Source organism: Patagioenas fasciata, chromosome 8 (assembly GCF_037038585.1).
Source record: "Patagioenas fasciata isolate bPatFas1 chromosome 8, bPatFas1.hap1, whole genome shotgun sequence".
Taxonomy (NCBI): Eukaryota; Metazoa; Chordata; class Aves; order Columbiformes; family Columbidae; genus Patagioenas; species Patagioenas fasciata.
In genome coordinates, this window is record NC_092527.1 from 3,060,200 (window position 1) to 3,130,568 (window position 70,369).

Consider the following 70,369-nt stretch of genomic DNA (forward strand, 5'->3'; position numbering starts at 1 on the left):
GAGGCCTCGCTGGTGACAGGGGGGACAGCAGGCAGTGACAGGCCCGGGGCTGACAGGCTCCCCCTCCCCTAGCGGGCGCTCGGCTGCCACACCCAGCTGACATAGAACCTTTGTCACAATGCCCGCTACCGTGGTGAGGATGCGGGCACTCTGCAGGTGACAGGGACCCAGCAGGACTTGCTGTCAGCTCAGCAATTGCTCAGTTCCCCAAAGAAGCCGAATTCTGCAAATTGCTGCTTTTGCTCTTGAAATGATGTCATCAGGTGGGTGTTTTGGTGTAATACACTGAAAACCAGAGCAGAAATGCTGAACTATTCCCATGATATGCATGGTCTCTGCACCAAACCACCATGACTCAGCCTAAGTACATCTGCCGCTTGTTCTTCTGTACTGCCAGAAGATTGTGGAAGTACAGTATAAAAACCATCTTTATGGAGAGATCTTTGTGGTTTAGACTTAGTCTAAGTGTCTCAAGTAGCCGGGGCTTTTGTTTGGGCCTAATCCATAAGGTCTGATGGCTTTCCTCCTCATCTCCAGATGAATGTGGTAGAAAATATAAATCAAAGAAACGTCCTTTGGCCTAGCCTTGCCTTGCCTTGCCTTATTTCCTTCTCATCCTGTTCTCTGTCCCAGCCTCTCTCACTAAGCCCTCGTCTGGCTGCATGTCTCTTCTTTCCTCTCTCCTTTTCTCAAACTCTCCTGCTTCCTGGCTTTCGTCTTTCAATTCCTCCGTTTCAGTCCTGCAGCCCCGCACTAGTTTTTCCTCTTACCTCCCTTTGGCCTGCTCCCGTGCCTGTCTCCCTCTGTTCCATATCCTTCTTCCCGACTTGTCTCTTGGAGACTTTTGGCCACTTTGGAGCCAAGTCTGGGGATGTTTTGGAAACTTTTCAGAGGCCTCGCTGGTGACAGGGAGGACAGCAGGCAGTGACAGGCCCGGGGCTGACAGGCTCCCCCTCCCCTAGCGGGCGCTCGGCTGCCACACCCAGCTGACATAGAACCTTTGTCACAATGCCCGCTACCGTGGTGAGGATGCGGGCACTCTGCAGGTGACAGGGACCCAGCAGGACTTGCTGTCAGCTCAGCAATTGCTCAGTTCTCCAAAGAAGCCGAATTCTGCAAATTGCTGCTTTTGCTCTTGAAATGATGTCATCAGGTGGGTGTTTTGGTGTAATACACTGAAAACCAGAGCAGAAATGCTGAACTATTCCCATGATATGCATGGTCTCTGCACCAAACCACCATGACTCAGCCTAAGTACATCTGCCGCTTGTTCTTCTGTACTGCCAGAAGATTGTGGAAGTACAGTATAAAAACCATCTTTATGGAGAGATCTTTGTGGTTTAGGCTTAGTCTAAGTGTCTCAAGTAGCCGGGGCTTTTGTTTGGGCCTAATCCATAAGGTCTGATGGCTTTCCTCCTCATCTCCAGATGAATGTGGTAGAAAATATAAATCAAAGAAACGTCCTTTGGCCTAGCCTTGCCTTATTTCCTTCTCATCCTGTTCTCTGTCCCAGCCTCTCTCACTAAGCCCTCGTCTGGCTGCATGTCTCTTCTTTCCTCTCTCCTTTTCTCAAACTCTCCTGCTTCCTGGCTTTCGTCTTTCAATTCCTCCGTTTCAGTCCTGCAGCCCCGCACTAGTTTTTCCTCTTACCTCCCTTTGGCCTGCTCCCGTGCCTGTCTCCCTCTGTTCCATATCCTTCTTCCCGACTTGTCTCTTGGAGACTTTTGGCCACTTTGGAGCCAAGTCTGGGGATGTTTTGGAAACTTTTCAGAGGCCTCGCTGGTGACAGGGGGGACAGCAGGCAGTGACAGGCCCGGGGCTGACAGGCTCCCCCTCCCCTAGCGGGCGCTCGGCTGCAACACCCAGCTGACATAGAACCTTTGTCACAATGCCCGCTACCGTGGTGAGGATGCGGGCACTCTGCAGGTGACAGGGACCCAGCAGGACTTGCTGTCAGCTCAGCAATTGCTCAGTTCTCCAAAGAAGCCGAATTCTGCAAATTGCTGCTTTTGCTCTTGAAATGATGTCATCAGGTGGGTGTTTTGGTGTAATACACTGAAAACCAGAGCAGAAATGCTGAACTATTCCCATGATATGCATGGTCTCTGCACCAAACCACCATGACTCAGCCTAAGTACATCTGCCGCTTGTTCTTCTGTACTGCCAGAAGATTGTGGAAGTACAGTATAAAAACCATCTTTATGGAGAGATCTTTGTGGTTTAGGCTTAGTCTAAGTGTCTCAAGTAGCCGGGGCTTTTGTTTGGGCCTAATCCATAAGGTCTGATGGCTTTCCTCCTCATCTCCAGATGAATGTGGTAGAAAATATAAATCAAAGAAACGTCCTTTGGCCTAGCCTTGCCTTATTTCCTTCTCATCCTGTTCTCTGTCCCAGCCTCTCTCACTAAGCCCTCGTCTGGCTGCATGTCTCTTCTTTCCTCTCTCCTTTTCTCAAACTCTCCTGCTTCCTGGCTTTCGTCTTTCAATTCCTCCGTTTCAGTCCTGCAGCCCCGCACTAGTTTTTCCTCTTACCTCCCTTTGGCCTGCTCCCGTGCCTGTCTCCCTCTGTTCCATATCCTTCTTCCCGACTTGTCTCTTGGAGACTTTTGGCCACTTTGGAGCCAAGTCTGGGGATGTTTTGGAAACTTTTCAGAGGCCTCGCTGGTGACAGGGAGGACAGCAGGCAGTGACAGGCCCGGGGCTGACAGGCTCCCCCTCCCCTAGCGGGCGCTCGGCTGCCACACCCAGCTGACATAGAACCTTTGTCACAATGCCCGCTACCGTGGTGAGGATGCGGGCACTCTGCAGGTGACAGGGACCCAGCAGGACTTGCTGTCAGCTCAGCAATTGCTCAGTTCCCCAAAGAAGCTGAATTCTGCAAATTGCTGCTTTTGCTCTTGAAATGATGTCATCAGGTGGGTGTTTTGGTGTAATACACTGAAAACCAGAGCAGAAATGCTGAACTATTCCCATGATATGCATGGTCTCTGCACCAAACACCATGACTCAGCCTAAGTACATCTGCCGCTTGTTCTTCTGTACTGCCAGAAGATTGTGGAAGTACAGTATAAAAACCATCTTTATGGAGAGATCTTTGTGGTTTAGGCTTAGTCTAAGTGTCTCAAGTAGCCGGGGCTTTTGTTTGGGCCTAATCCATAAGGTCTGATGGCTTTCCTCCTCATCTCCAGATGAATGTGGTAGAAAATATAAATCAAAGAAACGTCCTTTGGCCTAGCCTTGCCTTATTTCCTTCTCATCCTGTTCTCTGTCCCAGCCTCTCTCACTAAGCCCTCGTCTGGCTGCATGTCTCTTCTTTCCTCTCTCCTTTTCTCAAACTCTCCTGCTTCCTGGCTTTCGTCTTTCAATTCCTCCGTTTCAGTCCTGCAGCCCCGCACTAGTTTTTCCTCTTACCTCCCTTTGGCCTGCTCCCGTGCCTGTCTCCCTCTGTTCCATATCCTTCTTCCCGACTTGTCTCTTGGAGACTTTTGGCCACTTTGGAGCCAAGTCTGGGGATGTTTTGGAAACTTTTCAGAGGCCTCGCTGGTGACAGGGGGGACAGCAGGCAGTGACAGGCCCGGGGCTGACAGGCTCCCCCTCCCCTAGCGGGCGCTCGGCTGCCACACCCAGCTGACATAGAACCTTTGTCACAATGCCCGCTACCGTGGTGAGGATGCGGGCACTCTGCAGGTGACAGGGACCCAGCAGGACTTGCTGTCAGCTCAGCAATTGCTCAGTTCCCCAAAGAAGCTGAATTCTGCAAATTGCTGCTTTTGCTCTTGAAATGATGTCATCAGGTGGGTGTTTTGGTGTAATACACTGAAAACCAGAGCAGAAATGCTGAACTATTCCCATGATATGCATGGTCTCTGCACCAAACCACCATGACTCAGCCTAAGTACATCTGCCGCTTGTTCTTCTGTACTGCCAGAAGATTGTGGAAGTACAGTATAAAAACCATCTTTATGGAGAGATCTTTGTGGTTTAGGCTTAGTCTAAGTGTCTCAAGTAGCCGGGGCTTTTGTTTGGGCCTAATCCATAAGGTCTGATGGCTTTCCTCCTCATCTCCAGATGAATGTGGTAGAAAATATAAATCAAAGAAACGTCCTTTGGCCTAGCCTTGCCTTGCCTTGCCTTATTTCCTTCTCATCCTGTTCTCTGTCCCAGCCTCTCTCACTAAGCCCTCGTCTGGCTGCATGTCTCTTCTTTCCTCTCTCCTTTTCTCAAACTCTCCTGCTTCCTGGCTTTCGTCTTTCAATTCCTCCGTTTCAGTCCTGCAGCCCCGCACTAGTTTTTCCTCTTACCTCCCTTTGGCCTGCTCCCGTGCCTGTCTCCCTCTGTTCCATATCCTTCTTCCCGACTTGTCTCTTGGAGACTTTTGGCCACTTTGGAGCCAAGTCTGGGGATGTTTTGGAAACTTTTCAGAGGCCTCGCTGGTGACAGGGGGGACAGCAGGCAGTGACAGGCCCGGGGCTGACAGGCTCCCCCTCCCCTAGCGGGCGCTCGGCTGCCACACCCAGCTGACATAGAACCTTTGTCACAATGCCCGCTACCGTGGTGAGGATGCGGGCACTCTGCAGGTGACAGGGACCCAGCAGGACTTGCTGTCAGCTCAGCAATTGCTCAGTTCTCCAAAGAAGCCGAATTCTGCAAATTGCTGCTTTTGCTCTTGAAATGATGTCATCAGGTGGGTGTTTTGGTGTAATACACTGAAAACCAGAGCAGAAATGCTGAACTATTCCCATGATATGCATGGTCTCTGCACCAAACCACCATGACTCAGCCTAAGTACATCTGCCGCTTGTTCTTCTGTACTGCCAGAAGATTGTGGAAGTACAGTATAAAAACCATCTTTATGGAGAGATCTTTGTGGTTTAGGCTTAGTCTAAGTGTCTCAAGTAGCCGGGGCTTTTGTTTGGGCCTAATCCATAAGGTCTGATGGCTTTCCTCCTCATCTCCAGATGAATGTGGTAGAAAATATAAATCAAAGAAACGTCCTTTGGCCTAGCCTTGCCTTATTTCCTTCTCATCCTGTTCTCTGTCCCAGCCTCTCTCACTAAGCCCTCGTCTGGCTGCATGTCTCTTCTTTCCTCTCTCCTTTTCTCAAACTCTCCTGCTTCCTGGCTTTCGTCTTTCAATTCCTCCGTTTCAGTCCTGCAGCCCCGCACTAGTTTTTCCTCTTACCTCCCTTTGGCCTGCTCCCGTGCCTGTCTCCCTCTGTTCCATATCCTTCTTCCCGACTTGTCTCTTGGAGACTTTTGGCCACTTTGGAGCCAAGTCTGGGGATGTTTTGGAAACTTTTCAAAGGCCTCGCTGCTGGACAGGGGGGACAGCAGGCAGTGACAGGCCCGGGGCTGACAGGCTCCCCCTCCCCTAGCGGGCGCTCGGCTGCCACACCCAGCTGACATAGAACCTTTGTCACAATGCCCGCTACCGTGGTGAGGATGCGGGCACTCTGCAGGTGACAGGGACCCAGCAGGACTTGCTGTCAGCTCAGCAATTGCTCAGTTCTCCAAAGAAGCCGAATTCTGCAAATTGCTGCTTTTGCTCTTGAAATGATGTCATCAGGTGGGTGTTTTGGTGTAATACACTGAAAACCAGAGCAGAAATGCTGAACTATTCCCATGATATGCATGGTCTCTGCACCAAACCACCATGACTCAGCCTAAGTACATCTGCCGCTTGTTCTTCTGTACTGCCAGAAGATTGTGGAAGTACAGTATAAAAACCATCTTTATGGAGAGATCTTTGTGGTTTAGGCTTAGTCTAAGTGTCTCAAGTAGCCGGGGCTTTTGTTTGGGCCTAATCCATAAGGTCTGATGGCTTTCCTCCTCATCTCCAGATGAATGTGGTAGAAAATATAAATCAAAGAAACGTCCTTTGGCCTAGCCTTGCCTTATTTCCTTCTCATCCTGTTCTCTGTCCCAGCCTCTCTCACTAAGCCCTCGTCTGGCTGCATGTCTCTTCTTTCCTCTCTCCTTTTCTCAAACTCTCCTGCTTCCTGGCTTTCGTCTTTCAATTCCTCCGTTTCAGTCCTGCAGCCCCGCACTAGTTTTTCCTCTTACCTCCCTTTGGCCTGCTCCCGTGCCTGTCTCCCTCTGTTCCATATCCTTCTTCCCGACTTGTCTCTTGGAGACTTTTGGCCACTTTGGAGCCAAGTCTGGGGATGTTTTGGAAACTTTTCAGAGGCCTCGCTGGTGACAGGGGGGACAGCAGGCAGTGACAGGCCCGGGGCTGACAGGCTCCCCCTCCCCTAGCGGGCGCTCGGCTGCAACACCCAGCTGACATAGAACCTTTGTCACAATGCCCGCTACCGTGGTGAGGATGCGGGCACTCTGCAGGTGACAGGGACCCAGCAGGACTTGCTGTCAGCTCAGCAATTGCTCAGTTCTCCAAAGAAGCCGAATTCTGCAAATTGCTGCTTTTGCTCTTGAAATGATGTCATCAGGTGGGTGTTTTGGTGTAATACACTGAAAACCAGAGCAGAAATGCTGAACTATTCCCATGATATGCATGGTCTCTGCACCAAACCACCATGACTCAGCCTAAGTACATCTGCCGCTTGTTCTTCTGTACTGCCAGAAGATTGTGGAAGTACAGTATAAAAACCATCTTTATGGAGAGATCTTTGTGGTTTAGGCTTAGTCTAAGTGTCTCAAGTAGCCGGGGCTTTTGTTTGGGCCTAATCCATAAGGTCTGATGGCTTTCCTCCTCATCTCCAGATGAATGTGGTAGAAAATATAAATCAAAGAAACGTCCTTTGGCCTAGCCTTGCCTTATTTCCTTCTCATCCTGTTCTCTGTCCCAGCCTCTCTCACTAAGCCCTCGTCTGGCTGCATGTCTCTTCTTTCCTCTCTCCTTTTCTCAAACTCTCCTGCTTCCTGGCTTTCGTCTTTCAATTCCTCCGTTTCAGTCCTGCAGACCCGCACTAGTTTTTCCTCTTACCTCCCTTTGGCCTGCTCCTGTGCCTGTCTCCCTCTGTTCCATATCCTTCTTCCCGACTTGTCTCTTGGAGACTTTTGGCCACTTTGGAGCCAAGTCTGGGGATGTTTTGGAAACTTTTCAGAGGCCTCGCTGGTGACAGGGAGGACAGCAGGCAGTGACAGGCCCGGGGCTGACAGGCTCCCCCTCCCCTAGCGGGCGCTCGGCTGCCACACCCAGCTGACATAGAACCTTTGTCACAATGCCCGCTACCGTGGTGAGGATGCGGGCACTCTGCAGGTGACAGGGACCCAGCAGGACGTGGTGTCAGCTCAGCAATTGCTCAGTTCCCCAAAGAAGCTGAATTCTGCAAATTGCTGCTTTTGCTCTTGAAATGATGTCATCAGGTGGGTGTTTTGGTGTAATACACTGAAAACCAGAGCAGAAATGCTGAACTATTCCCATGATATGCATGGTCTCTGCACCAAACCACCATGACTCAGCCTAAGTACATCTGCCGCTTGTTCTTCTGTACTGCCAGAAGATTGTGGAAGTACAGTATAAAAAACATCTTTATGGAGAGATCTTTGTGGTTTAGGCTTAGTCTAAGTGTCTCAAGTAGCCGGGGCTTTTGTTTGGGCCTAATCCATAAGGTCTGATGGCTTTCCTCCTCATCTCCAGATGAATGTGGTAGAAAATATAAATCAAAGAAACGTCCTTTGGCCTAGCCTTGCCTTATTTCCTTCTCATCCTGTTCTCTGTCCCAGCCTCTCTCACTAAGCCCTCGTCTGGCTGCATGTCTCTTCTTTCCTCTCTCCTTTTCTCAAACTCTCCTGCTTCCTGGCTTTCGTCTTTCAATTCCTCCGTTTCAGTCCTGCAGCCCCGCACTAGTTTTTCCTCTTACCTCCCTTTGGCCTGCTCCCGTGCCTGTCTCCCTCTGTTCCATATCCTTCTTCCCGACTTGTCTCTTGGAGACTTTTGGCCACTTTGGAGCCAAGTCTGGGGATGTTTTGGAAACTTTTCAGAGGCCTCGCTGGTGACAGGGGGGACAGCAGGCAGTGACAGGCCCGGGGCTGACAGGCTCCCCCTCCCCTAGCGGGCGCTCGGCTGCCACACCCAGCTGACATAGAACCTTTGTCACAATGCCCGCTACCGTGGTGAGGATGCGGGCACTCTGCAGGTGACAGGGACCCAGCAGGACTTGCTGTCAGCTCAGCAATTGCTCAGTTCCCCAAAGAAGCCGAATTCTGCAAATTGCTGCTTTTGCTCTTGAAATGATGTCATCAGGTGGGTGTTTTGGTGTAATACACTGAAAACCAGAGCAGAAATGCTGAACTATTCCCATGATATGCATGGTCTCTGCACCAAACCACCATGACTCAGCCTAAGTACATCTGCCGCTTGTTCTTCTGTACTGCCAGAAGATTGTGGAAGTACAGTATAAAAACCATCTTTATGGAGAGATCTTTGTGGTTTAGACTTAGTCTAAGTGTCTCAAGTAGCCGGGGCTTTTGTTTGGGCCTAATCCATAAGGTCTGATGGCTTTCCTCCTCATCTCCAGATGAATGTGGTAGAAAATATAAATCAAAGAAACGTCCTTTGGCCTAGCCTTGCCTTGCCTTGCCTTATTTCCTTCTCATCCTGTTCTCTGTCCCAGCCTCTCTCACTAAGCCCTCGTCTGGCTGCATGTCTCTTCTTTCCTCTCTCCTTTTCTCAAACTCTCCTGCTTCCTGGCTTTCGTCTTTCAATTCCTCCGTTTCAGTCCTGCAGCCCCGCACTAGTTTTTCCTCTTACCTCCCTTTGGCCTGCTCCCGTGCCTGTCTCCCTCTGTTCCATATCCTTCTTCCCGACTTGTCTCTTGGAGACTTTTGGCCACTTTGGAGCCAAGTCTGGGGATGTTTTGGAAACTTTTCAGAGGCCTCGCTGGTGACAGGGAGGACAGCAGGCAGTGACAGGCCCGGGGCTGACAGGCTCCCCCTCCCCTAGCGGGCGCTCGGCTGCCACACCCAGCTGACATAGAACCTTTGTCACAATGCCCGCTACCGTGGTGAGGATGCGGGCACTCTGCAGGTGACAGGGACCCAGCAGGACTTGCTGTCAGCTCAGCAATTGCTCAGTTCTCCAAAGAAGCCGAATTCTGCAAATTGCTGCTTTTGCTCTTGAAATGATGTCATCAGGTGGGTGTTTTGGTGTAATACACTGAAAACCAGAGCAGAAATGCTGAACTATTCCCATGATATGCATGGTCTCTGCACCAAACCACCATGACTCAGCCTAAGTACATCTGCCGCTTGTTCTTCTGTACTGCCAGAAGATTGTGGAAGTACAGTATAAAAACCATCTTTATGGAGAGATCTTTGTGGTTTAGGCTTAGTCTAAGTGTCTCAAGTAGCCGGGGCTTTTGTTTGGGCCTAATCCATAAGGTCTGATGGCTTTCCTCCTCATCTCCAGATGAATGTGGTAGAAAATATAAATCAAAGAAACGTCCTTTGGCCTAGCCTTGCCTTATTTCCTTCTCATCCTGTTCTCTGTCCCAGCCTCTCTCACTAAGCCCTCGTCTGGCTGCATGTCTCTTCTTTCCTCTCTCCTTTTCTCAAACTCTCCTGCTTCCTGGCTTTCGTCTTTCAATTCCTCCGTTTCAGTCCTGCAGCCCCGCACTAGTTTTTCCTCTTACCTCCCTTTGGCCTGCTCCCGTGCCTGTCTCCCTCTGTTCCATATCCTTCTTCCCGACTTGTCTCTTGGAGACTTTTGGCCACTTTGGAGCCAAGTCTGGGGATGTTTTGGAAACTTTTCAGAGGCCTCGCTGGTGACAGGGGGGACAGCAGGCAGTGACAGGCCCGGGGCTGACAGGCTCCCCCTCCCCTAGCGGGCGCTCGGCTGCAACACCCAGCTGACATAGAACCTTTGTCACAATGCCCGCTACCGTGGTGAGGATGCGGGCACTCTGCAGGTGACAGGGACCCAGCAGGACTTGCTGTCAGCTCAGCAATTGCTCAGTTCTCCAAAGAAGCCGAATTCTGCAAATTGCTGCTTTTGCTCTTGAAATGATGTCATCAGGTGGGTGTTTTGGTGTAATACACTGAAAACCAGAGCAGAAATGCTGAACTATTCCCATGATATGCATGGTCTCTGCACCAAACCACCATGACTCAGCCTAAGTACATCTGCCGCTTGTTCTTCTGTACTGCCAGAAGATTGTGGAAGTACAGTATAAAAACCATCTTTATGGAGAGATCTTTGTGGTTTAGGCTTAGTCTAAGTGTCTCAAGTAGCCGGGGCTTTTGTTTGGGCCTAATCCATAAGGTCTGATGGCTTTCCTCCTCATCTCCAGATGAATGTGGTAGAAAATATAAATCAAAGAAACGTCCTTTGGCCTAGCCTTGCCTTATTTCCTTCTCATCCTGTTCTCTGTCCCAGCCTCTCTCACTAAGCCCTCGTCTGGCTGCATGTCTCTTCTTTCCTCTCTCCTTTTCTCAAACTCTCCTGCTTCCTGGCTTTCGTCTTTCAATTCCTCCGTTTCAGTCCTGCAGCCCCGCACTAGTTTTTCCTCTTACCTCCCTTTGGCCTGCTCCCGTGCCTGTCTCCCTCTGTTCCATATCCTTCTTCCCGACTTGTCTCTTGGAGACTTTTGGCCACTTTGGAGCCAAGTCTGGGGATGTTTTGGAAACTTTTCAGAGGCCTCGCTGGTGACAGGGAGGACAGCAGGCAGTGACAGGCCCGGGGCTGACAGGCTCCCCCTCCCCTAGCGGGCGCTCGGCTGCCACACCCAGCTGACATAGAACCTTTGTCACAATGCCCGCTACCGTGGTGAGGATGCGGGCACTCTGCAGGTGACAGGGACCCAGCAGGACTTGCTGTCAGCTCAGCAATTGCTCAGTTCCCCAAAGAAGCTGAATTCTGCAAATTGCTGCTTTTGCTCTTGAAATGATGTCATCAGGTGGGTGTTTTGGTGTAATACACTGAAAACCAGAGCAGAAATGCTGAACTATTCCCATGATATGCATGGTCTCTGCACCAAACACCATGACTCAGCCTAAGTACATCTGCCGCTTGTTCTTCTGTACTGCCAGAAGATTGTGGAAGTACAGTATAAAAACCATCTTTATGGAGAGATCTTTGTGGTTTAGGCTTAGTCTAAGTGTCTCAAGTAGCCGGGGCTTTTGTTTGGGCCTAATCCATAAGGTCTGATGGCTTTCCTCCTCATCTCCAGATGAATGTGGTAGAAAATATAAATCAAAGAAACGTCCTTTGGCCTAGCCTTGCCTTATTTCCTTCTCATCCTGTTCTCTGTCCCAGCCTCTCTCACTAAGCCCTCGTCTGGCTGCATGTCTCTTCTTTCCTCTCTCCTTTTCTCAAACTCTCCTGCTTCCTGGCTTTCGTCTTTCAATTCCTCCGTTTCAGTCCTGCAGCCCCGCACTAGTTTTTCCTCTTACCTCCCTTTGGCCTGCTCCCGTGCCTGTCTCCCTCTGTTCCATATCCTTCTTCCCGACTTGTCTCTTGGAGACTTTTGGCCACTTTGGAGCCAAGTCTGGGGATGTTTTGGAAACTTTTCAGAGGCCTCGCTGGTGACAGGGGGGACAGCAGGCAGTGACAGGCCCGGGGCTGACAGGCTCCCCCTCCCCTAGCGGGCGCTCGGCTGCCACACCCAGCTGACATAGAACCTTTGTCACAATGCCCGCTACCGTGGTGAGGATGCGGGCACTCTGCAGGTGACAGGGACCCAGCAGGACTTGCTGTCAGCTCAGCAATTGCTCAGTTCCCCAAAGAAGCTGAATTCTGCAAATTGCTGCTTTTGCTCTTGAAATGATGTCATCAGGTGGGTGTTTTGGTGTAATACACTGAAAACCAGAGCAGAAATGCTGAACTATTCCCATGATATGCATGGTCTCTGCACCAAACCACCATGACTCAGCCTAAGTACATCTGCCGCTTGTTCTTCTGTACTGCCAGAAGATTGTGGAAGTACAGTATAAAAACCATCTTTATGGAGAGATCTTTGTGGTTTAGGCTTAGTCTAAGTGTCTCAAGTAGCCGGGGCTTTTGTTTGGGCCTAATCCATAAGGTCTGATGGCTTTCCTCCTCATCTCCAGATGAATGTGGTAGAAAATATAAATCAAAGAAACGTCCTTTGGCCTAGCCTTGCCTTGCCTTGCCTTATTTCCTTCTCATCCTGTTCTCTGTCCCAGCCTCTCTCACTAAGCCCTCGTCTGGCTGCATGTCTCTTCTTTCCTCTCTCCTTTTCTCAAACTCTCCTGCTTCCTGGCTTTCGTCTTTCAATTCCTCCGTTTCAGTCCTGCAGCCCCGCACTAGTTTTTCCTCTTACCTCCCTTTGGCCTGCTCCCGTGCCTGTCTCCCTCTGTTCCATATCCTTCTTCCCGACTTGTCTCTTGGAGACTTTTGGCCACTTTGGAGCCAAGTCTGGGGATGTTTTGGAAACTTTTCAGAGGCCTCGCTGGTGACAGGGGGGACAGCAGGCAGTGACAGGCCCGGGGCTGACAGGCTCCCCCTCCCCTAGCGGGCGCTCGGCTGCCACACCCAGCTGACATAGAACCTTTGTCACAATGCCCGCTACCGTGGTGAGGATGCGGGCACTCTGCAGGTGACAGGGACCCAGCAGGACTTGCTGTCAGCTCAGCAATTGCTCAGTTCTCCAAAGAAGCCGAATTCTGCAAATTGCTGCTTTTGCTCTTGAAATGATGTCATCAGGTGGGTGTTTTGGTGTAATACACTGAAAACCAGAGCAGAAATGCTGAACTATTCCCATGATATGCATGGTCTCTGCACCAAACCACCATGACTCAGCCTAAGTACATCTGCCGCTTGTTCTTCTGTACTGCCAGAAGATTGTGGAAGTACAGTATAAAAACCATCTTTATGGAGAGATCTTTGTGGTTTAGGCTTAGTCTAAGTGTCTCAAGTAGCCGGGGCTTTTGTTTGGGCCTAATCCATAAGGTCTGATGGCTTTCCTCCTCATCTCCAGATGAATGTGGTAGAAAATATAAATCAAAGAAACGTCCTTTGGCCTAGCCTTGCCTTATTTCCTTCTCATCCTGTTCTCTGTCCCAGCCTCTCTCACTAAGCCCTCGTCTGGCTGCATGTCTCTTCTTTCCTCTCTCCTTTTCTCAAACTCTCCTGCTTCCTGGCTTTCGTCTTTCAATTCCTCCGTTTCAGTCCTGCAGCCCCGCACTAGTTTTTCCTCTTACCTCCCTTTGGCCTGCTCCCGTGCCTGTCTCCCTCTGTTCCATATCCTTCTTCCCGACTTGTCTCTTGGAGACTTTTGGCCACTTTGGAGCCAAGTCTGGGGATGTTTTGGAAACTTTTCAGAGGCCTCGCTGGTGACAGGGGGGACAGCAGGCAGTGACAGGCCCGGGGCTGACAGGCTCCCCCTCCCCTAGCGGGCGCTCGGCTGCCACACCCAGCTGACATAGAACCTTTGTCACAATGCCCGCTACCGTGGTGAGGATGCGGGCACTCTGCAGGTGACAGGGACCCAGCAGGACTTGCTGTCAGCTCAGCAATTGCTCAGTTCCCCAAAGAAGCTGAATTCTGCAAATTGCTGCTTTTGCTCTTGAAATGATGTCATCAGGTGGGTGTTTTGGTGTAATACACTGAAAACCAGAGCAGAAATGCTGAACTATTCCCATGATATGCATGGTCTCTGCACCAAACACCATGACTCAGCCTAAGTACATCTGCCGCTTGTTCTTCTGTACTGCCAGAAGATTGTGGAAGTACAGTATAAAAACCATCTTTATGGAGAGATCTTTGTGGTTTAGGCTTAGTCTAAGTGTCTCAAGTAGCCGGGGCTTTTGTTTGGGCCTAATCCATAAGGTCTGATGGCTTTCCTCCTCATCTCCAGATGAATGTGGTAGAAAATATAAATCAAAGAAACGTCCTTTGGCCTAGCCTTGCCTTATTTCCTTCTCATCCTGTTCTCTGTCCCAGCCTCTCTCACTAAGCCCTCGTCTGGCTGCATGTCTCTTCTTTCCTCTCTCCTTTTCTCAAACTCTCCTGCTTCCTGGCTTTCGTCTTTCAATTCCTCCGTTTCAGTCCTGCAGCCCCGCACTAGTTTTTCCTCTTACCTCCCTTTGGCCTGCTCCCGTGCCTGTCTCCCTCTGTTCCATATCCTTCTTCCCGACTTGTCTCTTGGAGACTTTTGGCCACTTTGGAGCCAAGTCTGGGGATGTTTTGGAAACTTTTCAGAGGCCTCGCTGGTGACAGGGGGGACAGCAGGCAGTGACAGGCCCGGGGCTGACAGGCTCCCCCTCCCCTAGCGGGCGCTCGGCTGCCACACCCAGCTGACATAGAACCTTTGTCACAATGCCCGCTACCGTGGTGAGGATGCGGGCACTCTGCAGGTGACAGGGACCCAGCAGGACTTGCTGTCAGCTCAGCAATTGCTCAGTTCTCCAAAGAAGCCGAATTCTGCAAATTGCTGCTTTTGCTCTTGAAATGATGTCATCAGGTGGGTGTTTTGGTGTAATACACTGAAAACCAGAGCAGAAATGCTGAACTATTCCCATGATATGCATGGTCTCTGCACCAAACCACCATGACTCAGCCTAAGTACACCTGCCGCTTGTTCTTCTGTACTGCCAGAAGATTGTGGAAGTACAGTATAAAAACCATCTTTATGGAGAGATCTTTGTGGTTTAGGCTTAGTCTAAGTGTCTCAAGTAGCCGGGGCTTTTGTTTGGGCCTAATCCATAAGGTCTGATGGCTTTCCTCCTCATCTCCAGATGAATGTGGTAGAAAATATAAATCAAAGAAACGTCCTTTGGCCTAGCCTTGCCTTATTTCCTTCTCATCCTGTTCTCTGTCCCAGCCTCTCTCACTAAGCCCTCGTCTGGCTGCATGTCTCTTCTTTCCTCTCTCCTTTTCTCAAACTCTCCTGCTTCCTGGCTTTCGTCTTTCAATTCCTCCGTTTCAGTCCTGCAGCCCCGCACTAGTTTTTCCTCTTACCTCCCTTTGGCCTGCTCCCGTGCCTGTCTCCCTCTGTTCCATATCCTTCTTCCCGACTTGTCTCTTGGAGACTTTTGGCCACTTTGGAGCCAAGTCTGGGGATGTTTTGGAAACTTTTCAGAGGCCTCGCTGGTGACAGGGAGGACAGCAGGCAGTGACAGGCCCGGGGCTGACAGGCTCCCCCTCCCCTAGCGGGCGCTCGGCTGCCACACCCAGCTGACATAGAACCTTTGTCACAATGCCCGCTACCGTGGTGAGGATGCGGGCACTCTGCAGGTGACAGGGACCCAGCAGGACTTGCTGTCAGCTCAGCAATTGCTCAGTTCCCCAAAGAAGCTGAATTCTGCAAATTGCTGCTTTTGCTCTTGAAATGATGTCATCAGGTGGGTGTTTTGGTGTAATACACTGAAAACCAGAGCAGAAATGCTGAACTATTCCCATGATATGCATGGTCTCTGCACCAAACACCATGACTCAGCCTAAGTACATCTGCCGCTTGTTCTTCTGTACTGCCAGAAGATTGTGGAAGTACAGTATAAAAACCATCTTTATGGAGAGATCTTTGTGGTTTAGGCTTAGTCTAAGTGTCTCAAGTAGCCGGGGCTTTTGTTTGGGCCTAATCCATAAGGTCTGATGGCTTTCCTCCTCATCTCCAGATGAATGTGGTAGAAAATATAAATCAAAGAAACGTCCTTTGGCCTAGCCTTGCCTTATTTCCTTCTCATCCTGTTCTCTGTCCCAGCCTCTCTCACTAAGCCCTCGTCTGGCTGCATGTCTCTTCTTTCCTCTCTCCTTTTCTCAAACTCTCCTGCTTCCTGGCTTTCGTCTTTCAATTCCTCCGTTTCAGTCCTGCAGCCCCGCACTAGTTTTTCCTCTTACCTCCCTTTGGCCTGCTCCCGTGCCTGTCTCCCTCTGTTCCATATCCTTCTTCCCGACTTGTCTCTTGGAGACTTTTGGCCACTTTGCACCCAAGTCTGGGGATGTTTTGGAAACTTTTCAGAGGCCTCGCTGGTGACAGGGGGGACAGCAGGCAGTGACAGGCCCGGGGCTGACAGGCTCCCCCTCCCCTAGCGGGCGCTCGGCTGCCACACCCAGCTGACATAGAACCTTTGTCACAATGCCCGCTACCGTGGTGAGAATGCGGGCACTCTGCAGGTGACAGGGACCCAGCAGGACTTGCTGTCAGCTCAGCAATTGCTCAGTTCTCCAAAGAAGCCGAATTCTGCAAATTGCTGCTTTTGCTCTTGAAATGATGTCATCAGGTGGGTGTTTTGCTGTAATACACTGAAAACCAGAGCAGAAATGCTGAACTATTCCCATGATATGCATGGTCTCTGCACCAAACCACCATGACTCAGCCTAAGTACATCTGCCGCTTGTTCTTCTGTACTGCCAGAAGATTGTGGAAGTACAGTATAAAAACCATCTTTATGGAGAGATCTTTGTGGTTTAGGCTTAGTCTAAGTGTCTCAAGTAGCCGGGGCTTTTGTTTGGGCCTAATCCATAAGGTCTGATGGCTTTCCTCCTCATCTCCAGATGAATGTGGTAGAAAATATAAATCAAAGAAACGTCCTTTGGCCTAGCCTTGCCTTATTTCCTTCTCATCCTGTTCTCTGTCCCAGCCTCTCTCACTAAGCCCTCGTCTGGCTGCATGTCTCTTCTTTCCTCTCTCCTTTTCTCAAACTCTCCTGCTTCCTGGCTTTCGTCTTTCAATTCCTCCGTTTCAGTCCTGCAGCCCCGCACTAGTTTTTCCTCTTACCTCCCTTTGGCCTGCTCCCGTGCCTGTCTCCCTCTGTTCCATATCCTTCTTCCCGACTTGTCTCTTGGAGACTTTTGGCCACTTTGGAGCCAAGTCTGGGGATGTTTTGGAAACTTTTCAGAGGCCTCGCTGGTGACAGGGGGGACAGCAGGCAGTGACAGGCCCGGGGCTGACAGGCTCCCCCTCCCCGAGCGGGCGCTCGGCTGCCACACCCAGCTGACATAGAACCTTTGTCACAATGCCCGCTACCGTGGTGAGGATGCGGGCACTCTGCAGGTGACAGGGACCCAGCAGGACTTGCTGTCAGCTCAGCAATTGCTCAGTTCTCCAAAGAAGCCGAATTCTGCAAATTGCTGCTTTTGCTCTTGAAATGATGTCATCAGGTGGGTGTTTTGGTGTAATACACTGAAAACCAGAGCAGAAATGCTGAACTATTCCCATGATATGCATGGTCTCTGCACCAAACCACCATGACTCAGCCTAAGTACATCTGCCGCTTGTTCTTCTGTACTGCCAGAAGATTGTGGAAGTACAGTATAAAAACCATCTTTATGGAGAGATCTTTGTGGTTTAGGCTTAGTCTAAGTGTCTCAAGTAGCCGGGGCTTTTGTTTGGGCCTAATCCATAAGGTCTGATGGCTTTCCTCCTCATCTCCAGATGAATGTGGTAGAAAATATAAATCAAAGAAACGTCCTTTGGCCTAGCCTTGCCTTATTTCCTTCTCATCCTGTTCTCTGTCCCAGCCTCTCTCACTAAGCCCTCGTCTGGCTGCATGTCTCTTCTTTCCTCTCTCCTTTTCTCAAACTCTCCTGCTTCCTGGCTTTCGTCTTTCAATTCCTCCGTTTCAGTCCTGCAGCCCCGCACTAGTTTTTCCTCTTACCTCCCTTTGGCCTGCTCCCGTGCCTGTCTCCCTCTGTTCCATATCCTTCTTCCCGACTTGTCTCTTGGAGACTTTTGGCCACTTTGGAGCCAAGTCTGGGGATGTTTTGGAAACTTTTCAGAGGCCTCGCTGGTGACAGGGGGGACAGCAGGCAGTGACAGGCCCGGGGCTGACAGGCTCCCCCTCCCCTAGCGGGCGCTCGGCTGCCACACCCAGCTGACATAGAACCTTTGTCACAATGCCCGCTACCGTGGTGAGGATGCGGGCACTCTGCAGGTGACAGGGACCCAGCAGGACTTGCTGTCAGCTCAGCAATTGCTCAGTTCTCCAAAGAAGCCGAATTCTGCAAATTGCTGCTTTTGCTCTTGAAATGATGTCATCAGGTGGGTGTTTTGGTGTAATACACTGAAAACCAGAGCAGAAATGCTGAACTATTCCCATGATATGCATGGTCTCTGCACCAAACCACCATGACTCAGCCTAAGTACATCTGCCGCTTGTTCTTCTGTACTGCCAGAAGATTGTGGAAGTACAGTATAAAAACCATCTTTATGGAGAGATCTTTGTGGTTTAGGCTTAGTCTAAGTGTCTCAAGTAGCCGGGGCTTTTGTTTGGGCCTAATCCATAAGGTCTGATGGCTTTCCTCCTCATCTCCAGATGAATGTGGTAGAAAATATAAATCAAAGAAACGTCCTTTGGCCTAGCCTTGCCTTATTTCCTTCTCATCCTGTTCTCTGTCCCAGCCTCTCCCACTAAGCCCTCGTCTGGCTGCATGTCTCTTCTTTCCTCTCTCCTTTTCTCAAACTCTCCTGCTTCCTGGCTTTCGTCTTTCAATTCCTCCGTTTCAGTCCTGCAGCCCCGCACTAGTTTTTCCTCTTACCTCCCTTTGGCCTGCTCCCGTGCCTGTCTCCCTCTGTTCCATATCCTTCTTCCCGACTTGTCTCTTGGAGACTTTTGGCCACTTTGGAGCCAAGTCTGGGGATGTTTTGGAAACTTTTCAGAGGCCTCGCTGGTGACAGGGAGGACAGCAGGCAGTGACAGGCCCGGGGCTGACAGGCTCCCCCTCCCCTAGCGGGCGCTCGGCTGCCACACCCAGCTGACATAGAACCTTTGTCACAATGCCCGCTACCGTGGTGAGGATGCGGGCACTCTGCAGGTGACAGGGACCCAGCAGGACTTGCTGTCAGCTCAGCAATTGCTCAGTTCTCCAAAGAAGTCGAATTCTGCAAATTGCTGCTTTTGCTCTTGAAATGATGTCATCAGGTGGGTGTTTTGGTGTAATACACTGAAAAGCAGAGCAGAAATGCTGAACTATTCCCATGATATGCATGGTCTCTGCACCAAACCACCATGACTCAGCCTAAGTACATCTGCCGCTTGTTCTTCTGTACTGCCAGAAGATTGTGGAAGTACAGTATAAAAACCATCTTTATGGAGAGATCTTTGTGGTTTAGGCTTAGTCTAAGTGTCTCAAGTAGCCGGGGCTTTTGTTTGGGCCTAATCCATAAGGTCTGATGGCTTTCCTCCTCATCTCCAGATGAATGTGGTAGAAAATATAAATCAAAGAAACGTCCTTTGGCCTAGCCTTGCCTTATTTCCTTCTCATCCTGTTCTCTGTCCCAGCCTCTCTCACTAAGCCCTCGTCTGGCTGCATGTCTCTTCTTTCCTCTCTCCTTTTCTCAAACTCTCCTGCTTCCTGGCTTTCGTCTTTCAATTCCTCCGTTTCAGTCCTGCAGCCCCGCACTAGTTTTTCCTCTTACCTCCCTTTGGCCTGCTCCCGTGCCTGTCTCCCTCTGTTCCATATCCTTCTTCCCGACTTGTCTCTTGGAGACTTTTGGCCACTTTGGAGCCAAGTCTGGGGATGTTTTGGAAACTTTTCAGAGGCCTCGCTGCTGACAGGGGGGACAGCAGGCAGTGACAGGCCCGGGGCTGACAGGCTCCCCCTCCCCTAGCGGGCGCTCGGCTACCACACCCAGCTGACATAGAACCTTTGTCACAATGCCCGCTACCGTGGTGAGGATGCGGGCACTCTGCAGGTGACAGGGACCCAGCAGGACTTGCTGTCAGCTCAGCAATTGCTCAGTTCTCCAAAGAAGCCGAATTCTGCAAATTGCTGCTTTTGCTCTTGAAATGATGTCATCAGGTGGGTGTTTTGGTGTAATACACTGAAAACCAGAGCAGAAATGCTGAACTATTCCCATGATATGCATGGTCTCTGCACCAAACCACCATGACTCAGCCTAAGTACATCTGCCGCTTGTTCTTCTGTACTGCCAGAAGATTGTGGAAGTACAGTATAAAAACCATCTTTATGGAGAGATCTTTGTGGTTTAGGCTTAGTCTAAGTGTCTCAAGTAGCCGGGGCTTTTGTTTGGGCCTAATCCATAAGGTCTGATGGCTTTCCTCCTCATCTCCAGATGAATGTGGTAGAAAATATAAATCAAAGAAACGTCCTTTGGCCTAGCCTTGCCTTATTTCCTTCTCATCCTGTTCTCTGTCCCAGCCTCTCCCACTAAGCCCTCGTCTGGCTGCATGTCTCTTCTTTCCTCTCTCCTTTTCTCAAACTCTCCTGCTTCCTGGCTTTCGTCTTTCAATTCCTCCGTTTCAGTCCTGCAGCCCCGCACTAGTTTTTCCTCTTACCTCCCTTTGGCCTGCTCCCGTGCCTGTCTCCCTCTGTTCCATATCCTTCTTCCCGACTTGTCTCTTGGAGACTTTTGGCCACTTTGGAGCCAAGTCTGGGGATGTTTTGGAAACTTTTCAGAGGCCTCGCTGGTGACAGGGGGGACAGCAGGCAGTGAAAGGCCCGGGGCTGACAGGCTCCCCCTCCCCTAGCGGGCGCTCGGCTGCCACACCCAGCTGACATAGAACCTTTGTCACAATGCCCGCTACCGTGGTGAGGATGCGGGCACTCTGCAGGTGACAGGGACCCAGCAGGACTTGCTGTCAGCTCAGCAATTGCTCAGTTCCCCAAAGAAGCTGAATTCTGCAAATTGCTGCTTTTGCTCTTGAAATGATGTCATCAGGTGGGTGTTTTGGTGTAATACACTGAAAACCAGAGCAGAAATGCTGAACTATTCCCATGATATGCATGGTCTCTGCACCAAACACCATGACTCAGCCTAAGTACATCTGCCGCTTGTTCTTCTGTACTGCCAGAAGATTGTGGAAGTACAGTATAAAAACCATCTTTATGGAGAGATCTTTGTGGTTTAGGCTTAGTCTAAGTGTCTCAAGTAGCCGGGGCTTTTGTTTGGGCCTAATCCATAAGGTCTGATGGCTTTCCTCCTCATCTCCAGATGAATGTGGTAGAAAATATAAATCAAAGAAACGTCCTTTGGCCTAGCCTTGCCTTATTTCCTTCTCATCCTGTTCTCTGTCCCAGCCTCTCTCACTAAGCCCTCGTCTGGCTGCATGTCTCTTCTTTCCTCTCTCCTTTTCTCAAACTCTCCTGCTTCCTGGCTTTCGTCTTTCAATTCCTCCGTTTCAGTCCTGCAGCCCCGCACTAGTTTTTCCTCTTACCTCCCTTTGGCCTGCTCCCGTGCCTGTCTCCCTCTGTTCCATATCCTTCTTCCCGACTTGTCTCTTGGAGACTTTTGGCCACTTTGGAGCCAAGTCTGGGGATGGTTTGGAAACTTTTCAGAGGCCTCGCTGCTGACAGGGGGGACAGCAGGCAGTGACAGGCCCGGGGCTGACAGGCTCCCCCTCCCCTAGCGGGTGCTCGGCTGCCACACCCAGCTGACATAGAACCTTTGTCACAATGCCCGCTACCGTGGTGAGGATGCGGGCACTCTGCAGGTGACAGGGACCCAGCAGGACTTGCTGTCAGCTCAGCAATTGCTCAGTTCCCCAAAGAAGCCGAATTCTGCAAATTGCTGCTTTTGCTCTTGAAATGATGTCATCAGGTGGGTGTTTTGGTGTAATACACTGAAAACCAGAGCAGAAATGCTGAACTATTCCCATGATATGCATGGTCTCTGCACCAAACCACCATGACTCAGCCTAAGTACATCTGCCGCTTGTTCTTCTGTACTGCCAGAAGATTGTGGAAGTACAGTATAAAAACCATCTTTATGGAGAGATCTTTGTGGTTTAGGCTTAGTCTAAGTGTCTCAAGTAGCCGGGGCTTTTGTTTGGGCCTAATCCATAAGGTCTGATGGCTTTCCTCCTCATCTCCAGATGAATGTGGTAGAAAATATAAATCAAAGAAACGTCCTTTGGCCTAGCCTTGCCTTGCCTTGCCTTATTTCCTTCTCATCCTGTTCTCTGTCCCAGCCTCTCTCACTAAGCCCTCGTCTGGCTGCATGTCTCTTCTTTCCTCTCTCCTTTTCTCAAACTCTCCTGCTTCCTGGCTTTCGTCTTTCAATTCCTCCGTTTCAGTCCTGCAGCCCCGCACTAGTTTTTCCTCTTACCTCCCTTTGGCCTGCTCCCGTGCCTGTCTCCCTCTGTTCCATATCCTTCTTCCCGACTTGTCTCTTGGAGACTTTTGGCCACTTTGGAGCCAATTCTGGGGATGTTTTGGAAACTTTTCAGAGGCCTCGCTGGTGACAGGGAGGACAGCAGGCAGTGACAGGCCCGGGGCTGACAGGCTCCCCCTCCCCTAGCGGGCGCTCGGCTGCCACACCCAGCTGACATAGAACCTTTGTCACAATGCCCGCTACCGTGGTGAGGATGCGGGCACTCTGCAGGTGACAGGGACCCAGCAGGACTTGCTGTCAGCTCAGCAATTGCTCAGTTCTCCAAAGAAGTCGAATTCTGCAAATTGCTGCTTTTGCTCTTGAAATGATGTCATCAGGTGGGTGTTTTGGTGTAATACACTGAAAACCAGAGCAGAAATGCTGAACTATTCCCATGATATGCATGGTCTCTGCACCAAACCACCATGACTCAGCCTAAGTACATCTGCCGCTTGTTCTTCTGTACTGCCAGAAGATTGTGGAAGTACAGTATAAAAACCATCTTTATGGAGAGATCTTTGTGGTTTAGGCTTAGTCTAAGTGTCTCAAGTAGCCGGGGCTTTTGTTTGGGCCTAATCCATAAGGTCTGATGGCTTTCCTCCTCATCTCCAGATGAATGTGGTAGAAAATATAAATCAAAGAAACGTCCTTTGGCCTAGCCTTGCCTTATTTCCTTCTCATCCTGTTCTCTGTCCCAGCCTCTCTCACTAAGCCCTCGTCTGGCTGCATGTCTCTTCTTTCCTCTCTCCTTTTCTCAAACTCTCCTGCTTCCTGGCTTTCGTCTTTCAATTCCTCCGTTTCAGTCCTGCAGCCCCGCACTAGTTTTTCCTCTTACCTCCCTTTGGCCTGCTCCCGTGCCTGTCTCCCTCTGTTCCATATCCTTCTTCCCGACTTGTCTCTTGGAGACTTTTGGCCACTTTGGAGCCAAGTCTGGGGATGTTTTGGAAACTTTTCAGAGGCCTCGCTGGTGACAGGGGGGACAGCAGGCAGTGACAGGCCCGGGGCTGACAGGCTCCCCCTCCCCTAGCGGGCGCTCGGCTGCCACACCCAGCTGACATAGAACCTTTGTCACAATGCCCGCTACCGTGGTGAGGATGCGGGCACTCTGCAGGTGACAGGGACCCAGCAGGACTTGCTGTCAGCTCAGCAATTGCTCAGTTCTCCAAAGAAGCCGAATTCTGCAAATTGCTGCTTTTGCTCTTGAAATGATGTCATCAGGTGGGTGTTTTGGTGTAATACACTGAAAACCAGAGCAGAAATGCTGAACTATTCCCATGATATGCATGGTCTCTGCACCAAACCACCATGACTCAGCCTAAGTACATCTGCCGCTTGTTCTTCTGTACTGCCAGAAGATTGTGGAAGTACAGTATAAAAACCATCTTTATGGAGAGATCTTTGTGGTTTAGGCTTAGTCTAAGTGTCTCAAGTAGCCGGGGCTTTTGTTTGGGCCTAATCCATAAGGTCTGATGGCTTTCCTCCTCATCTCCAGATGAATGTGGTAGAAAATATAAATCAAAGAAACGTCCTTTGGCCTAGCCTTGCCTTATTTCCTTCTCATCCTGTTCTCTGTCCCAGCCTCTCCCACTAAGCCCTCGTCTGGCTGCATGTCTCTTCTTTCCTCTCTCCTTTTCTCAAACTCTCCTGCTTCCTGGCTTTCGTCTTTCAATTCCTCCGTTTCAGTCCTGCAGCCCCGCACTAGTTTTTCCTCTTACCTCCCTTTGGCCTGCTCCCGTGCCTGTCTCCCTCTGTTCCATATCCTTCTTCCCGACTTGTCTCTTGGAGACTTTTGGCCACTTTGGAGCCAAGTCTGGGGATGTTTTGGAAACTTTTCAGAGGCCTCGCTGGTGACAGGGGGGACAGCAGGCAGTGAAAGGCCCGGGGCTGACAGGCTCGCCCTCCCCTAGCGGGCGCTCGGCTGCCACACCCAGCTGACATAGAACCTTTGTCACAATGCCCGCTACCGTGGTGAGGATGCGGGCACTCTGCAGGTGACAGGGACCCAGCAGGACTTGCTGTCAGCTCAGCAATTGCTCAGTTCCCCAAAGAAGCTGAATTCTGCAAATTGCTGCTTTTGCTCTTGAAATGATGTCATCAGGTGGGTGTTTTGGTGTAATACACTGAAAACCAGAGCAGAAATGCTGAACTATTCCCATGATATGCATGGTCTCTGCACCAAACACCATGACTCAGCCTAAGTACATCTGCCGCTTGTTCTTCTGTACTGCCAGAAGATTGTGGAAGTACAGTATAAAAACCATCTTTATGGAGAGATCTTTGTGGTTTAGGCTTAGTCTAAGTGTCTCAAGTAGCCGGGGCTTTTGTTTGGGCCTAATCCATAAGGTCTGATGGCTTTCCTCCTCATCTCCAGATGAATGTGGTAGAAAATATAAATCAAAGAAACGTCCTTTGGCCTAGCCTTGCCTTATTTCCTTCTCATCCTGTTCTCTGTCCCAGCCTCTCTCACTAAGCCCTCGTCTGGCTGCATGTCTCTTCTTTCCTCTCTCCTTTTCTCAAACTCTCCTGCTTCCTGGCTTTCGTCTTTCAATTCCTCCGTTTCAGTCCTGCAGCCCCGCACTAGTTTTTCCTCTTACCTGCCTTTGGCCTGCTCCCGTGCCTGTCTCCCTCTGTTCCATATCCTTCTTCCCAACTTGTCTCTTGGAGACTTTTGGCCACTTTGGAGCCAAGTCTGGGGATGTTTTGGAAACTTTTCCGAGGCCTCGCTGGTGACAGGGGGGACAGCAGGCAGTGACAGGCCCGGGGCTGACAGGCTCCCCCTCCCCTAGCGGGCGCTCGGCTGCCACACCCAGCTGACATAGAACCTTTGTCACAGTGCCCGCTACCGTGGTGAGGATGCGGGCACTCTGCAGGTGACAGGGACCCAGCAGGACTTGCTGTCAGCTCAGCAATTGCTCAGTTCCCCAAAGAAGCTGAATTCTGCAAATTGCTGCTTTTGCTCTTGAAATGATGTCATCAGGTGGGTGTTTTGGTGTAATACACTGAAAACCAGAGCAGAAATGCTGAACTATTCCCATGATATGCATGGTCTCTGCACCAAACCACCATGACTCAGCCTAAGTACATCTGCCGCTTGTTCTTCTGTACTGCCAGAAGATTGTGGAAGTACAGTATAAAAACCATCTTTATGGAGAGATCTTTGTGGTTTAGGCTTAGTCTAAGTGTCTCAAGTAGCTGGGGCTTTTGTTTGGGCCTAATCCATAAGGTCTGATGGCTTTCCTCCTCATCTCCAGATGAATGTGGTAGAAAATATAAATCAAAGAAACGTCCTTTGGCCTAGCCTTGCCTTATTTCCTTCTCATCCTGTTCTCTGTCCCAGCCTCTCTCACTAAGCCCTCGTCTGGCTGCATGTCTCTTCTTTCCTCTCTCCTTTTCTCAAACTCTCCTGCTTCCTGGCTTTCGTCTTTCAATTCCTCCGTTTCAGTCCTGCAGCCCCGCACTAGTTTTTCCTCTTACCTCCCTTTGGCCTGCTCCCGTGCCTGTCTCCCTCTGTTCCATATCCTTCTTCCCGACTTGTCTCTTGGAGACTTTTGGCCACTTTGGAGCCAAGTCTGGGGATGTTTTGGAAACTTTTCAGAGGCCTCGCTGGTGACAGGGGGGACAGCAGGCAGTGACAGGCCCGGGGCTGACAGGCTCCCCCTCCCCTAGCGGGCGCTCGGCTGCCACACCCAGCTGACATAGAACCTTTGTCACAATGCCCGCTACCGTGGTGAGGATGCGGGCACTCTGCAGGTGACAGGGACCCAGCAGGACTTGCTGTCAGCTCAGCAATTGCTCAGTTCCCCAAAGAAGCTGAATTCTGCAAATTGCTGCTTTTGCTCTTGAAATGATGTCATCAGGTGGGTGTTTTGGTGTAATACACTGAAAACCAGAGCAGAAATGCTGAACTATTCCCATGATATGCATGGTCTCTGCACCAAACACCATGACTCAGCCTAAGTACATCTGCCGCTTGTTCTTCTGTACTGCCAGAAGATTGTGGAAGTACAGTATAAAAACCATCTTTATGGAGAGATCTTTGTGGTTTAGGCTTAGTCTAAGTGTCTCAAGTAGCCGGGGCTTTTGTTTGGGCCTAATCCATAAGGTCTGATGGCTTTCCTCCTCATCTCCAGATGAATGTGGTAGAAAATATAAATCAAAGAAACGTCCTTTGGCCTAGCCTTGCCTTATTTCCTTCTCATCCTGTTCTCTGTCCCAGCCTCTCTCACTAAGCCCTCGTCTGGCTGCATGTCTCTTCTTTCCTCTCTCCTTTTCTCAAACTCTCCTGCTTCCTGGCTTTCGTCTTTCAATTCCTCCGTTTCAGTCCTGCAGCCCCGCACTAGTTTTTCCTCTTACCTCCCTTTGGCCTGCTCCCGTGCCTGTCTCCCTCTGTTCCATATCCTTCTTCCCGACTTGTCTCTTGGAGACTTTTGGCCACTTTGGAGCCAAGTCTGGGGATGTTTTGGAAACTTTTCAGAGGCCTCGCTGGTGACAGGGGGGACAGCAGGCAGTGACAGGCCCGGGGCTGACAGGCTCCCCCTCCCCTAGCGGGCGCTCGGCTGCCACACCCAGCTGACATAGAACCTTTGTCACAATGCCCGCGACCGTGGTGAGGATGCGGGCACTCTGCAGGTGACAGGGACCCAGCAGGACTTGCTGTCAGCTCAGCAATTGCTCAGTTCTCCAAAGAAGCCGAATTCTGCAAATTGCTGCTTTTGCTCTTGAAATGATGTCATCAGGTGGGTGTTTTGGTGTAATACACTGAAAACCAGAGCAGAAATGCTGAACTATTCCCATGATATGCATGGTCTCTGCACCAAACCACCATGACTCAGCTTAAGTACATCTGCCGCTTGTTCTTCTGTACTGCCAGAAGATTGTGGAAGTACAGTATAAAAACCATCTTTATGGAGAGATCTTTGTGGTTTAGGCTTAGTCTAAGTGTCTCAAGTAGCCGGGGCTTTTGTTTGGGCCTAATCCATAAGGTCTGATGGCTTTCCTCCTCATCTCCAGATGAATGTGGTAGAAAATATAAATCAAAGAAACGTCCTTTGGCCTAGCCTTGCCTTGCCTTGCCTTATTTCCTTCTCATCCTGTTCTCTGTCCCAGCCTCTCTCACTAAGCCCTCGTCTGGCTGCATGTCTCTTCTTTCCTCTCTCCTTTTCTCAAACTCTCCTGCTTCCTGGCTTTCGTCTTTCAATTCCTCCGTTTCAGTCCTGCAGCCCCGCACTAGTTTTTCCTCTTACCTCCCTTTGGCCTGCTCCCATGCCTGTCTCCCTCTGTTCCATATCCTTCTTCCCGACTTGTCTCTTGGAGACTTTTGGCCACTTTGGAGCCAAGTCTGGGGATGTTTTGGAAACTTTTCAGAGGCCTCGCTGGTGTCAGGGGGGACAGCAGGCAGTGACAGGCCCGGGGCTGACAGGCTCCCCCTCCCCTAGCGGGCGCTCGGCTGCCACACCCAGCTGACATAGAACCTTTGTCACAATGCCCGCTACCGTGGTGAGGATGCGGGCACTCTGCAGGTGACAGGGACCCAGCAGGACGTGGTGTCAGCTCAGCAATTGCTCAGTTCCCCAAAGAAGCTGAATTCTGCAAATTGCTGCTTTTGCTCTTGAAATGATGTCATCAGGTGGGTGTTTTGGTGTAATACACTGAAAACCAGAGCAGAAATGCTGAACAATTCCCATGATATGCATGGTCTCTGCACCAAACACCATGACTCAGCCTAAGTACATCTGCCGCTTGTTCTTCTGTACTGCCAGAAGATTGTGGAAGTACAGTATAAAAACCATCTTTATGGAGAGATCTTTGTGGTTTAGGCTTAGTCTAAGTGTCTCAAGTAGCCGGGGCTTTTGTTTGGGCCTAATCCATAAGGTCTGATGGCTTTCCTCCTCATCTCCAGATGAATGTGGTAGAAAATATAAATCAAAGAAACGTGCTTTGGCCTAGCCTTGCCTTGCCTTGCCTTATTTCCTTCTCATCCTGTTCTCTGTCCCAGCCTCTCTCACTAACCCCTCGTCTGGCTGCATGTCTCTTCTTTCCTCTCTCCTTTTCTCAAACTCTCCTGCTTCCTGGCTTTCGTCTTTCAATTCCTCCGTTTCAGTCCTGCAGCCCCGCACTAGTTTTTCCTCTTACCTCCCTTTGGCCTGCTCCCGTGCCTGTCTCCCTCTGTTCCATATCCTTCTTCCCGACTTGTCTCTTGGAGACTTTTGGCCACTTTGGAGCCAAGTCTGGGGATGTTTTGGAAACTTTTCAGAGGCCTCGCTGGTGACAGGGGGGACAGCAGGCAGTGACAGGCCCGGGGCTGACAGGTTCCCCCTCCCCTAGCGGGTGCTCGGCTGCCACACCCAGCTGACATAGAACCTTTGTCACAATGCCCGCTACCGTGGTGAGGATGCGGGCACTCTGCAGGTGACAGGGACCCAGCAGGACTTGCTGTCAGCTCAGCAATTGCTCAGTTCCCCAAAGAAGCCGAATTCTGCAAATTGCTGCTTTTGCTCTTGAAATGATGTCATCAGGTGGGTGTTTTGGTGTAATACACTGAAAACCAGAGCAGAAATGCTGAACTATTCCCATGATATGCATGGTCTCTGCACCAAACCACCATGACTCAGCCTAAGTACATCTGCCGCTTGTTCTTCTGTACTGCCAGAAGATTGTGGAAGTACAGTATAAAAACCATCTTTATGGAGAGATCTTTGTGGTTTAGGCTTAGTCTAAGTGTCTCAAGTAGCTGGGGCTTTTGTTTGGGCCTAATCCATAAGGTCTGATGGCTTTCCTCCTCATCTCCAGATGAATGTGGTAGAAAATATAAATCAAAGAAACGTCCTTTGGCCTAGCCTTGCCTTATTTCCTTCTCATCCTTTTCTCTGTCCCAGCCTCTCTCACTAAGCCCTCGTCTGGCTGCATGTCTCTTCTTTCCTCTCTCCTTTTCTCAAACTCTCCTGCTTCCTGGCTTTCGTCTTTCAATTCCTCCGTTTCAGTCCTGCAGCCCCGCACTAGTTTTTCCTCTTACCTCCCTTTGGCCTGCTCCCGTGCCTGTCTCCCTCTGTTCCATATCCTTCTTCCCGACTTGTCTCTTGGAGACTTTTGGCCACTTTGGAGCCAAGTCTGGGGATGTTTTGGAAACTTTTCAGAGGCCTCGCTGGTGACAGGGGGGACAGCAGGCAGTGACAGGCCCGGGGCTGACAGGCTCCCCCTCCCCTAGCGGGCGCTCGGCTGCCACACCCAGCTGACATAGAACCTTTGTCACAATGCCCGCTACCGTGGTGAGGATGCGGGCACTCTGCAGGTGACAGGGACCCAGCAGGACTTGCTGTCAGCTCAGCAATTGCTCAGTTCCCCAAAGAAGCTGAATTCTGCAAATTGCTGCTTTTGCTCTTGAAATGATGTCATCAGGTGGGTGTTTTGGTGTAATACACTGAAAACCAGAGCAGAAATGCTGAACTATTCCCATGATATGCATGGTCTCTGCACCAAACACCATGACTCAGCCTAAGTACATCTGCCGCTTGTTCTTCTGTACTGCCAGAAGATTGTGGAAGTACAGTATAAAAACCATCTTTATGGAGAGATCTTTGTGGTTTAGGCTTAGTCTAAGTGTCTCAAGTAGCCGGGGCTTTTGTTTGGGCCTAATCCATAAGGTCTGATGGCTTTCCTCCTCATCTCCAGATGAATGTGGTAGAAAATATAAATCAAAGAAACGTCCTTTGGCCTAGCCTTGCCTTATTTCCTTCTCATCCTGTTCTCTGTCCCAGCCTCTCTCACTAAGCCCTCGTCTGGCTGCATGTCTCTTCTTTCCTCTCTCCTTTTCTCAAACTCTCCTGCTTCCTGGCTTTCGTCTTTCAATTCCTCCGTTTCAGTCCTGCAGCCCCGCACTAGTTTTTCCTCTTACCTCCCTTTGGCCTGCTCCCGTGCCTGTCTCCCTCTGTTCCATATCCTTCTTCCCGACTTGTCTCTTGGAGACTTTTGGCCACTTTGGAGCCAAGTCTGGGGATGTTTTGGAAACTTTTCAGAGGCCTCGCTGGTGACAGGGGGGACAGCAGGCAGTGACAGGCCCGGGGCTGACAGGCTCCCCCTCCCCTAGCGGGCGCTCGGCTGCCACACCCAGCTAACATAGAACCTTTGTCACAATGCCCGCGACCGTGGTGAGGATGCGGGCACTCTGCAGGTGACAGGGACCCAGCAGGACTTGCTGTCAGCTCAGCAATTGCTCAGTTCTCCAAAGAAGCCGAATTCTGCAAATTGCTGCTTTTGCTCTTGAAATGATGTCATCAGGTGGGTGTTTTGGTGTAATACACTGAAAACCAGAGCAGAAATGCTGAACTATTCCCATGATATGCATGGTCTCTGCACCAAACCACCATGACTCAGCCTAAGTACATCTGCCGCTTGTTCTTCTGTACTGCCAGAAGATTGTGGAAGTACAGTATAAAAACCATCTTTATGGAGAGATCTTTGTGGTTTAGGCTTAGTCTAAGTGTCTCAAGTAGCCGGGGCTTTTGTTTGGGCCTAATCCATAAGGTCTGATGGCTTTCCTCCTCATCTCCAGATGAATGTGGTAGAAAATATAAATCAAAGAAACGTCCTTTGGCCTAGCCTTGCCTTATTTCCTTCTCATCCTGTTCTCTGTCCCAGCCTCTCTCACTAAGCCCTCGTCTGGCTGCATGTCTCTTCTTTCCTCTCTCCTTTTCTCAAACTCTCCTGCTTCCTGGCTTTCGTCTTTCAATTCCTCCGTTTCAGTCCTGCAGCCCCGCACTAGTTTTTCCTCTTACCTCCCTTTGGCCTGCTCCCGTGCCTGTCTCCCTCTGTTCCATATCCTTCTTCCCGACTTGTCTCTTGGAGACTTTTGGCCACTTTGGAGCCAAGTCTGGGGATGTTTTGGAAACTTTTCAGAGGCCTCGCTGGTGACAGGGGGGACAGCAGGCAGTGACAGGCCCGGGGCTGACAGGCTCCCCCTCCCCTAGCGGGCGCTCGGCTGCCACACCCAGCTGACATAGAACCTTTGTCACAATGCCCGCTACCGTGGTGAGGATGCGGGCACTCTGCAGGTGACAGGGACCCAGCAGGACTTGCTGTCAGCTCAGCAATTGCTCAGTTCTCCAAAGAAGCCGAATTCTGCAAATTGCTGCTTTTGCTCTTGAAATGATGTCATCAGGTGGGTGTTTTGGTGTAATACACTGAAAACCAGAGCAGAAATGCTGAACTATTCCCATGATATGCATGGTCTCTGCACCAAACCACCATGACTTAGCCTAAGTACATCTGCCGCTTGTTCTTCTGTACTGCCAGAAGATTGTGGAAGTACAGTATAAAAACCATCTTTATGGAGAGATCTTTGTGGTTTAGGCTTAGTCTAAGTGTCTCAAGTAGCTGGGGCTTTTGTTTGGGCCTAATCCATAAGGTCTGATGGCTTTCCTCCTCATCTCCAGATGAATGTGGTAGAAAATATAAATCAAAGAAACGTCCTTTGGCCTAGCCTTGCCTTATTTCCTTCTCATCCTGTTCTCTGTCCCAGCCTCTCTCACTAAGCCCTCGTCTGGCTGCATGTCTCTTCTTTCCTCTCTCCTTTTCTCAAACTCTCCTGCTTCCTGGCTTTCGTCTTTCAATTCCTCCGTTTCAGTCCTGCAGCCCCGCACTAGTTTTTCCTCTTACCTCCCTTTGGCCTGCTCTCTTTGGCCTGTCTCCCTCTGTTCCATATCCTTCTTCCCGACTTGTCTCTTGGAGACTTTTGGCCACTTTGGAGCCAAGTCTGGGGATGTTTTGGAAACTTTTCAGAGGCCTCGCTGGTGACAGGGGGGACAGCAGGCAGTGACAGGCTTGGGGCTGACAGGCTCCCCCTCCCCTAGCGGGCGCTCGGCTGCCACACCCAGCTGACATAGAACCTTTGTCACAATGCCCGCTACCGTGGTGAGGATGCGGGCACTCTGCAGGTGACAGGGACCCAGCAGGACTTGCTGTCAGCTCAGCAATTGCTCAGTTCTCCAAAGAAGCCGAATTCTGCAAATTGCTGCTTTTGCTCTTGAAATGATGTCATCAGGTGGGTGTTTTGGTGTAATACACTGAAAACCAGAGCAGAAATGCTGAACTATTCCCATGATATGCATGGTCTCTGCACCAAACCACCATGACTCAGCCTAAGTACATCTGCCGCTTGTTCTTCTGTACTGCCAGAAGATTGTGGAAGTACAGTATAAAAGCCATCTTTATGGAGAGATCTTTGTGGTTTAGGCTTAGTCTAAGTGTCTCAAGTAGCCGGGGCTTTTGTTTGGGCCTAATCCATAAGGTCTGATGGCTTTCCTCCTCATCTCCAGATGAATGTGGTAGAAAATATAAATCAAAGAAACGTCTTTTGGCCTAGCCTTGCCTTATTTCCTTCTCATCCTGTTCTCTGTCCCAGCCTCTCTCACTAAGCCCTCGTCTGGCTGCATGTCTCTTCTTTCCTCTCTCCTTTTCTCAAACTCTCCTGCTTCCTGGCTTTCGTCTTTCAATTCCTCCGTTTCAGTCCTGCAGCCCCGCACTAGTTTTTCCTCTTACCTCCCTTTGGCCTGCTCCCGTGCCTGTCTCCCTCTGTTCCATATCCTTCTTCCCGACTTGTCTCTTGGAGACTTTTGGCCACTTTGGAGCCAAGTCTGGGGATGTTTTGGAAACTTTTCAGAGGCCTCGCTGGTGACAGGGGGGACAGCAGGCAGTGACAGGCCCGGGGCTGACAGGCTCCCCCTCCCCTAGCGGGCGCTCGGCTGCCACACCCAGCTGACATAGAACCTTTGTCACAATGCCCGCTACCGTGGTGAGGATGCGGGCACTCTGCAGGTGACAGGGACCCAGCAGGACTTGCTGTCAGCTCAGCAATTGCTCAGTTCTCCAAAGAAGCCGAATTCTGCAAATTGCTGCTTTTGCTCTTGAAATGATGTCATCAGGTGGGTGTTTTGGTGTAATACACTGAAAACCAGAGCAGAAATGCTGAACTATTCCCATGATATGCATGGTCTCTGCACCAAACCACCATGACTTAGCCTAAGTACATCTGCCGCTTGTTCTTCTGTACTGCCAGAAGATTGTGGAAGTACAGTATAAAAACCATCTTTATGGAGAGATCTTTGTGGTTTAGGCTTAGTCTAAGTGTCTCAAGTAGCTGGGGCTTTTGTTTGGGCCTAATCCATAAGGTCTGATGGCTTTCCTCCTCATCTCCAGATGAATGTGGTAGAAAATATAAATCAAAGAAACGTCCTTTGGCCTAGCCTTGCCTTATTTCCTTCTCATCCTGTTCTCTGTCCCAGCCTCTCTCACTAAGCCCTCGTCTGGCTGCATGTCTCTTCTTTCCTCTCTCCTTTTCTCAAACTCTCCTGCTTCCTGGCTTTCGTCTTTCAATTCCTCCGTTTCAGTCCTGCAGCCCCGCACTAGTTTTTCCTCTTACCTCCCTTTGGCCTGCTCTCTTTGGCCTGTCTCCCTCTGTTCCATATCCTTCTTCCCGACTTGTCTCTTGGAGACTTTTGGCCACTTTGGAGCCAAGTCTGGGGATGTTTTGGAAACTTTTCAGAGGCCTCGCTGGTGACAGGGGGGACAGCAGGCAGTGACAGGCCCGGGGCTGACAGGCTCCCCCTCCCCTAGCGGGCGCTCGGCTGCCACACCCAGCTGACATAGAACCTTTGTCACAATGCCCGCGACCGTGGTGAGGATGCGGGCACTCTGCAGGTGACAGGGACCCAGCAGGACTTGCTGTCAGCTCAGCAATTGCTCAGTTCTCCAAAGAAGCCGAATTCTGCAAATTGCTGCTTTTGCTCTTGAAATGATGTCATCAGGTGGGTGTTTTGGTGTAATACACTGAAAACCAGAGCAGAAATGCTGAACTATTCCCATGATATGCATGGTCTCTGCACCAAACCACCATGACTCAGCCTAAGTACATCTGCCGCTTGTTCTTCTGTACTGCCAGAAGATTGTGGAAGTACAGTATAAAAACCATCTTTATGGAGAGATCTTTGTGGTTTAGGCTTAGTCTAAGTGTCTCAAGTAGCCGGGGCTTTTGTTTGGGCCTAATCCATAAGGTCTGATGGCTTTCCTCCTCATCTCCAGATGAATGTGGTAGAAAATATAAATCAAAGAAACGTCCTTTGGCCTAGCCTTGCCTTATTTCATTCTCATCCTGTTCTCTGTCCCAGCCTCTCTCACTAAGCCCTCGTCTGGCTGCATGTCTCTTCTTTCCTCTCTCCTTTTCTCAAACTCTCCTGCTTCCTGGCTTTCGTCTTTCAATTCCTCCGTTTCAGTCCTGCAGCCCCACACTAGTTTTTCCTCTTACCTCCCTTTGGCCTGCTCCCGTGCCTGTCTCCCTCTGTTCCATATCCTTCTTCCCGACTTGTCTCTTGGAGACTTTTGGCCACTTTGGAGCCAAGTCTGGGGATGTTTTGGAAACTTTTCAGAGGCCTCGCTGGTGACAGGGGGGACAGCAGGCAGTGACAGGCCCGGGGCTGACAGGCTCCCCCTCCCCTAGCGGGCGCTCGGCTGCCACACCCAGCTGACATAGAACCTTTGTCACAATGCCCGCTACCGTGGTGAGGATGCGGGCACTCTGCAGGTGACAGGGACCCAGCAGGACGTGGTGTCAGCTCAGCAATTGCTCAGTTCCCCAAAGAAGCTGAATTCTGCAAATTGCTGCTTTTGCTCTTGAAATGATGTCATCAGGTGGGTGTTTTGGTGTAATACACTGAAAACCAGAGCAGAAATGCTGAACTATTCCCATGATATGCATGGTCTCTGCACCAAACCACCATGACTCAGCCTAAGTACATCTGCCGCTTGTTCTTCTGTACTGCCAGAAGATTGTGGAAGTACAGTATAAAAACCATCTTTATGGAGAGATCTTTGTGGTTTAGGCTTAGTCTAAGTGTCTCAAGTAGCCGGGGCTTTTGTTTGGGCCTAATCCATAAGGTCTGATGGCTTTCCTCCTCATCTCCAGATGAATGTGGTAGAAAATATAAATCAAAGAAACGTCCTTTGGCCTAGCCTTGCCTTATTTCATTCTCATCCTGTTCTCTGTCCCAGCCTCTCTCACTAAGCCCTCGTCTGGCTGCATGTCTCTTCTTTCCTCTCTCCTTTTCTCAAACTCTCCTGCTTCCTGGCTTTCGTCTTTCAATTCCTCCGTTTCAGTCCTGCAGCCCCACACTAGTTTTTCCTCTTACCTCCCTTTGGCCTGCTCCCGTGCCTGTCTCCCTCTGTTCCATATCCTTCTTCCCGACTTGTCTCTTGGAGACTTTTGGCCACTTTGGAGCCAAGTCTGGGGATGTTTTGGAAACTTTTCAGAGGCCTCGCTGGTGACAGGGGGGACAGCAGGCAGTGACAGGCCCGGGGCTGACAGGCTCCCCCTCCCCTAGCGGGCGCTCGGCTGCCACACCCAGCTGACATAGAACCTTTGTCACAATGCCCGCTACCGTGGTGAGGATGCGGGCACTCTGCAGGTGACAGGGACCCAGCAGGACGTGGTGTCAGCTCAGCAATTGCTCAGTTCCCCAAAGAAGCTGAATTCTGCAAATTGCTGCTTTTGCTCTTGAAATGATGTCATCAGGTGGGTGTTTTGGTGTAATACACTGAAAACCAGAGCAGAAATGCTGAACAATTCCCATGATATGCATGGTCTCTGCACCAAACCACCATGACTCAGCCTAAGTACATCTGCCGCTTGTTCTTCTGTACTGCCAGAAGATTGTGGAAGTACAGTATAAAAACCATCTTTATGGAGAGATCTTTGTGGTTTAGGCTTAGTCTAAGTGTCTCAAGTAGCCGGGGCTTTTGTTTGGGCCTAATCCATAAGGTCTGATGGCTTTCCTCCTCATCTCCAGATGAATGTGGTAGAAAATATAAATCAAAGAAACGTCCTTTGGCCTAGCCTTGCCTTATTTCCTTCTCATCCTGTTCTCTGTCCCAGCCTCTCTCACTAAGCCCTCGTCTGGCTGCATGTCTCTTCTTTCCTCTCTCCTTTTCTCAAACTCTCCTGCTTCCTGGCTTTCGTCTTTCAATTCCTCCGTTTCAGTCCTGCAGCCCCGCACTAGTTTTTCCTCTTACCTCCCTTTGGCCTGCTCCCGTGCCTGTCTCCCTCTGTTCCATATCCTTCTTCCCGACTTGTCTCTTGGAGACTTTTGGCCACTTTGGAGCCAAGTCTGGGGATGTTTTGGAAACTTTTCAGAGGCCTCGCTGGTGACAGGGGGGACAGCAGTCAGTGACAGGCCCGGGGGTGACAGGTTCCCCCTCCCCTAGCGGGCGCTCGGCTGCCACACCCAGCTGACATAGAACCTTTGTCACAATGCCCGCTACCGTGGTGAGGATGCGGGCACTCTGCAGGTGACAGGGACCCAGCAGGACGTGGTGTCAGCTCAGCAATTGCTCAGTTCCCCAAAGAAGCTGAATTCTGCAAATTGCTGCTTTTGCTCTTGAAATGATGTCATCAGGTGGGTGTTTTGGTGTAATACACTGAAAACCAGAGCAGAAATGCTGAACAATTCCCATGATATGCATGGTCTCTGCACCAAACACCATGACTCAGCCTAAGTACATCTGCCGCTTGTTCTTCTGTACTGCCAGAAGATTGTGGAAGTACAGTATAAAAACCATCTTTATGGAGAGATCTTTGTGGTTTAGGCTTAGTCTAAGTGTCTCAAGTAGCCGGGGCTTTTGTTTGGGCCTAATCCATAAGGTCTGATGGCTTTCCTCCTCATCTCCAGATGAATGTGGTAGAAAATATAAATCAAAGAAACGTCCTTTGGCCTAGCCTTGCCTTATTTCCTTCTCATCCTGTTCTCTGTCCCAGCCTCTCTCACTAAGCCCTCGTCTGGCTGCATGTCTCTTCTTTCCTCTCTCCTTTTCTCAAACTCTCCTGCTTCCTGGCTTTCGTCTTTCAATTCCTCCGTTTCAGTCCTGCAGCCCCGCACTAGTTTTTCCTCTTACCTCCCTTTGGCCTGCTCTCTTTGGCCTGTCTCCCTCTGTTCCATATCCTTCTTCCCGACTTGTCTCTTGGAGACTTTTGGCCACTTTGGAGCCAAGTCTGGGGATGTTTTGGAAACTTTTCAGAGGCCTCGCTGGTGACAGGGGGAACAGCAGGCAGTGACAGGCCCGGGGCTGACAGGCTCCCCCTCCCCTAGCGGGCGCTCGGCTGCCACACCCAGCTGACATAGAACCTTTGTCACAATGCCCGCTACCGTGGTGAGGATGCGGGCACTCTGCAGGTGACAGGGACCCAGCAGGACGTGGTGTCAGCTCAGCAATTGCTCAGTTCCCCAAAGAAGCTGAATTCTGCAAATTGCTGCTTTTGCTCTTGAAATGATGTCATCAGGTGGGTGTTTTGGTGTAATACACTGAAAACCAGAGCAGAAATGCTGAACAATTCCCATGATATGCATGGTCTCTGCACCAAACACCATGACTCAGCCTAAGTACATCTGCCGCTTGTTCTTCTGTACTGCCAGAAGATTGTGGAAGTACAGTATAAAAACCATCTTTATGGAGAGATCTTTGTGGTTTAGGCTTAGTCTAAGTGTCTCAAGTAGCCGGGGCTTTTGTTTGGGCCTAATCCATAAGGTCTGATGGCTTTCCTCCTCATCTCCAGATGAATGTGGTAGAAAATATAAATCAAAGAAACGTCCTTTGGCCTAGCCTTGCCTTGCCTTGCCTTATTTCCTTCTCATCCTGTTCTCTGTCCCAGCCTCTCTCACTAAGCCCTCGTCTGGCTGCATGTCTCTTCTTTCCTCTCTCCTTTTCTCAAACTCTCCTGCTTCCTGGCTTTCGTCTTTCAATTCCTCCGTTTCAGTCCTGCAGCCCCGCACTAGTTTTTCCTCTTACCTCCCTTTGGCCTGCTCCCGTGCCTGTCTCCCTCTGTTCCATATCCTTCTTCCCGACTTGTCTCTTGGAGACTTTTGGCCACTTTGGAGCCAAGTCTGGGGATGTTTTGGAAACTTTTCAGAGGCCTCGCTGGTGACAGGGGGAACAGCAGGCAGTGACAGGCCCGGGGCTGACAGGCTCCCCCTCCCCTAGCGGGCGCTCGGCTGCCACACCCAGCTGACATAGAACCTTTGTCACAATGCCCGCTACCGTGGTGAGGATGCGGGCACTCTGCAGGTGACAGGGACCCAGCAGGACGTGGTGTCAGCTCAGCAATTGCTCAGTTCCCCAAAGAAGCTGAATTCTGCAAATTGCTGCTTTTGCTCTTGAAATGATGTCATCAGGTGGGTGTTTTGGTGTAATACACTGAAAACCAGAGCAGAAATGCTGAACAATTCCCATGATATGCATGGTCTCTGCACCAAACACCATGACTCAGCCTAAGTACATCTGCCGCTTGTTCTTCTGTACTGCCAGAAGATTGTGGAAGTACAGTATAAAAACCATCTTTATGGAGAGATCTTTGTGGTTTAGGCTTAGTCTAAGTGTCTCAAGTAGCCGGGGCTTTTGTTTGGGCCTAATCCATAAGGTCTGATGGCTTTCCTCCTCATCTCCAGATGAATGTGGTAGAAAATATAAATCAAAGAAACGTCCTTTGGCCTAGCCTTGCCTTATTTCCTTCTCATCCTGTTCTCTGTCCCAGCCTCTCTCACTAAGCCCTCGTCTGGCTGCATGTCTCTTCTTTCCTCTCTCCTTTTCTCAAACTCTCCTGCTTCCTGGCTTTCGTCTTTCAATTCCTCCGTTTCAGTCCTGCAGCCCCGCACTAGTTTTTCCTCTTACCTCCCTTTGGCCTGCTCCCGTGCCTGTCTCCCTCTGTTCCATATCCTTCTTCCCGACTTGTCTCTTGGAGACTTTTGGCCACTTTGGAGCCAAGTCTGGGGATGTTTTGGAAACTTTTCAGAGGCCTCGCTGGTGACAGGGGGAACAGCAGGCAGTGACAGGCCCGGGGCTGACAGGCTCCCCCTCCCCTAGCGGGCGCTCGGCTGCCACACCCAGCTGACATAGAACCTTTGTCACAATGCCCGCTACCGTGGTGAGGATGCGGGCACTCTGCAGGTGACAGGGACCCAGCAGGACTTGCTGTCAGCTCAGCAATTGCTCAGTTCCCCAAAGAAGCTGAATTCTGCAAATTGCTGCTTTTGCTCTTGAAATGATGTCATCAGGTGGGTGTTTTGGTGTAATACACTGAAAACCAGAGCAGAAATGCTGAACAATTCCCATGATATGCATGGTCTCTGCACCAAACACCATGACTCAGCCTAAGTACATCTGCCGCTTGTTCTTCTGTACTGCCAGAAGATTGTGGAAGTACAGTATAAAAACCATCTTTATGGAGAGATCTTTGTGGTTTAGGCTTAGTCTAAGTGTCTCAAGTAGCCGGGGCTTTTGTTTGGGCCTAATCCATAAGGTCTGATGGCTTTCCTCCTCATCTCCAGATGAATGTGGTAGAAAATATAAATCAAAGAAACGTCCTTTGGCCTAGCCTTGCCTTGCCTTGCCTTATTTCCTTCTCATCCTGTTCTCTGTCCCAGCCTCTCTCACTAAGCCCTCGTCTGGCTGCATGTCTCTTCTTTCCTCTCTCCTTTTCTCAAACTCTCCTGCTTCCTGGCTTTCGTCTTTCAATTCCTCCGTTTCAGTCCTGCAGCCCCGCACTAGTTTTTCCTCTTACCTCCCTTTGGCCTGCTCCCGTGCCTGTCTCCCTCTGTTCCATATCCTTCTTCCCGACTTGTCTCTTGGAGACTTTTGGCCACTTTGGAGCCAAGTCTGGGGATGTTTTGGAAACTTTTCAGAGGCCTCGCTGGTGACAGGGGGAACAGCAGGCAGTGACAGGCCCGGGGCTGACAGGCTCCCCCTCCCCTAGCGGGCGCTCGGCTGCCACACCCAGCTGACATAGAACCTTTGTCACAATGCCCGCTACCGTGGTGAGGATGCGGGCACTCTGCAGGTGACAGGGACCCAGCAGGACGTGGTGTCAGCTCAGCAATTGCTCAGTTCCCCAAAGAAGCTGAATTCTGCAAATTGCTGCTTTTGCTCTTGAAATGATGTCATCAGGTGGGTGTTTTGGTGTAATACACTGAAAACCAGAGCAGAAATGCTGAACAATTCCCATGATATGCATGGTCTCTGCACCAAACACCATGACTCAGCCTAAGTACATCTGCCGCTTGTTCTTCTGTACTGCCAGAAGATTGTGGAAGTACAGTATAAAAACCATCTTTATGGAGAGATCTTTGTGGTTTAGGCTTAGTCTAAGTGTCTCAAGTAGCCGGGGCTTTTGTTTGGGCCTAATCCATAAGGTCTGATGGCTTTCCTCCTCATCTCCAGATGAATGTGGTAGAAAATATAAATCAAAGAAACGTCCTTTGGCCTAGCCTTGCCTTATTTCCTTCTCATCCTGTTCTCTGTCCCAGCCTCTCTCACTAAGCCCTCGTCTGGCTGCATGTCTCTTCTTTCCTCTCTCCTTTTCTCAAACTCTCCTGCTTCCTGGCTTTCATCTTTCAATTCCTCCGTTTCAGTCCTGCAGCCCCGCACTAGTTTTTCCTCTTACCTCCCTTTGGCCTGCTCCCGTGCCTGTCTCCCTCTGTTCCATATCCTTCTTCCCGACTTGTCTCTTGGAGACTTTTGGCCACTTTGGAGCCAAGTCTGGGGATGTTTTGGAAACTTTTCAGAGGCCTCGCTGGTGACAGGGGGGACAGCAGGCAGTGACAGGCCCGGGGCTGACAGGTTCCCCCTCCCCTAGCGGGCGCTCGGCTGCCACACCCAGCTGACATAGAACCTTTGTCACAATGCCCGCTACCGTGGTGAGGATGCGGGCACTCTGCAGGTGACAGGGACCCAGCAGGACGTGGTGTCAGCTCAGCAATTGCTCAGTTCCCCAAAGAAGCTGAATTCTGCAAATTGCTGCTTTTGCTCTTGAAATGATGTCATCAGGTGGGTGTTTTGGTGTAATACACTGAAAACCAGAGCAGAAATGCTGAACAATTCCCATGATATGCATGGTCTCTGCACCAAACACCATGACTCAGCCTAAGTACATCTGCCGCTTGTTCTTCTGTACTGCCAGAAGATTGTGGAAGTACAGTATAAAAACCATCTTTATGGAGAGATCTTTGTGGTTTAGGCTTAGTCTAAGTGTCTCAAGTAGCCGGGGCTTTTGTTTGGGCCTAATCCATAAGGTCTGATGGCTTTCCTCCTCATCTCCAGATGAATGTGGTAGAAAATATAAATCAAAGAAACGTCCTTTGGCCTAGCCTTGCCTTATTTCCTTCTCATCCTGTTCTCTGTCCCAGCCTCTCTCACTAAGCCCTCGTCTGGCTGCATGTCTCTTCTTTCCTCTCTCCTTTTCTCAAACTCTCCTGCTTCCTGGCTTTCGTCTTTCAATTCCTCCGTTTCAGTCCTGCAGCCCCGCACTAGTTTTTCCTCTTACCTCCCTTTGGCCTGCTCTCTTTGGCCTGTCTCCCTCTGTTCCATATCCTTCTTCCCGACTTGTCTCTTGGAGACTTTTGGCCACTTTGGAGCCAAGTCTGGGGATGTTTTGGAAACTTTTCAGAGGCCTCGCTGGTGACAGGGGGAACAGCAGGCAGTGACAGGCCCGGGGCTGACAGGCTCCCCCTCCCCTAGCGGGCGCTCGGCTGCCACACCCAGCTGACATAGAACCTTTGTCACAATGCCCGCTACCGTGGTGAGGATGCGGGCACTCTGCAGGTGACAGGGACCCAGCAGGACTTGCTGTCAGCTCAGCAATTGCTCAGTTCCCCAAAGAAGCTGAATTCTGCAAATTGCTGCTTTTGCTCTTGAAATGATGTCATCAGGTGGGTGTTTTGGTGTAATACACTGAAAACCAGAGCAGAAATGCTGAACAATTCCCATGATATGCATGGTCTCTGCACCAAACACCATGACTCAGCCTAAGTACATCTGCCGCTTGTTCTTCTGTACTGCCAGAAGATTGTGGAAGTACAGTATAAAAACCATCTTTATGGAGAGATCTTTGTGGTTTAGGCTTAGTCTAAGTGTCTCAAGTAGCCGGGGCTTTTGTTTGGGCCTAATCCATAAGGTCTGATGGCTTTCCTCCTCATCTCCAGATGAATGTGGTAGAAAATATAAATCAAAGAAACGTCCTTTGGCCTAGCCTTGCCTTGCCTTGCCTTATTTCCTTCTCATCCTGTTCTCTGTCCCAGCCTCTCTCACTAAGCCCTCGTCTGGCTGCATGTCTCTTCTTTCCTCTCTCCTTTTCTCAAACTCTCCTGCTTCCTGGCTTTCGTCTTTCAATTCCTCCGTTTCAGTCCTGCAGCCCCGCACTAGTTTTTCCTCTTACCTCCCTTTGGCCTGCTCCCGTGCCTGTCTCCCTCTGTTCCATATCCTTCTTCCCGACTTGTCTCTTGGAGACTTTTGGCCACTTTGGAGCCAAGTCTGGGGATGTTTTGGAAACTTTTCAGAGGCCTCGCTGGTGACAGGGGGAACAGCAGGCAGTGACAGGCCCGGGGCTGACAGGCTCCCCCTCCCCTAGCGGGCGCTCGGCTGCCACACCCAGCTGACATAGAACCTTTGTCACAATGCCCGCTACCGTGGTGAGGATGCGGGCACTCTGCAGGTGACAGGGACCCAGCAGGACGTGGTGTCAGCTCAGCAATTGCTCAGTTCCCCAAAGAAGCTGAATTCTGCAAATTGCTGCTTTTGCTCTTGAAATGATGTCATCAGGTGGGTGTTTTGGTGTAATACACTGAAAACCAGAGCAGAAATGCTGAACAATTCCCATGATATGCATGGTCTCTGCACCAAACACCATGACTCAGCCTAAGTACATCTGCCGCTTGTTCTTCTGTACTGCCAGAAGATTGTGGAAGTACAGTATAAAAACCATCTTTATGGAGAGATCTTTGTGGTTTAGGCTTAGTCTAAGTGTCTCAAGTAGCCGGGGCTTTTGTTTGGGCCTAATCCATAAGGTCTGATGGCTTTCCTCCTCATCTCCAGATGAATGTGGTAGAAAATATAAATCAAAGAAACGTCCTTTGGCCTAGCCTTGCCTTGCCTTGCCTTATTTCCTTCTCATCCTGTTCTCTGTCCCAGCCTCTCTCACTAAGCCCTCGTCTGGCTGCATGTCTCTTCTTTCCTCTCTCCTTTTCTCAAACTCTCCTGCTTCCTGGCTTTCGTCTTTCAATTCCTCCGTTTCAGTCCTGCAGCCCCGCACTAGTTTTTCCTCTTACCTCCCTTTGGCCTGCTCCCGTGCCTGTCTCCCTCTGTTCCATATCCTTCTTCCCGACTTGTCTCTTGGAGACTTTTGGCCACTTTGGAGCCAAGTCTGGGGATGTTTTGGAAACTTTTCAGAGGCCTCGCTGGTGACAGGGGGAACAGCAGGCAGTGACAGGCCCGGGGCTGACAGGCTCCCCCTCCCCTAGCGGGCGCTCGGCTGCCACACCCAGCTGACATAGAACCTTTGTCACAATGCCCGCTACCGTGGTGAGGATGCGGGCACTCTGCAGGTGACAGGGACCCAGCAGGACGTGGTGTCAGCTCAGCAATTGCTCAGTTCCCCAAAGAAGCTGAATTCTGCAAATTGCTGCTTTTGCTCTTGAAATGATGTCATCAGGTGGGTGTTTTGGTGTAATACACTGAAAACCAGAGCAGAAATGCTGAACAATTCCCATGATATGCATGGTCTCTGCACCAAACACCATGACTCAGCCTAAGTACATCTGCCGCTTGTTCTTCTGTACTGCCAGAAGATTGTGGAAGTACAGTATAAAAACCATCTTTATGGAGAGATCTTTGTGGTTTAGGCTTAGTCTAAGTGTCTCAAGTAGCCGGGGCTTTTGTTTGGGCCTAATCCATAAGGTCTGATGGCTTTCCTCCTCATCTCCAGATGAATGTGGTAGAAAATATAAATCAAAGAAACGTCCTTTGGCCTAGCCTTGCCTTATTTCCTTCTCATCCTGTTCTCTGTCCCAGCCTCTCTCACTAAGCCCTCGTCTGGCTGCATGTCTCTTCTTTCCTCTCTCCTTTTCTCAAACTCTCCTGCTTCCTGGCTTTCGTCTTTCAATTCCTCCGTTTCAGTCCTGCAGCCCCGCACTAGTTTTTCCTCTTACCTCCCTTTGGCCTGCTCCCGTGCCTGTCTCCCTCTGTTCCATATCCTTCTTCCCGACTTGTCTCTTGGAGACTTTTGGCCACTTTGGAGCCAAGTCTGGGGATGTTTTGGAAACTTTTCAGAGGCCTCGCTGGTGACAGGGGGGACAGCAGGCAGTGACAGGCCCGGGGCTGACAGGCTCCCCCTCCCCTAGCGGGCGCTCGGCTGCCACACCCAGCTGACATAGAACCTTTGTCACAATGCCCGCGACCGTGGTGAGGATGCGGGCACTCTGCAGGTGACAGGGACCCAGCAGGACGTGGTGTCAGCTCAGCAATTGCTCAGTTCTCCAAAGAAGCCGAATTCTGCAAATTGCTGCTTTTGCTCTTGAAATGATGTCATCAGGTGGGTGTTTTGGTGTAATACACTGAAAACAAGAGCAGAAATGCTGAACTATTCCCATGATATGCATGGTCTCTGCACCAAACCACCATGACTCAGCCTAAGTACATCTGCCGCTTGTTCTTCTGTACTGCCAGAAGATTGTGGAAGTACAGTATAAAAACCATCTTTATGGAGAGATCTTTGTGGTTTAGGCTTAGTCTAAGTGTCTCAAGTAGCCGGGGCTTTTGTTTGGGCCTAATCCATAAGGTCTGATGGCTTTCCTCCTCATCTCCAGATGAATGTGGTAGAAAATATAAATCAAAGAAACGTCCTTTGGCCTAGCCTTGCCTTATTTCCTTCTCATCCTGTTCTCTGTCCCAGCCTCTCTCACTAAGCCCTCGTCTGGCTGCATGTCTCTTCTTTCCTCTCTCCTTTTCTCAAACTCTCCTGCTTCCTGGCTTTCGTCTTTCAATTCCTCCGTTTCAGTCCTGCAGCCCCGCACTAGTTTTTCCTCTTACCTCCCTTTGGCCTGCTCCCGTGCCTGTCTCCCTCTGTTCCATATCCTTCTTCCCGACTTGTCTCTTGGAGACTTTTGGCCACTTTGGAGCCAAGTCTGGGGATGTTTTGGAAACTTTTCAGAGGCCTCGCTGGTGACAGGGGGGACAGCAGGCAGTGACAGGCCCGGGGCTGACAGGCTCCCCCTCCCCTAGCGGGTGCTCGGCTGCCACACCCAGCTGACATAGAACCTTTGTCACAATGCCCGCTACCATGGTGAGGATGCGGGCACTCTGCAGGTGACAGGGACCCAGCAGGACTTGCTGTCAGCTCAGCAATTGCTCAGTTCTCCAAAGAAGCCGAATTCTGCAAATTGCTGCTTTTGCTCTTGAAATGATGTCATCAGGTGGGTGTTTTGGTGTAATACACTGAAAACCAGAGCAGAAATGCTGAACTATTCCCATGATATGCATGGTCTCTGCACCAAACCACCATGACTCAGCCTAAGTACATCTGCCGCTTGTTCTTCTGTACTGCCAGAAGATTGTGGAAGTACAGTATAAAAACCATCTTTATGGAGAGATCTTTGTGGTTTAGGCTTAGTCTAAGTGTCTCAAGTAGCCGGGGCTTTTGTTTGGGCCTAATCCATAAGGTCTGATGGCTTTCCTCCTCATCTCCAGATGAATGTGGTAGAAAATATAAATCAAAGAAACGTCCTTTGGCCTAGCCTTGCCTTATTTCCTTCTCATCCTGTTCTCTGTCCCAGCCTCTCTCACTAAGCCCTCGTCTGGCTGCATGTCTCTTCTTTCCTCTCTCCTTTTCTCAAACTCTCCTGCTTCCTGGCTTTCGTCTTTCAATTCCTCCGTTTCAGTCCTGCAGCCCCGCACTAGTTTTTCCTCTTACCTCCCTTTGGCCTGCTCCCGTGCCTGTCTCCCTCTGTTCCATATCCTTCTTCCCGACTTGTCTCTTGGAGACTTTTGGCCACTTTGGAGCCAAGTCTGGGGATGTTTTGGAAACTTTTCAGAGGCCTCGCTGGTGACAGGGGGAACAGCAGGCAGTGACAGGCCCGGGGCTGACAGGCTCCCCCTCCCCTAGCGGGCGCTCGGCTGCCACACCCAGCTGACATAGAACCTTTGTCACAATGCCCGCTACCGTGGTGAGGATGCGGGCACTCTGCAGGTGACAGGGACCCAGCAGGACGTGGTGTCAGCTCAGCAATTGCTCAGTTCCCCAAAGAAGCTGAATTCTGCAAATTGCTGCTTTTGCTCTTGAAATGATGTCATCAGGTGGGTGTTTTGGTGTAATACACTGAAAACCAGAGCAGAAATGCTGAACAATTCCCATGATATGCATGGTCTCTGCACCAAACACCATGACTCAGCCTAAGTACATCTGCCGCTTGTTCTTCTGTACTGCCAGAAGATTGTGGAAGTACAGTATAAAAACCATCTTTATGGAGAGATCTTTGTGGTTTAGGCTTAGTCTAAGTGTCTCAAGTAGCCGGGGCTTTTGTTTGGGCCTAATCCATAAGGTCTGATGGCTTTCCTCCTCATCTCCAGATGAATGTGGTAGAAAATATAAATCAAAGAAACGTCCTTTGGCCTAGCCTTGCCTTATTTCCTTCTCATCCTGTTCTCTGTCCCAGCCTCTCTCACTAAGCCCTCGTCTGGCTGCATGTCTCTTCTTTCCTCTCTCCTTTTCTCAAACTCTCCTGCTTCCTGGCTTTCGTCTTTCAATTCCTCCGTTTCAGTCCTGCAGCCCCGCACTAGTTTTTCCTCTTACCTCCCTTTGGCCTGCTCCCGTGCCTGTCTCCCTCTGTTCCATATCCTTCTTCCCGACTTGTCTCTTGGAGACTTTTGGCCACTTTGGAGCCAAGTCTGGGGATGTTTTGGAAACTTTTCAGAGGCCTTGCTGGTGACAGGGGGGACAGCAGGCAGTGACAGGCCCGGGGCTGACAGGCTCCCCCTCCCCTAGCGGGCGCTCGGCTGCCACACCCAGCTGACATAGAACCTTTGTCACAATGCCCGCGACCGTGGTGAGGATGCGGGCACTCTGCAGGTGACAGGGACCCAGCAGGACGTGGTGTCAGCTCAGCAATTGCTCAGTTCTCCAAAGAAGCCGAATTCTGCAAATTGCTGCTTTTGCTCTTGAAATGATGTCATCAGGTGGGTGTTTTGGTGTAATACACTGAAAACCAGAGCAGAAATGCTGAACTATTCCCATGATATGCATGGTCTCTGCACCAAACCACCATGACTCAGCCTAAGTACATCTGCCGCTTGTTCTTCTGTACTGCCAGAAGATTGTGGAAGTACAGTATAAAAACCATCTTTATGGAGAGATCTTTGTGGTTTAGGCTTAGTCTAAGTGTCTCAAGTAGCCGGGGCTTTTGTTTGGGCCTAATCCATAAGGTCTGATGGCTTTCCTCCTCATCTCCAGATGAATGTGGTAGAAAATATAAATCAAAGAAACGTCCTTTGGCCTAGCCTTGCCTTATTTCCTTCTCATCCTGTTCTCTGTCCCAGCCTCTCTCACTAAGCCCTCGTCTGGCTGCATGTCTCTTCTTTCCTCTCTCCTTTTCTCAAACTCTCCTGCTTCCTGGCTTTCGTCTTTCAATTCCTCCGTTTCAGTCCTGCAGCCCCGCACTAGTTTTTCCTCTTACCTCCCTTTGGCCTGCTCCCGTGCCTGTCTCCCTCTGTTCCATATCCTTCTTCCCGACTTGTCTCTTGGAGACTTTTGGCCACTTTGGAGCCAAGTCTGGGGATGTTTTGGAAACTTTTCAGAGGCCTCGCTGGTGACACGGGGGACAGCAGGCAGTGACAGGCCCGGGGCTGACAGGCTCCCCCTCCCCTAGCGGGCGCTTGGCTGCCACACCCAGCTGACATAGAACCTTTGTCACAATGCCCGCTACCGTGGTGAGGATGCGGGCACTCTGCAGGTGACAGGGACCCAGCAGGACGTGGTGTCAGCTCAGCAATTGCTCAGTTCCCCAAAGAAGCTGAATTCTGCAAATTGCTGCTTTTGCTCTTGAAATGATGTCATCAGGCGGGTGTTTTGGTGTAATACACTGAAAACCAGAGCAGAAATGCTGAACTATTCCCATGATATGCATGGTCTCTGCACCAAACACCATGACTCAGCCTAAGTACATCTGCCGCTTGTTCTTCTGTACTGCCAGAAGATTGTGGAAGTACAGTATAAAAACCATCTTTATGGAGAGATCTTTGTGGTTTAGGCTTAGTCTAAGTGTCTCAAGTAGCCGGGGCTTTTGTTTGGGCCTAATCCATAAGGTCTGATGGCTTTCCTCCTCATCTCCAGATGAATGTGGTAGAAAATATAAATCAAAGAAACGTCCTTTGGCCTAGCCTTGCCTTATTTCCTTCTCATCCTGTTCTCTGTCCCAGCCTCTCTCACTAAGCCCTCGTCTGGCTGCATGTCTCTTCTTTCCTCTCTCCTTTTCTCAAACTCTCCTGCTTCCTGGCTTTCGTCTTTCAATTCCTCCGTTTCAGTCCTGCAGCCCCGCACTAGTTTTTCCTCTTACCTCCCTTTGGCCTGCTCCCGTGCCTGTCTCCCTCTGTTCCATATCCTTCTTCCCGACTTGTCTCTTGGAGACTTTTGGCCACTTTGGAGCCAAGTCTGGGGATGTTTTGGAAACTTTTCAGAGGCCTCGCTGGTGACAGGGGGGACAGCAGGCAGTGACAGGCCCGGGGCTGACAGGCTCCCCCTCCCCTAGCGGGCGCTCGGCTGCCACACCCAGCTGACATAGAACCTTTGTCACAATGCCCGCTACCGTGGTGAGGATGCGGGCACTCTGCAGGTGACAGGGACCCAGCAGGACTTGGTGTCAGCTCAGCAATTGCTCAGTTCTCCAAAGAAGCCGAATTCTGCAAATTGCTGCTTTTGCTCTTGAAATGATGTCATCAGGTGGGTGTTTTGGTGTAATACACTGAAAACCAGAGCAGAAATGCTGAACTATTCCCATGATATGCATAGTCTCTGCACCAAACCACCATGACTCAGCCTAAGTACATGTGCCGCTTGTTCTTCTGTACTGCCAGAAGATTGTGGAAGTACAGTATAAAAACCATCTTTATGGAGAGATCTTTGTGGTTTAGGCTTAGTCTAAGTGTCTCAAGTAGCCGGGGCTTTTGTTTGGGCCTAATCCATAAGGTCTGATGGCTTTCCTCCTCATCTCCAGATGAATGTGGTAGAAAATATAAATCAAAGAAACGTCCTTTGGCCTAGCCTTGCCTTGCCTTGCCTTATTTCCTTCTCATCCTGTTCTCTGTCCCAGCCTCTCTCACTAAGCCCTCGTCTGGCTGCATGTCTCTTCTTTCCTCTCTCCTTTTCTCAAACTCTCCTGCTTCCTGGCTTTCGTCTTTCAATTCCTCCGTTTCAGTCCTGCAGCCCCGCACTAGTTTTTCCTCTTACCTCCCTTTGGCCTGCTCCCGTGCCTGTCTCCCTCTGTTCCATATCCTTCTTCCCGACTTGTCTCTTGGAGACTTTTGGCCACTTTGGAGCCAAGTCTGGGGATGTTTTGGAAACTTTTCAGAGGCCTCGCTGGTGACAGGGGGAACAGCAGGCAGTGACAGGCCCGGGGCTGACAGGCTCCCCCTCCCCTAGCGGGCGCTCGGCTGCCACACCCAGCTGACATAGAACCTTTGTCACAATGCCCGCGACCGTGGTGAGGATGCGGGCACTCTGCAGGTGACAGGGACCCAGCAGGACGTGGTGTCAGCTCAGCAATTGCTCAGTTCTCCAAAGAAGCCGAATTCTGCAAATTGCTGCTTTTGCTCTTGAAATGATGTCATCAGGTGGGTGTTTTGGTGTAATACACTGAAAACAAGAGCAGAAATGCTGAACTATTCCCATGATATGCATGGTCTCTGCACCAAACCACCATGACTCAGCCTAAGTACATCTGCCGCTTGTTCTTCTGTACTGCCAGAAGATTGTGGAAGTACAGTATAAAAACCATCTTTATGGAGAGATCTTTGTGGTTTAGGCTTAGTCTAAGTGTCTCAAGTAGCCGGGGCTTTTGTTTGGGCCTAATCCATAAGGTCTGATGGCTTTCCTCCTCATCTCCAGATGAATGTGGTAGAAAATATAAATCAAAGAAACGTCCTTTGGCCTAGCCTTGCCTTATTTCCTTCTCATCCTGTTCTCTGTCCCAGCCTCTCTCACTAAGCCCTCGTCTGGCTGCATGTCTCTTCTTTCCTCTCTCCTTTTCTCAAACTCTCCTGCTTCCTGGCTTTCGTCTTTCAATTCCTCCGTTTCAGTCCTGCAGCCCCGCACTAGTTTTTCCTCTTACCTCCCTTTGGCCTGCTCCCGTGCCTGTCTCCCTCTGTTCCATATCCTTCTTCCCGACTTGTCTCTTGGAGACTTTTGGCCACTTTGGAGCCAAGTCTGGGGATGTTTTGGAAACTTTTCAGCGGCCTCGCTGGTGACAGGGGGGACAGCAGGCAGTGACAGGCCCGGGGCTGACAGGCTCCCCCTCCCCTAGCGGGTGCTCGGCTGCCACACCCAGCTGACATAGAACCTTTGTCACAATGCCCGCTACCATGGTGAGGATGCGGGCACTCTGCAGGTGACAGGGACCCAGCAGGACTTGCTGTCAGCTCAGCAATTGCTCAGTTCTCCAAGGAAGCCGAATTCTGCAAATTGCTGCTTTTGCTCTTGAAATGATGTCATCAGGTGGGTGTTTTGGTGTAATACACTGAAAACCAGAGCAGAAATGCTGAACTATTCCCATGATATGCATGGTCTCTGCACCAAACCACCATGACTCAGCCTAAGTACATCTGCCGCTTGTTCTTCTGTACTGCCAGAAGATTGTGGAAGTACAGTATAAAAACCATCTTTATGGAGAGATCTTTGTGGTTTAGGCTTAGTCTAAGTGTCTCAAGTAGCCGGGGCTTTTGTTTGGGCCTAATCCATAAGGTCTGATGGCTTTCCTCCTCATCTCCAGATGAATGTGGTAGAAAATATAAATCAAAGAAACGTCCTTTGGCCTAGCCTTGCCTTATTTCCTTCTCATCCTGTTCTCTGTCCCAGCCTCTCTCACTAAGCCCTCGTCTGGCTGCATGTCTCTTCTTTCCTCTCTCCTTTTCTCAAACTCTCCTGCTTCCTGGCTTTCGTCTTTCAATTCCTCCGTTTCAGTCCTGCAGCCCCGCACTAGTTTTTCCTCTTACCTCCCTTTGGCCTGCTCCCGTGCCTGTCTCCCTCTGTTCCATATCCTTCTTCCCGACTTGTCTCTTGGAGACTTTTGGCCACTTTGGAGCCAAGTCTGGGGATGTTTTGGAAACTTTTCAGAGGCCTCGCTGGTGACAGGGGGAACAGCAGGCAGTGACAGGCCCGGGGCTGACAGGCTCCCCCTCCCCTAGCGGGCGCTCGGCTGCCACACCCAGCTGACATAGAACCTTTGTCACAATGCCCGCTACCGTGGTGAGGATGCGGGCACTCTGCAGGTGACAGGGACCCAGCAGGACTTGCTGTCAGCTCAGCAATTGCTCAGTTCTCCAAAGAAGCCGAATTCTGCAAATTGCTGCTTTTGCTCTTGAAATGATGTCATCAGGTGGGTGTTTTGGTGTAATACACTGAAAACCAGAGCAGAAATGCTGAACTATTCCCATGATATGCATGGTCTCTGCACCAAACCACCATGACTCAGCCTAAGTACATCTGCCGCTTGTTCTTCTGTACTGCCAGAAGATTGTGGAAGTACAGTATAAAAACCATCTTTATGGAGAGATCTTTGTGGTTTAGGCTTAGTCTAAGTGTCTCAAGTAGCCGGGGCTTTTGTTTGGGCCTAATAAATAAGGTCTGATGGCTTTCCTCCTCATCTCCAGATGAATGTGGTAGAAAATATAAATCAAAGAAACGTCCTTTGGCCTAGCCTTGCCTTATTTCCTTCTCATCCTGTTCTCTGTCCCAGCCTCTCTCACTAAGCCCTCGTCTGGCTGCATGTCTCTTCTTTCCTCTCTCCTTTTCTCAAACTCTCCTGCTTCCTGGCTTTCGTCTTTCAATTCCTCCGTTTCAGTCCTGCAGCCCCGCACTAGTTTTTCCTCTTACCTCCCTTTGGCCTGCTCCCGTGCCTGTCTCCCTCTGTTCCATATCCTTCTTCCCGACTTGTCTCTTGGAGACTTTTGGCCACTTTGGAGCCAAGTCTGGGGATGTTTTGGAAACTTTTCAGAGGCCTCGCTGGTGACAGGGGGGACAGCAGGCAGTGACAGGCCCGGGGCTGACAGGCTCCCCCTCCCCTAGCGGGCGCTCGGCTGCCACACCCAGCTGACATAGAACCTTTGTCACAATGCCCGCTACCGTGGTGAGGATGCGGGCACTCTGCAGGTGACAGGGACCCAGCAGGACGTGGTGTCAGCTCAGCAATTGCTCAGTTCCCCAAAGAAGCTGAATTCTGCAAATTGCTGCTTTTGCTCTTGAAATGATGTCATCAGGTGGGTGTTTTGGTGTAATACACTGAAAACCAGAGCAGAAATGCTGAACTATTCCCATGATATGCATGGTCTCTGCACCAAACACCATGACTCAGCCTAAGTACATCTGCCGCTTGTTCTTCTGTACTGCCAGAAGATTGTGGAAGTACAGTATAAAAACCATCTTTATGGAGAGATCTTTGTGGTTTAGGCTTAGTCTAAGTGTCTCAAGTAGCCGGGGCTTTTGTTTGGGCCTAATCCATAAGGTCTGATGGCTTTCCTCCTCATCTCCAGATGAATGTGGTAGAAAATATAAATCAAAGAAACGTCCTTTGGCCTAGCCTTGCCTTGCCTTGCCTTATTTCCTTCTCATCCTGTTCTCTGTCCCAGCCTCTCTCACTAAGCCCTCGTCTGGCTGCATGTCTCTTCTTTCCTCTCTCCTTTTCTCAAACTCTCCTGCTTCCTGGCTTTCGTCTTTCAATTCCTCCGTTTCAGTCCTGCAGCCCCGCACTAGTTTTTCCTCTTACCTCCCTTTGGCCTGCTCCCGTGCCTGTCTCCCTCTGTTCCATATCCTTCTTCCCGACTTGTCTCTTGGAGACTTTTGGCCACTTTGGAGCCAAGTCTGGGGATGTTTTGGAAACTTTTCAGAGGCCTCGCTGGTGACAGGGGGAACAGCAGGCAGTGACAGGCCCGGGGCTGACAGGCTCCCCCTCCCCTAGCGGGCGCTCGGCTGCCACACCCAGCTGACATAGAACCTTTGTCACAATGCCCGCTACCGTGGTGAGGATGCGGGCACTCTGCAGGTGACAGGGACCCAGCAGGACGTGGTGTCAGCTCAGCAATTGCTCAGTTCCCCAAAGAAGCTGAATTCTGCAAATTGCTGCTTTTGCTCTTGAAATGATGTCATCAGGCGGGTGTTTTGGTGTAATACACTGAAAACCAGAGCAGAAATGCTGAACTATTCCCATGATATGCATGGTCTCTGCACCAAACACCATGACTCAGCCTAAGTACATCTGCCGCTTGTTCTTCTGTACTGCCAGAAGATTGTGGAAGTACAGTATAAAAACCATCTTTATGGAGAGATCTTTGTGGTTTAGGCTTAGTCTAAGTGTCTCAAGTAGCCGGGGCTTTTGTTTGGGCCTAATCCATAAGGTCTGATGGCTTTCCTCCTCATCTCCAGATGAATGTGGTAGAAAATATAAATCAAAGAAACGTCCTTTGGCCTAGCCTTGCCTTGCCTTGCCTTATTTCCTTCTCATCCTGTTCTCTGTCCCAGCCTCTCTCACTAAGCCCTCGTCTGGCTGCATGTCTCTTCTTTCCTCTCTCCTTTTCTCAAACTCTCCTGCTTCCTGGCTTTCGTCTTTCAATTCCTCCGTTTCAGTCCTGCAGCCCCGCACTAGTTTTTCCTCTTACCTCCCTTTGGCCTGCTCCCGTGCCTGTCTCCCTCTGTTCCATATCCTTCTTCCCGACTTGTCTCTTGGAGACTTTTGGCCACTTTGGAGCCAAGTCTGGGGATGTTTTGGAAACTTTTCAGAGGCCTCGCTGGTGACAGGGGGGACAGCAGGCAGTGACAGGCCCGGGGCTGACAGGCTCCCCCTCCCCTAGCGGGCGCTCGGCTGCCACACCCAGCTGACATAGAACCTTTGTCACAATGCCCGCTACCGTGGTGAGGATGCGGGCACTCTGCAGGTGACAGGGACCCAGCAGGACTTGGTGTCAGCTCAGCAATTGCTCAGTTCTCCAAAGAAGCCGAATTCTGCAAATTGCTGCTTTTGCTCTTGAAATGATGTCATCAGGTGGGTGTTTTGGTGTAATACACTGAAAACCAGAGCAGAAATGCTGAACTATTCCCATGATATGCATAGTCTCTGCACCAAACCACCATGACTCAGCCTAAGTACATCTGCCGCTTGTTCTTCTGTACTGCCAGAAGATTGTGGAAGTACAGTATAAAAACCATCTTTATGGAGAGATCTTTGTGGTTTAGGCTTAGTCTAAGTGTCTCAAGTAGCCGGGGCTTTTGTTTGGGCCTAATCCATAAGGTCTGATGGCTTTCCTCCTCATCTCCAGATGAATGTGGTAGAAAATATAAATCAAAGAAACGTCCTTTGGCCTAGCCTTGCCTTGCCTTGCCTTATTTCCTTGTCATCCTGTTCTCTGTCCCAGCCTCTCTCACTAAGCCCTCGTCTGGCTGCATGTCTCTTCTTTCCTCTCTCCTTTTCTCAAACTCTCCTGCTTCCTGGCTTTCGTCTTTCAATTCCTCCGTTTCAGTCCTGCAGCCCCGCACTAGTTTTTCCTCTTACCTCCCTTTGGCCTGCTCCCGTGCCTGTCTCCCTCTGTTCCATATCCTTCTTCCCGACTTGTCTCTTGGAGACTTTTGGCCACTTTGGAGCCAAGTCTGGGGATGTTTTGGAAACTTTTCAGAGGCCTCGCTGGTGACAGGGGGAACAGCAGGCAGTGACAGGCCCGGGGCTGACAGGCTCCCCCTCCCCTAGCGGGCGCTCGGCTGCCACACCCAGCTGACATAGAACCTTTGTCACAATGCCCGCTACCGTGGTGAGGATGCGGGCACTCTGCAGGTGACAGGGACCCAGCAGGACTTGGTGTCAGCTCAGCAATTGCTCAGTTCTCCAAAGAAGCCGAATTCTGCAAATTGCTGCTTTTGCTCTTGAAATGATGTCATCAGGTGGGTGTTTTGGTGTAATACACTGAAAACCAGAGCAGAAATGCTGAACTATTCCCATGATATGCATGGTCTCTGCACCAAACCACCATGACTCAGCCTAAGTACATCTGCCGCTTGTTCTTCTGTACTGCCAGAAGATTGTGGAAGTACAGTATAAAAACCATCTTTATGGAGAGATCTTTGTGGTTTAGGCTTAGTCTAAGTGTCTCAAGTAGCCGGGGCTTTTGTTTGGGCCTAATAAATAAGGTCTGATGGCTTTCCTCCTCATCTCCAGATGAATGTGGTAGAAAATATAAATCAAAGAAACGTCCTTTGGCCTAGCCTTGCCTTATTTCCTTCTCATCCTGTTCTCTGTCCCAGCCTCTCTCACTAAGCCCTCGTCTGGCTGCATGTCTCTTCTTTCCTCTCTCCTTTTCTCAAACTCTCCTGCTTCCTGGCTTTCGTCTTTCAATTCCTCCGTTTCAGTCCTGCAGCCCCGCACTAGTTTTTCCTCTTACCTCCCTTTGGCCTGCTCCCGTGCCTGTCTCCCTCTGTTCCATATCCTTCTTCCCGACTTGTCTCTTGGAGACTTTTGGCCACTTTGGAGCCAAGTCTGGGGATGTTTTGGAAACTTTTCAGAGGCCTCGCTGGTGACAGGGGGGACAGCAGGCAGTGACAGGCCCGGGGCTGACAGGCTCCCCCTCCCCTAGCGGGCGCTCGGCTGCCACACCCAGCTGACATAGAACCTTTGTCACAATGCCCGCTACCGTGGTGAGGATGCGGGCACTCTGCAGGTGACAGGGACCCAGCAGGACTTGGTGTCAGCTCAGCAATTGCTCAGTTCTCCAAAGAAGCCGAATTCTGCAAATTGCTGCTTTTGCTCTTGAAATGATGTCATCAGGTGGGTGTTTTGGTGTAATACACTGAAAACCAGAGCAGAAATGCTGAACTATTCCCATGATATGCATAGTCTCTGCACCAAACCACCATGACTCAGCCTAAGTACATCTGCCGCTTGTTCTTCTGTACTGCCAGAAGATTGTGGAAGTACAGTATAAAAACCATCTTTATGGAGAGATCTTTGTGGTTTAGGCTTAGTCTAAGTGTCTCAAGTAGCCGGGGCTTTTGTTTGGGCCTAATCCATAAGGTCTGATGGCTTTCCTCCTCATCTCCAGATGAATGTGGTAGAAAATATAAATCAAAGAAACGTCCTTTGGCCTAGCCTTGCCTTGCCTTGCCTTATTTCCTTCTCATCCTGTTCTCTGTCCCAGCCTCTCTCACTAAGCCCTCGTCTGGCTGCATGTCTCTTCTTTCCTCTCTCCTTTTCTCAAACTCTCCTGCTTCCTGGCTTTCGTCTTTCAATTCCTCCGTTTCAGTCCTGCAGCCCCGCACTAGTTTTTCCTCTTACCTTCCTTTGGCCTGCTCCCGTGCCTGTCTCCCTCTGTTCCATATCCTTCTTCCCGACTTGTCTCTTGGAGACTTTTGGCCACTTTGGAGCCAAGTCTGGGGATGTTTTGGAAACTTTTCAGAGGCCTCGCTGGTGACAGGGGGAACAGCAGGCAGTGACAGGCCCGGGGCTGACAGGCTCCCCCTCCCCTAGCGGGCGCTCGGCTGCCACACCCAGCTGACATAGAACCTTTGTCACAATGCCCGCTACCGTGGTGAGGATGCGGGCACTCTGCAGGTGACAGGGACCCAGCAGGACTTGCTGTCAGCTCAGCAATTGCTCAGTTCTCCAAAGAAGCCGAATTCTGCAAATTGCTGCTTTTGCTCTTGAAATGATGTCATCAGGTGGGTGTTTTGGTGTAATACACTGAAAACCAGAGCAGAAATGCTGAACTATTCCCATGATATGCATGGTCTCTGCACCAAACCACCATGACTCAGCCTAAGTACATCTGCCGCTTGTTCTTCTGTACTGCCAGAAGATTGTGGAAGTACAGTATAAAAACCATCTTTATGGAGAGATCTTTGTGGTTTAGGCTTAGTCTAAGTGTCTCAAGTAGCCGGGGCTTTTGTTTGGGCCTAATAAATAAGGTCTGATGGCTTTCCTCCTCATCTCCAGATGAATGTGGTAGAAAATATAAATCAAAGAAACGTCCTTTGGCCTAGCCTTGCCTTGCCTTGCCTTATTTCCTTCTCATCCTGTTCTCTGTCCCAGCCTCTCTCACTAAGCCCTCGTCTGGCTGCATGTCTCTTCTTTCCTCTCTCCTTTTCTCAAACTCTCCTGCTTCCTGGCTTTCGTCTTTCAATTCCTCCGTTTCAGTCCTGCAGCCCCGCACTAGTTTTTCCTCTTACCTCCCTTTGGCCTGCTCCCGTGCCTGTCTCCCTCTGTTCCATATCCTTCTTCCCGACTTGTCTCTTGGAGACTTTTGGCCACTTTGGAGCCAAGTCTGGGGATGCTTTGGAAACTTTTCAGAGGCCTCGCTGGTGACAGGGGGGACAGCAGGCAGTGACAGGCCCGGGGCTGACAGGCTCCCCCTCCCCTAGCGGGCGCTCGGCTGCCACACCCAGCTGACATAGAACCTTTGTCACAATGCCCGCTACCGTGGTGAGGATGCGGGCACTCTGCAGGTGACAGGGACCCAGCAGGACTTGGTGTCAGCTCAGCAATTGCTCAGTTCTCCAAAGAAGCCGAATTCTGCAAATTGCTGCTTTTGCTCTTGAAATGATGTCATCAGGTGTGTGTTTTGGTGTAATACACTGAAAACCAGAGCAGAAATGCTGAACTATTCCCATGATATGCATAGTCTCTGCACCAAACCACCATGACTCAGCCTAAGTACATCTGCCGCTTGTTCTTCTGTACTGCCAGAAGATTGTGGAAGTACAGTATAAAAACCATCTTTATGGAGAGATCTTTGTGGTTTAGGCTTAGTCTAAGTGTCTCAAGTAGCCGGGGCTTTTGTTTGGGCCTAATAAATAAGGTCTGATGGCTTTCCTCCTAATCTCCAGATGAATGTGGTAGAAAATATAAATCAAAGAAACGTCCTTTGGCCTAGCCTTGCCTTATTTCCTTCTCATCCTGTTCTCTGTCCCAGCCTCTCTCACTAAGCCCTCGTCTGGCTGCATGTCTCTTCTTTCCTCTCTCCTTTTCTCAAACTCTCCTGCTTCCTGGCTTTCGTCTTTCAATTCCTCCGTTTCAGTCCTGCAGCCCCGCACTAGTTTTTCCTCTTACCTCCCTTTGGCCTGCTCCCGTGCCTGTCTCCCTCTGTTCCATATCCTTCTTCCCGACTTGTCTCTTGGAGACTTTTGGCCACTTTGGAGCCAAGTCTGGGGATGTTTTGGAAACTTTTCAGAGGCCTCGCTGGTGACAGGGGGGACAGCAGGCAGTGACAGGCCCGGGGCTGACAGGCTCCCCCTCCCCTAGCGGGCGCTCGGCTGCCACACCCAGCTGACATAGAACCTTTGTCACAATGCCCGCTACCGTGGTGAGGATGCGGGCACTCTGCAGGTGACAGGGACCCAGCAGGACGTGGTGTCAGCTCAGCAATTGCTCAGTTCCCCAAAGAAGCTGAATTCTGCAAATTGCTGCTTTTGCTCTTGAAATGATGTCATCAGGCGGGTGTTTTGGTGTAATACACTGAAAACCAGAGCAGAAATGCTGAACTATTCCCATGATATGCATGGTCTCTGCACCAAACACCATGACTCAGCCTAAGTACATCTGCCGCTTGTTCTTCTGTACTGCCAGAAGATTGTGGAAGTACAGTATAAAAACCATCTTTATGGAGAGATCTTTGTGGTTTAGGCTTAGTCTAAGTGTCTCAAGTAGCCGGGGCTTTTGTTTGGGCCTAATCCATAAGGTCTGATGGCTTTCCTCCTCATCTCCAGATGAATGTGGTAGAAAATATAAATCAAAGAAACGTCCTTTGGCCTAGCCTTGCCTTGCCCTGCCTTATTTCCTTCTCATCCTGTTCTCTGTCCCAGCCTCTCTCACTAAGCCCTCGTCTGGCTGCATGTCTCTTCTTTCCTCTCTCCTTTTCTCAAACTCTCCTGCTTCCTGGCTTTCGTCTTTCAATTCCTCCGTTTCAGTCCTGCAGCCCCGCACTAGTTTTTCCTCTTACCTCCCTTTGGCCTGCTCCCGTGCCTGTCTCCCTCTGTTCCATATCCTTCTTCCCGACTTGTCTCTTGGAGACTTTTGGCCACTTTGGAGCCAAGTCTGGGGATGTTTTGGAAACTTTTCAGAGGCCTCGCTGGTGACAGGGGGAACAGCAGGCAGTGACAGGCCCGGGGCTGACAGGCTCCCCCTCCCCTAGCGGGCGCTCGGCTGCCACACCCAGCTGACATAGAACCTTTGTCACAATGCCCGCTACCGTGGTGAGGATGCGGGCACTCTGCAGGTGACAGGGACCCAGCAGGACTTGCTGTCAGCTCAGCAATTGCTCAGTTCTCCAAAGAAGCCGAATTCTGCAAATTGCTGCTTTTGCTCTTGAAATGATGTCATCAGGTGGGTGTTTTGGTGTAATACACTGAAAACCAGAGCAGAAATGCTGAACTATTCCCATGATATGCATGGTCTCTGCACCAAACCACCATGACTCAGCCTAAGTACATCTGCCGCTTGTTCTTCTGTACTGCCAGAAGATTGTGGAAGTACAGTATAAAAACCATCTTTATGGAGAGATCTTTGTGGTTTAGGCTTAGTCTAAGTGTCTCAAGTAGCCGGGGCTTTTGTTTGGGCCTAATAAATAAGGTCTGATGGCTTTCCTCCTCATCTCCAGATGAATGTGGTAGAAAATATAAATCAAAGAAACGTCCTTTGGCCTAGCCTTGCCTTATTTCCTTCTCATCCTGTTCTCTGTCCCAGCCTCTCTCACTAAGCCCTCGTCTGGCTGCATGTCTCTTCTTTCCTCTCTCCTTTTCTCAAACTCTCCTGCTTCCTGGCTTTCGTCTTTCAATTCCTCCGTTTCAGTCCTGCAGCCCCGCACTAGTTTTTCCTCTTACCTCCCTTTGGCCTGCTCCCGTGCCTGTCTCCCTCTGTTCCATATCCTTCTTCCCGACTTGTCTCTTGGAGACTTTTGGCCACTTTGGAGCCAAGTCTGGGGATGTTTTGGAAACTTTTCAGAGGCCTCGCTGGTGACAGGGGGGACAGCAGGCAGTGACAGGCCCGGGGCTGACAGGCTCCCCCTCCCCTAGCGGGCGCTCGGCTGCCACACCCAGCTGACATAGAACCTTTGTCACAATGCCCGCTACCGTGGTGAGGATGCGGGCACTCTGCAGGTGACAGGGACCCAGCAGGACTTGCTGTCAGCTCAGCAATTGCTCAGTTCTCCAAAGAAGCCGAATTCTGCAAATTGCTGCTTTTGCTCTTGAAATGATGTCATCAGGTGGGTGTTTTGGTGTAATACACTGAAAACCAGAGCAGAAATGCTGAACTATTCCCATGATATGCATAGTCTCTGCACCAAACCACCATGACTCAGCCTAAGTACATCTGCCGCTTGTTCTTCTGTACTGCCAGAAGATTGTGGAAGTACAGTATAAAAACCATCTTTATGGAGAGATCTTTGTGGTTTAGGCTTAGTCTAAGTGTCTCAAGTAGCCGGGGCTTTTGTTTGGGCCTAATCCATAAGGTCTGATGGCTTTCCTCCTCATCTCCAGATCAATGTGGTAGAAAATATAAATCAAAGAAACGTCCTTTGGCCTAGCCTTGCCTTGCCTTGCCTTATTTCCTTCTCATCCTGTTCTCTGTCCCAGCCTCTCTCACTAAGCCCTCGTCTGGCTGCATGTCTCTTCTTTCCTCTCTCCTTTTCTCAAACTCTCCTGCTTCCTGGCTTTCGTCTTTCAATTCCTCCGTTTCAGTCCTGCAGCCCCGCACTAGTTTTTCCTCTTACCTCCCTTTGGCCTGCTCCCGTGCCTGTCTCCCTCTGTTCCATATCCTTCTTCCCGACTTGTCTCTTGGAGACTTTTGGCCACTTTGGAGCCAAGTCTGGGGATGTTTTGGAAACTTTTCAGAGGCCTCGCTGGTGACAGGGGGAACAGCAGGCAGTGACAGGCCCGGGGCTGACAGGCTCCCCCTCCCCTAGCGGGCGCTCGGCTGCCACACCCAGCTGACATAGAACCTTTGTCACAATGCCCGCTACCGTAGTGAGGATGCGGGCACTCTGCAGGTGACAGGGACCCAGCAGGACGTGGTGTCAGCTCAGCAATTGCTCAGTTCTCCAAAGAAGCCGAATTCTGCAAATTGCTGCTTTTGCTCTTGAAATGATGTCATCAGGTGGGTGTTTTGGTGTAATACACTGAAAACCAGAGCAGAAATGCTGAACTATTCCCATGATATGCATGGTCTCTGCACCAAACCACCATGACTCAGCCTAAGTACATCTGCCGCTTGTTCTTCTGTACTGCCAGAAGATTGTGGAAGTACAGTATAAAAACCATCTTTATGGAGAGATCTTTGTGGTTTAGGCTTAGTCTAAGTGTCTCAAGTAGCCGGGGCTTTTGTTTGGGCCTAATAAATAAGGTCTGATGGCTTTCCTCCTCATCTCCAGATGAATGTGGTAGAAAATATAAATCAAAGAAACGTCCTTTGGCCTAGCCTTGCCTTATTTCCTTCTCATCCTGTTCTCTGTCCCAGCCTCTCTCACTAAGCCCTCGTCTGGCTGCATGTCTCTTCTTTCCTCTCTCCTTTTCTCAAACTCTCCTGCTTCCTGGCTTTCGTCTTTCAATTCCTCCGTTTCAGTCCTGCAGCCCCGCACTAGTTTTTCCTCTTACCTCCCTTTGGCCTGCTCCCGTGCCTGTCTCCCTCTGTTCCATATCCTTCTTCCCGACTTGTCTCTTGGAGACTTTTGGCCACTTTGGAGCCAAGTCTGGGGATGTTTTGGAAACTTTTCAGAGGCCTCGCTGGTGACAGGGGGGACAGCAGGCAGTGACAGGCCCGGGGCTGACAGGCTCCACCTCCCCTAGCGGGCGCTCGGCTGCCACACCCAGCTGACATAGAACCTTTGTCACAATGCCCGCTACCGTGGTGAGGATGCGGGCACTCTGCAGGTGACAGGGACCCAGCAGGACGTGGTGTCAGCTCAGCAATTGCTCAGTTCCCCAAAGAAGCTGAATTCTGCAAATTGCTGCTTTTGCTCTTGAAATGATGTCATCAGGCGGGTGTTTTGGTGTAATACACTGAAAACCAGAGCAGAAATGCTGAACTATTCCCATGATATGCATGGTCTCTGCACCAAACACCATGACTCAGCCTAAGTACATCTGCCGCTTGTTCTTCTGTACTGCCAGAAGATTGTGGAAGTACAGTATAAAAACCATCTTTATGGAGAGATCTTTGTGGTTTAGGCTTAGTCTAAGTGTCTCAAGTAGCCGGGGCTTTTGTTTGGGCCTAATCCATAAGGTCTGATGGCTTTCCTCCTCATCTCCAGATGAATGTGGTAGAAAATATAAATCAAAGAAACGTCCTTTGGCCTAGCCTTGCCTTGCCTTGCCTTATTTCCTTCTCATCCTGTTCTCTGTCCCAGCCTCTCTCACTAAGCCCTCGTCTGGCTGCATGTCTCTTCTTTCCTCTCTCCTTTTCTCAAACTCTCCTGCTTCCTGGCTTTCGTCTTTCAATTCCTCCGTTTCAGTCCTGCCGCCCCGCACTAGTTTTTCCTCTTACCTCCCTTTGGCCTGCTCCCGTGCCTGTCTCCCTCTGTTCCATATCATTCTTCCCGACTTGTCTCTTGAAGACTTTTGGCCACATTGGAGCCAAGTCTGGGGATGTTTCGGAAACTTTTCAGAGGCCTCGCTGGTGACAGGGGGGACAGCAGGCAGTGACAGGCCCGGGGCTGACAGGCTCCCCCTCCCCTAGCGGGCGCTCGGCTGCCACACCCAGCTGACATAGAACCTTTGTCACAATGCCCGCTACCGTGGTGAGGATGCGGGCACTCTGCAGGTGACAGGGACCCAGCAGGACTTGGTGTCAGCTCAGCAATTGCTCAGTTCTCCAAAGAAGCCGAATTCTGCAAATTGCTGCTTTTGCTCTTGAAATGATGTCATCAGGTGGGTGTTTTGGTGTAATACACTGAAAACCAGAGCAGAAATGCTGAACTATTCCCATGATATGCATAGTCTCTGCACCAAACCACCATGACTCAGCCTAAGTACATCTGCCGCTTGTTCTTCTGTACTGCCAGAAGATTGTGGAAGTACAGTATAAAAACCATCTTTATGGAGAGATCTTTGTGGTTTAGGCTTAGTCTAAGTGTCTCAAGTAGCCGGGGCTTTTGTTTGGGCCTAATCCATAAGGTCTGATGGCTTTCCTCCTCATCTCCAGATGAATGTGGTAGAAAATATAAATCAAAGAAACGTCCTTTGGCCTAGCCTTGTCTTGCCTTGCCTTATTTCCTTCTCATCCTGTTCTCTGTCCCAGCCTCTCTCACTAAGCCCTCGTCTGGCTGCATGTCTCTTCTTTCCTCTCTCCTTTTCTCAAACTCTCCTGCTTCCTGGCTTTCGTCTTTCAATTCCTCCGTTTCAGTCCTGCAGCCCCGCACTAGTTTTTCCTCTTACCTCCCTTTGGCCTGCTCCCGTGCCTGTCTCCCTCTGTTCCATATCATTCTTCCCGACTTGTCTCTTGAAGACTTTTGGCCACATTGGAGCCAAGTCTGGGGATGTTTCGAAACTTTTCAGAGGCCTCGCTGGTGACAGGGGGGACAGCAGGCAGTGACAGGCCCGGGGCTGACAGGCTCCCCCTCCCCTAGCGGGCGCTCGGCTGCCACACCCAGCTGACATAGAACCTTTGTCACAATGCCCGCTACCGTGGTGAGGATGCGGGCACTCTGCAGGTGACAGGGACCCAGCAGGACTTGGTGTCAGCTCAGCAATTGCTCAGTTCTCCAAAGAAGCCGAATTCTGCAAATTGCTGCTTTTGCTCTTGAAATGATGTCATCAGGTGGGTGTTTTGGTGTAATACACTGAAAACCAGAGCAGAAATGCTGAACTATTCCCATGATATGCATAGTCTCTGCACCAAACCACCATGACTCAGCCTAAGTACATCTGCCGCTTGTTCTTCTGTACTGCCAGAAGATTGTGGAAGTACAGTATAAAAACCATCTTTATGGAGAGATCTTTGTGGTTTAGGCTTAGTCTAAGTGTCTCAAGTAGCCGGGGCTTTTGTTTGGGCCTAATCCATAAGGTCTGATGGCTTTCCTCCTCATCTCCAGATGAATGTGGTAGAAAATATAAATCAAAGAAACGTCCTTTGGCCTAGCCTTGTCTTGCCTTGCCTTATTTCCTTCTCATCCTGTTCTCTGTCCCAGCCTCTCTCACTAAGCCCTCGTCTGGCTGCATGTCTCTTCTTTCCTCTCTCCTTTTCTCAAACTCTCCTGCTTCCTAGCTTTCGTCTTTCAATTCCTCCGTTTCAGTCCTGCAGCCCCGCACTAGTTTTTCCTCTTACCTCCCTTTGGCCTGCTCCCGTGCCTGTCTCCCTCTGTTCCATATCCTTCTTCCCGACTTGTCTCTTGGAGACTTTTGGCCACTTTGGAGCCAAGTCTGGGGATGTTTTGGAAACTTTTCAGAGGCCTCGCTGGTGACAGGGGGGACAGCAGGCAGTGACAGGCCCGGGGCTGACAGGCTCCCCCTCCCCTAGCGGGTGCTCGGCTGCCACACCCAGCTGACATAGAACCTTTGTCACAATGCCCGCTACCATGGTGAGGATGCGGGCACTCTGCAGGTGACAGGGACCCAGCAGGACTTGCTGTCAGCTCAGCAATTGCTCAGTTCTCCAAAGAAGCCGAATTCTGCAAATTGCTGCTTTTGCTCTTGAAATGATGTCATCAGGTGGGTGTTTTGGTGTAATACACTGAAAACCAGAGCAGAAATGCTGAACTATTCCCATGATATGCATGGTCTCTGCACCAAACCACCATGACTCAGCCTAAGTACATCTGCCGCTTGTTCTTCTGTACTGCCAGAAGATTGTGGAAGTACAGTATAAAAACCATCTTTATGGAGAGATCTTTGTGGTTTAGGCTTAGTCTAAGTGTCTCAAGTAGCCGGGGCTTTTGTTTGGGCCTAATCCATAAGGTCTGATGGCTTTCCTCCTCATCTCCAGATGAATGTGGTAGAAAATATAAATCAAAGAAACGTCCTTTGGCCTAGCCTTGCCTTATTTCCTTCTCATCCTGTTCTCTGTCCCAGCCTCTCTCACTAAGCCCTCGTCTGGCTGCATGTCTCTTCTTTCCTCTCTCCTTTTCTCAAACTCTCCTGCTTCCTGGCTTTCGTCTTTCAATTCCTCCATTTCAGTCCTGCAGCCCCGCACTAGTTTTTCCTCTTACCTCCCTTTGGCCTGCTCCCGTGCCTGTCTCCCTCTGTTCCATATCCTTCTTCCCGACTTGTCTCTTGGAGACTTTTGGCCACTTTGGAGCCAAGTCTGGGGATGTTTTGGAAACTTTTCAGAGGCCTCGCTGGTGACAGGGGGGACAGCAGGCAGTGACAGGCCCGGGGCTGACAGGCTCCCCCTCCCCTAGCGGGCGCTTGGCTGCCACACCCAGCTGACATAGAACCTTTGTCACAATGCCCGCTACCGTGGTGAGGATGCGGGCACTCTGCAGGTGACAGGGACCCAGCAGGACTTGCTGTCAGCTCAGCAATTGCTCAGTTCCCCAAAGAAGCTGAATTCTGCAAATTGCTGCTTTTGCTCTTGAAATGATGTCATCAGGTGGGTGTTTTGCTGTAATACACTGAAAACCAGAGCAGAAATGCTGAACAATTCCCATGATATGCATGGTCTCTGCACCAAACACCATGACTCAGCCTAAGTACATCTGCCGCTTGTTCTTCTGTACTGCCAGAAGATTGTGGAAGTACAGTATAAAAACCATCTTTATGGAGAGATCTTTGTGGTTTAGGCTTAGTCTAAGTGTCTCAAGTAGCCAGGGCTTTTGTTTGGGCCTAATCCATAAGGTCTGATGGCTTTCCTCCTCATCTCCAGATGAATGTGGTAGAAAATATAAATCAAAGAAACGTCCTTTGGCCTAGCCTTGCCTTGCCTTGCCTTATTTCCTTCTCATCCTGTTCTCTGTCCCAGCCTCTCTCACTAAGCCCTCGTCTGGCTGCATGTCTCTTCTTTCCTCTCTCCTTTTCTCAAACTCTCCTGCTTCCTGGCTTTCGTCTTTCAATTCCTCCGTTTCAGTCCTGCAGCCCCGCACTAGTTTTTCCTCTTACCTCCCTTTGGCCTGCTCCCGTGCCTGTCTCCCTCTGTTCCATATCCTTCTTCCCGACTTGTCTCTTGGAGACTTTTGGCCACTTTGGAGCCAAGTCTGGGGATGTTTTGGAAACTTTTCAGAGGCCTCGCTGGTGACAGGGGGGACAGCAGGCAGTGACAGGCCCGGGGCTGACAGGCTCCCCCTCCCCTAGCGGGCGCTCGGCTGCCACACCCAGCTGACATAGAACCTTTGTCACAATGCCCGCTACCGTGGTGAGGATGCGGGCACTCTGCAGGTGACAGGGACCCAGCAGGACTTGGTGTCAGCTCAGCAATTGCTCAGTTCTCCAAAGAAGCCGAATTCTGCAAATTGCTGCTTTTGCTCTTGAAATGATGTCATCAGGTGGGTGTTTTGGTGTAATACACTGAAAACCAGAGCAGAAATGCTGAACTATTCCCATGATATGCATAGTCTCTGCACCAAACCACCATGACTCAGCCTAAGTACATCTGCCGCTTGTTCTTCTGTACTGCCAGAAGATTGTGGAAGTACAGTATAAAAACCATCTTTATGGAGAGATCTTTGTGGTTTAGGCTTAGTCTAAGTGTCTCAAGTAGCCGGGGCTTTTGTTTGGGCCTAATCCATAAGGTCTGATGGCTTTCCTCCTCATCTCCAGATGAATGTGGTAGAAAATATAAATCAAAGAAACGTCCTTTGGCCTAGCCTTGCCTTATTTCCTTCTCATCCTGTTCTCTGTCCCAGCCTCTCTCACTAAGCCCTCGTCTGGCTGCATGTCTCTTCTTTCCTCTCTCCTTTTCTCAAACTCTCCTGCTTCCTGGCTTTCGTCTTTCAATTCCTCCGTTTCAGTCCTGCAGCCCCGCACTAGTTTTTCCTCTTACCTCCCTTTGGCCTGCTCCCGTGCCTGTCTCCCTCTGTTCCATATCCTTCTTCCCGACTTGTCTCTTGGAGACTTTTGGCCACTTTGGAGCCAAGTCTGGGGATGTTTTGGAAACTTTTCAGAGGCCTCGCTGGTGACAGGGGGGACAGCAGGCAGTGACAGGCCCGGGGCTGACAGGCTCCCCCTCCCCTAGCGGGCGCTTGGCTGCCACACCCAGCTGACATAGAACCTTTGTCACAATGCCCGCTACCGTGGTGAGGATGCGGGCACTCTGCAGGTGACAGGGACCCAGCAGGACGTGGTGTCAGCTCAGCAATTGCTCAGTTCCCCAAAGAAGCTGAATTCTGCAAATTGCTGCTTTTGCTCTTGAAATGATGTCATCAGGTGGGTGTTTTGGTGTAATACACTGAAAACCAGAGCAGAAATGCTGAACAATTCCCATGATATGCATGGTCTCTGCACCAAACACCATGACTCAGCCTAAGTACATCTGCCGCTTGTTCTTCTGTACTGCCAGAAGATTGTGGAAGTACAGTATAAAAACCATCTTTATGGAGAGATCTTTGTGGTTTAGGCTTAGTCTAAGTGTCTCAAGTAGCCGGGGCTTTTGTTTGGGCCTAATCCATAAGGTCTGATGGCTTTCCTCCTCATCTCCAGATGAATGTGGTAGAAAATATAAATCAAAGAAACGTCCTTTGGCCTAGCCTTGCCTTGCCTTGCCTTATTTCCTTCTCATCCTGTTCTCTGTCCCAGCTTCTCTCACTAAGCCCTCGTCTGGCTGCATGTCTCTTCTTTCCTCTCTCCTTTTCTCAAACTCTCCTGCTTCCTGGCTTTCGTCTTTCAATTCCTCCGTTTCAGTCCTGCAGCCCCGCACTAGTTTTTCCTCTTACCTCCCTTTGGCCTGCTCCCGTGCCTGTCTCCCTCTGTTCCATATCCTTCTTCCCGACTTGTCTCTTGGAGACTTTTGGCCACTTTGGAGCCAAGTCTGGGGATGTTTTGGAAACTTTTCAGAGGCCTCGCTGGTGACAGGGGGGACAGCAGGCAGTGACAGGCCCGGGGCTGACAGGCTCCCCCTCCCCTAGCGGGCGCTCGGCTGCCACACCCAGCTGACATAGAACCTTTGTCACAATGCCCGCTACCGTGGTGAGGATGCGGGCACTCTGCAGGTGACAGGGACCCAGCAGGACTTGCTGTCAGCTCAGCAATTGCTCAGTTCTCCAAAGAAGCCGAATTCTGCAAATTGCTGCTTTTGCTCTTGAAATGATGTCATCAGGTGGGTGTTTTGGTGTAATACACTGAAAACCAGAGCAGAAATGCTGAACTATTCCCATGATATGCATAGTCTCTGCACCAAACCACCATGACTCAGCCTAAGTACATCTGCCGCTTGTTCTTCTGTACTGCCAGAAGATTGTGGAAGTACAGTATAAAAACCATCTTTATGGAGAGATCTTTGTGGTTTAGGCTTAGTCTAAGTGTCTCAAGTAGCCGGGGCTTTTGTTTGGGCCTAATCCATAAGGTCTGATGGCTTTCCTCCTCATCTCCAGATGAATGTGGTAGAAAATATAAATCAAAGAAACGTCCTTTGGCCTAGCCTTGTCTTGCCTTGCCTTATTTCCTTCTCATCCTGTTCTCTGTCCCAGCCTCTCTCACTAAGCCCTCGTCTGGCTGCATGTCTCTTCTTTCCTCTCTCCTTTTCTCAAACTCTCCTGCTTCCTGGCTTTCGTCTTTCAATTCCTCCGTTTCAGTCCTGCAGCTCCGCACTAGTTTTTCCTCTTACCTCCCTTTGGCCTGCTCCCGTGCCTGTCTCCCTCTGTTCCATATCCTTCTTCCCGACTTGTCTCTTGGAGACTTTTGGCCACTTTGGAGCCAAGTCTGGGGATGTTTTGGAAACTTTTCAGAGGCCTCGCTGGTGACAGGGGGGACAGCAGGCAGTGACAGGCCCGGGGCTGACAGGCTCCCCCTCCCCTAGCGGGCGCTCGGCTGCCACACCCAGCTGACATAGAACCTTTGTCACAATGCCCGCTACCGTGGTGAGGATGCGGGCACTCTGCAGGTGACAGGGACCCAGCAGGACTTGCTGTCAGCTCAGCAATTGCTCAGTTCCCCAAAGAAGCTGAATTCTGCAAATTGCTGCTTTTGCTCTTGAAATGATGTCATCAGGTGGGTGTTTTGGTGTAATACACTGAAAACCAGAGCAGAAATGCTGAACAATTCCCATGATATGCATGGTCTCTGCACCAAACACCATGACTCAGCCTAAGTACATCTGCCGCTTGTTCTTCTGTACTGCCAGAAGATTGTGGAAGTACAGTATAAAAACCATCTTTATGGAGAGATCTTTGTGGTTTAGGCTTAGTCTAAGTGTCTCAAGTAGCCGGGGCTTTTGTTTAGGCCTAATCCATAAGGTCTGATGGCTTTCCTCCTCATCTCCAGATGAATGTGGTAGAAAATATAAATCAAAGAAACGTCCTTTGGCCTAGCCTTGTCTTGCCTTGCCTTATTTCCTTCTCATCCTGTTCTCTGTCCCAGCCTCTCTCACTAAGCCCTCGTCTGGCTGCATGTCTCTTCTTTCCTCTCTCCTTTTCTCAAACTCTCCTGCTTCCTGGCTTTCGTCTTTCAATTCCTCCGTTTCAGTCCTGCAGCCCCGCACTAGTTTTTCCTCTTACCTCCCTTTGGCCTGCTCCCGTGCCTGTCTCCCTCTGTTCCATATCCTTCTTCCCGACTTGTCTCTTGGAGACTTTTGGCCACTTTGGAGCCAAGTCTGGGGATGTTTTGGAAACTTTTCAGAGGCCTCGCTGGTGACAGGGGGGACAGCAGGCAGTGACAGGCCCGGGGCTGACAGGCTCCCCCTCCCCTAGCGGGCGCTCGGCTGCCACACCCAGCTGACATAGAACCTTTGTCACAATGCCCGCTACCGTGGTGAGGATGCGGGCACTCTGCAGGTGACAGGGACCCAGCAGGACTTGGTGTCAGCTCAGCAATTGCTCAGTTCTACAAAGAAGCCGAATTCTGCAAATTGCTGCTTTTGCTCTTGAAATGATGTCATCAGGTGGGTGTTTTGGTGTAATACACTGAAAACCAGAGCAGAAATGCTGAACTATTCCCATGATATGCATAGTCTCTGCACCAAACCACCATGACTCAGCCTAAGTACATCTGCCGCTTGTTCTTCTGTACTGCCAGAAGATTGTGGAAGTACAGTATAAAAACCATCTTTATGGAGAGATCTTTGTGGTTTAGGCTTAGTCTAAGTGTCTCAAGTAGCCGGGGCTTTTGTTTGGGCCTAATCCATAAGGTCTGATGGCTTTCCTCCTCATCTCCAGATGAATGTGGTAGAAAATATAAATCAAAGAAACGTCCTTTGGCCTAGCCTTGTCTTGCCTTGCCTTATTTC